This window comes from Haliotis asinina, chromosome 1 (genome assembly GCF_037392515.1).
Source record: "Haliotis asinina isolate JCU_RB_2024 chromosome 1, JCU_Hal_asi_v2, whole genome shotgun sequence".
Lineage (NCBI taxonomy): Eukaryota > Metazoa > Mollusca > Gastropoda > Lepetellida > Haliotidae > Haliotis > Haliotis asinina.
In genome coordinates, this window is record NC_090280.1 from 19,409,553 (window position 1) to 19,470,500 (window position 60,948).

At 42.7% G+C, this 60,948-nt stretch overlaps 4 protein-coding genes across 5 annotated transcripts; 2 read left to right on the forward strand and 2 right to left on the reverse strand.

The window, feature by feature from the left end:
* The first annotated feature begins 5,175 nt into the window (after positions 1-5,175).
* On the forward strand, positions 5,176-29,252 carry LOC137288119 (interferon-inducible GTPase 5-like). Of its 2 annotated transcripts, none has more exons than XM_067820528.1 (3): positions 5,176-5,300; positions 27,071-27,222; positions 27,950-29,252. In XM_067820528.1, exon 3 carries the CDS (start codon positions 27,950-27,952, stop codon positions 29,198-29,200), a length of 1,251 nt encoding a protein of 416 aa, XP_067676629.1. In that variant the 5' UTR covers positions 5,176-5,300; positions 27,071-27,222; the 3' UTR covers positions 29,201-29,252. The 2 variants fall into 2 exon arrangements, with proteins under 2 accessions (XP_067676629.1, XP_067676620.1); XM_067820519.1 differs by lacking the exon at positions 5,176-5,300 and adding an exon at positions 9,168-9,224.
* On the forward strand, positions 8,496-9,188 carry LOC137256130 (interferon-inducible GTPase 1-like). Its single transcript, XM_067793870.1, has one exon. The coding sequence runs from the start codon at positions 8,496-8,498 to the stop codon at positions 9,186-9,188; it is 693 nt and encodes a 230-aa protein (XP_067649971.1).
* Positions 29,253-31,040: 1,788 nt separating the features above from the next.
* LOC137272232 (protein PIF-like) lies at positions 31,041-37,119 on the reverse strand. Its single transcript, XM_067804595.1, has 9 exons — positions 37,051-37,119; positions 35,825-35,929; positions 35,463-35,636; positions 34,777-34,968; positions 33,931-34,086; positions 33,438-33,820; positions 32,576-32,705; positions 32,025-32,116; positions 31,041-31,443 (listed from the first exon to the last, which is right to left on the reverse strand). The coding sequence occupies exons 1-9, from the start codon at positions 37,115-37,117 to the stop codon at positions 31,411-31,413; spliced, it is 1,332 nt and encodes a 443-aa protein (XP_067660696.1). The 5' UTR covers positions 37,118-37,119; the 3' UTR covers positions 31,041-31,410.
* Positions 37,120-42,699: 5,580 nt separating this feature from the next.
* On the reverse strand, positions 42,700-47,122 carry LOC137272254 (protein PIF-like). The gene is made up of 9 exons (XM_067804617.1): positions 47,057-47,122; positions 46,544-46,648; positions 46,051-46,224; positions 45,352-45,543; positions 44,600-44,755; positions 44,114-44,496; positions 43,781-43,910; positions 43,197-43,288; positions 42,700-42,876 (listed from the first exon to the last, which is right to left on the reverse strand). The coding sequence occupies exons 1-9, from the start codon at positions 47,112-47,114 to the stop codon at positions 42,844-42,846; spliced, it is 1,323 nt and encodes a 440-aa protein (XP_067660718.1). The 5' UTR covers positions 47,115-47,122; the 3' UTR covers positions 42,700-42,843.
* Positions 47,123-60,948: the final 13,826 nt, after the last annotated feature.

Below are 60,948 nucleotides of genomic sequence, written 5' to 3' on the forward strand. Positions count from 1 at the left end.
GGTGTAGTGGAAAATTATCGGAACGTATACCTGCAGATATCGAGGATGACAACTATTGGTACGAAGGGCGTCACTGAAAGGATGCCACGTAGACAAACTTGTGTTTATAAACAAGAACTTAACACTCTAAAGCTTAAAGGCGAAACCATTCATGTACCTTTACTGTAGTTTCAAGGATTGAATAATTTTCCCTTTGTGTCAGACACTTTATGTTGCTTCGGACAATAATGGTGTATCGGCTCCCATATATCAGGTTGGCTTGGATGACACGTGTTATCAGACCCCGGTAGTGTAGATCGACGCACGTGCTGTTGATCACTGGATTGTCTAGTCCAGACGAGATAATTTACAGACCGCTACCATTTAGCTGGAATGTAGCTGTGCGCGGCGTTCAACAACAAACAAATGCTAATCCCAGAGAAATGGGTAACATGAGTTACTTCCCTTTGTCTGTGTCGCGTGAACATCGCCAGAACGACACGCTCGTGAGTTGGTTCCCCTCAGTAAGTAACAGGGTTTTAAGCAGACAATCCCGGAATTAACACTGTGAGCTTTGCACTGGGTACGTTTACAACATCACACCAATGTATATGTTTGGATAGCTTGAAAAGCTATCCAAGTTTTCAAACAAATGACGAGAAGGCGCTTGATCGTTAGTAACATAAAAAAGTAAATTATATAATACACCTACTTGTCAATTTCTTCTAGCAAGAATTACCTTAAAACATATCTGTTTCAATATAAGTAAGATGTGTTGCTGTGTGTCACCAAACGCTGAGGGAGAACACATCATGTTCGTGGCTTTTTATACAGGTTTGGAATAAATGCCGATTATTATTGTTATCACGAACCAACCGAGTGAGTCAGTGATTTTAGTTTTACGCCACACTTAGCAATATTCCAGCAACATCACAGCGGTGGACATCAGAAATTGGCTTCACACCTTGTACACATGTGGTGAATTGAACCCGGTCTTCGATGTGACGAGCTAACGCTTAACCCACTAGGCTACCCCACCGTCCCTGAGCAGACTACGCCTGGCCAGTCAAATAACAGTTACCTTGCTACCATATATGGAAACTGCATCGGAGCCGTATTTTGCGTTCGTTCACATCCTTGTTATAATTCTGTTATACTAACGTCCGTTTCTTCCTCACAAAGAGGGGCGGTGGGGTAGCCTAGTGGTTAAAGCGTTCGCTCGTCACGCCGAAGACCCGCGTTCGATTCCCCACTTGGGTACAATGTGTGAAGCCCATTTTCTGGTGTCCCCCGCCAGAAGAGTTCATGCATGTATGTTTTAAGGTCCAGACCTATCAGTTTGTCTGTACGATGTCCCTCAAAGTCTGAGTCGCACTGCGAACAATCCTTCATAGCTGCAACCGCTACCTTTGCTGACTTGGGCAAACTCGGTTGTAACGGAGACTTAGCTGATTGGTCACTGAGGTTTTGCTGATTGGTTACTGAGATTTAGCTGATTGGTTACTGAGATTTAGCTAATTGAGATTTAGCTGATTGGTTACTGAGATTTAGCTGATTGGTTACTAAGAGAATATGGAGCCAGCAAAAGGAGGTTAAAAAAAACATATCGTAGATGCATCAAGGGTGTAGTGGAACATTATCGGAACGTATACCTGCAGATATCGAGGATGACAACTATTGGTACGAAGGGCGTCACTGAAAGGATGCCACGTAGACAAACTTGTGTTTATAAACAAGAACTTAAGACTCTAAAGCTTAAAGGTGAAACCATTCATGTACCTTTACTGTAGTTTCAAGGATTGAATAATTTTCCCTTTGTGTCAGACACTTTATGTTGCTTCGGACAATAATGGTGTATCGGCTCCCATATATCAGGTTGGCTTGGATGACACGTGTTATCAGATCCCGGTAGTGTAGATCGACGCACGTGCTGTTGATCACTGGATTGTCTAGTCCAGACGAGATAATTTACAGACCGCTACCATTTAGCTGGAATGTAGCTGTGCGCGGCGTTCAACAACAAACAAATGCTAATCCCAGAGAAATGGGTAACATGAGTTACTTCCCTTTGTCTGTGTCGCGTGAACATCGCCAGAACGACACGCTCGTGAGTTGGTTCCCCTCAGGAGGTAACAGGGTTTTAAGCAGACAATCCGGGAATTAACACTGTGAGCTTTGCACTGGGTACGTTTACAACATCACACCAATGTATATGTTTGCATAGCTTGAAAAGCTATCCAAGTTTTCAAACAAATGACGAGAAGGCGCTTGATCGTTAGTAACATAAAAAAGTAAATTATATAATACACCTACTTGTCAATTTCTTCTAGCAAGAATTACCTTAAAACATATCTGTTTCAATATAAGTAAGATGTGTTGCTGTGTGTCACCAAACGCTGAGGGAGAACACATCATGTTCGTGGCTTTTTATACAGGTTTGGAATAAATGCCGATTATTATTGTTATCACGAACCAACCGAGTGAGTGAGTCAGTGATTTTAGTTTTACGCCGCACTTAGCAATATTCCAGCAACATCACAGCGGTGGACATCAGAAATTGGCTTCACACCTTGTACACATGTGGTGAATTGAACCCGGTCTTCGATGTGACGAGCTAACGCTTAACCCACTAGGCTACCCCACCGTCCCTGAGCAGACTACGCCTGGCCAGTCAAATAACAGTTACCTTGCTACCATATACCGTATTTTGCGTTCGTTCACATCCTTGTTATAATTCTGTTATACTAACGTCCGTTTCTTCCTCACAAAGAGAGGCGGTGGGTAGACATGTGGTCAAAACGACTAGTTTCTGCCGTGACGCTGCTGGAATGTTGCTAACTACGGTGTGAAATCATGCTTTTTGATAACGCCAGCATATACATAGGGAAACACCTCAGTGGTCTGTGTGTTGTACATCCTGTGCTTCAGAAGTCACATTTCAGCCACAGGGGCGAGGAAAGAGTTTACAATAAAACTTCCTGTGCACATTGAACACAACTCAGCGCAGCAATGACATTTTGAGTGCTACTAATTGTATCGATTTAAAATGAAAGATTCTGCCTATTGTAACTGTGGCAATGCTTGTGAAAATGTTCATCACTTCCTTTTTGGAGTGTACATTGTATAACATTCAAAGAGAGATATTAATGTTAAATCTAAAGTACTGTAAAACAAGATTCTCCAATCACACTGTCATTGATGTGATATGGAAGTCCTGATATGACCACTGAACAGAATGAATACGTTTTTAAATGTGTCAAACCTACATTCAAAAATCAAAAAGTTTTGTGTGATTACATAAATTGCATTCCTTCCTCTCTTTCATTTTCCTGCCTCTTCTCTCTATTCTTTTCTAAGATGTATAAAATTGAAAATATACGTACGTAAATAGCAGGGAGCGGGTATTTTAAGTTGGATAACTTGTCCCCAATCCCGTTCACATTCGTGAATAAAATATGTTTAAACCAACTAATTTAATTTAACAGATCTTTAGTTCAGAATATGCCGACAGATTTCGGAACAGGTCGAGACTTGAGTAATGAAATGAAATGTTCAATCTGTCAAATATCTATCGGCTGGTTGTTGGTAACCCGCACTCAGCATGCAATATTGCAGCTACATGGTGGTGATCTGTAACTAATCGAGTCTGGACCAGACAGTCTAGTGACTGACATCCTTCGCAATCGGGATACGAAGACGTGTCGACCAAGTCAGCGAGCCTGATCCCGATAGTCGACCGTTGCGATTAGTATTCAAGCATGAGTTGCTGAAGAACATTTCTAACTCCGATCTTTACCGGTAAATGTCTATCGGTATCAGGTTTTCTGGTCAGGTTTTACTAAGTCTTGTATGTAAATGTGAGTATGAATCACATGGTTTACTGTCTATTAGTTATCGTTCCACGTTATGAAAGACACACGAATCTGCTGGGTAATACCTGATGTCGTTCATTGTTATTCTCCCAGGTATATGAGTTGCGGTATACATACACTCGGTGATTCATTTCAAATTTACACAGTGATATGTTTCCATCTGGAAACGTTAATAGACTGTGTCAGTCAGGTATGCCAGTAGTCCGGCTCTCTGACTTGACTGACTCGCTTGACTGGTCTCCGGTTGAACCATGTCATCGTAGATCGATGCATATGCTGTTGATCAATGGATTGTCTGGTATAAATTCCAGCCCTATAAGACTGACGCCATATGTCTGGAATAGTGTTTGGCGGGTGTTAAACGGCATACGAATATACATCAGTGATAAGCATTACGTATATAATGCTTTATAACGAACTACAAGGGACCTCTGAAAGTAGTTTGTTATATCCGTAGTTCGCTATTCACGAAAATTCATTGAAAGAACATTAAAACACACTATACAGTACAACACATTCCTACTCAGTTTATTCGTACATTCATTCATGTTACGTTCTTTTCACTACAAAGTCAGTAATCTTACACAAGTCACTCGTCACGACGCACTCGTCATTGAATATATCGATTTTTAAAAGTCTCGCGAGTATCAAAAGCTTCTGTCCACATTTCTGATGTGTAGGGGAGGCATATACACAGGCCTTTTCAAAACAGTTCGCTATAGCCGTCAGTTCGTTATATCCGTGTTCGTTATAAAAGTATTCTACTGTAGCTACATGACTAACGGGATCGGGTTGTCAGTCTCTTTGACTTTTTCCACACGTCACCATACCCCAGTTGCGTACATCGATGCTCGTGCTGTCAATCATTGCATTGTCTGGTCCAGACAGGATCACCTACAGACCGTCGCCATGTAGCTGGAATATTGCTGAGTTAAACAACAATCCAACCAACTCCGCGTTCAATGCTCACAGGAACAGCCCTCAGGTGAGCTGCCCGCTCTATACCTCAACTCCGTGTTCTGTCAGTCAATGTGCTGCTTGCAGATGTCGTTGCATAGACAATCTATCACCCAACGATAAGCTTTCTTTCCATATATGACTCCTAAAACAGGGTTATACAGCTATCCTGAACTCGCCATTATTTGCAAAACATGTCGGTATACCGGTGCAATGCGTGACCTTGTTTGACGACTGGCGAGACAGTGGGGATTTCCCGGTATTACACCCACCGCTACAGCACGCGTTTCTCGTTTTCTCCAGCGCACTGCAGTGACGTCACTTTGCGGCATTTTCCTTAACCAATCAAAACACACGTTTCGTGTCGGGGCCCCCTAGCTCACTGAGCAAAACTCAGATTCGACAATGGACGATTCTGAAATGAGTAAACAGTGATTTATGAAGTTGACATCGTATCTGGGTTCATGGAAGGGGTAGTTTGGAATCAACAAGGTAATGCTTGCTATGACATTTTAACATGTATTGGCCGGTTTCATAAATTATATGAATGGTCGCTGTATGTTACTGACCCAAGCACGAGTCATCGACTGGCACACATAAACAGCGAGTTCATGACCTTTTGTTATCCATTGAGTATACGGGTTAGACACATGTATACAGAATTATTAATCGGTTGTTAGTTGATATATGCCGAATTAATGGTTATCAGTTTCTCTCAGGCCAATGCGCGGCCCACAAGCGCGTAGATTCAACTTAGTTTGCTGAGTGTGCTGCGCTTGCGCATCATGTAATCAGCGTTCGTTACTTGGCGGAATTTTGCTGACAAGAGTTTTGAAATTACCATGGGCCTTTCCTTGATATTTGATACATACATTTACTTGACAGTTTTACATAATGTCATTTTCTCCAGTAAATGTCCATGAAATGTCGACTCAGTAAGCAAACGGTGTCAGGATCAGACCTGATCTGCAGCCAAGGCAGCCGTGGTCATTGAAAGGTCGAGCGTTAGCCTTCTTCATGTATGTCATAATGTTAATAACGGGATTGTCTGGTCTTGACAAGCTGCTGTCATATCGGATGAGCAGGGTAGAGTGTAACATTAAACAAACTATCAACTGAACATCAACTTAAGGTAATTCACAATGGCCACATTAACTTGCTTGGACCGTGTCACAAGCCTTGGTCCCGCTGGGGCTGGGTAACATGTTCCTTGAAGTGTAACGTATTTGAGACTTTGACATTGATTTGGCGTATAGGTCACAGGAACACTAACCTGGAGTTAGTTAAGCGTGTTACCGCATCACGTTATATGTTGTATCGATATCGTGAATACACGAGGATATGCTCTTGTGTACTGCAGTCCTGGCACTGTGTCTAGTACATGCGTTCTTGATACACCAGAAACTGAAACATACACAGTGTATATTTACACAGTAAGTCACAGTCTCCAATATGTTAACCACATTTTATGTAGCTATAGGTCGACTCACGCCTGATACATACTGAGAAGTATCTACTGTAGGTGGCGTAACACTAGCCTTGCATAAGTAATAATTAATATTTTAAGCTTGATACTTCCTGAAGCATATTAGTATAATTACCACATTGTCCCTCCAACAAACTGGGGCTGCTTATCTAGATTTGCATCTTTAAAAGATTGGATTACTACACATCCATGGGTTTAGTATGTAGTACAGACGTGGAGTACATACAACAGGAGCCCCTACGTGACTCAGTTGACTTCCATAGAAGGACCCGAGGGTTCGGCTTGTATGGTAAGACTCCTAAACAAGGCTGACATCGTGTATTCACACTCACACACACACACACACACACACACACACACACACACACACACACACACACACACACACACACACACACACTGATACTGTGTATTATTGAGACTACTATGTGATACTGTGTAATACTGAATCTATTGTCAAGTACCCTTTAGTACTGATGCTATTGTGAGACACTAATACAGATGTTATTGTGTAATACGGAGGCTACTGTGGAGTACTATTTAATATTGAGGTAACTGCTCCATGCCGTGTAATATCAACTGTATTGCACAATACTCAGTAACAGTATATGGTTCTGATAAGAGCAAGCTCAAAATCAAGTTCCAAACTAGTTTTCTAATACTATTTATAGCATTACACCGTGATGTTTTGTCATTGAATAAAGAAGGCAAAACATTGTTGTGAATGAAGGTCTGTGTAGAGTTTAACTTCAACCATGAAGGTCATACTTCATATATGTCCTTTGCCCAATATACCTGTTCTCATAAAATACATGGAGGTTTGTATGGTTTGAAAAGCATATTGCGGTATATCAGTAGACACGTAATACCGTGCAGTCCTGACGTTTTGTTCACGACATGGCTGAAATATTGCCATAGTGACTTTAAATTTTAACTCACTTTCTCACTCACTCAGTCATGTAATATGTAAGGTTGCAAGTAGTATGGTGCAGACATGTTTGCCTGTTCTGAACATGTGAGAATGTGATGTTTCAGTGTTCTGCAAGTGTGACATTGTCATGCAGTGTTCATTTTATGGCCCATTTTTCCTCAGTTATGAGGGCCATTTAGAAAATAGTGTGGATCATGTCAGACTGATGTGACGTGGAGTGACAAGACGTACAGTGCCTAGCAGTTACTAATTTAGATCGCGTACTTTTATTTGACGTCCAGTGCCGGTAACGTCAACAATTTGAACAAGGGAAACGAAAACACCAAGATTTGTTCAACATCTGTTGAACAGTTACGATTACTACAGAGTGAATTTGAAAAAGGGGAAATATGATACTTATTTTGTTACAATCGGGTAATGTCAGTTATTGATTCTCAAAATCAACTTCAAAGTAAAACTGAGTATTTGTTACGTTTAACAGTTGTCTCAACAGTCAGACAAATATGCTGTTTTCAGTCATCCTGGGAGATGTAATAAAACAATACTTCTGAACAGAATCACTATCAGATTCATTTTGTGTGAACAGATACAACCACATGTTTTGAAAAACACATGGATGTGATGCACTGTCCTGGCATTTTTCATCAGATCCACAAGCTGTCCGGGTATCGTTAGTTATATTTAAAAAGCTGCTACATGCAACAGCATTTCAGATTTACGTTCGAGTGCGCCAATAAGGCGCTCCAGTATTTTTTAAGTGTGCATATGAACTTTAAGTGCGCGAATGGCGCAAGGGCGCGGCCTAGAATGAACACTGGTCATGTTTCACTGTTCTGCAAGTGTGGTATTGTGATGTTTAACATTGTGCAAGTCTGACATTGTGTTAACTGTCCCACAAGTGTAACATTGTGTTATTTAAGTTCCCTGCAAGTGTGACTTTGTAATGTTTCATTGTCCTGCAAGTGTGACATTGTGATATTTCAGTGTTCTGCAGGTGTGATATTCTGATGTTTCAGTGTTTTGCATGTATGACACTGTGATGTTTCAGTGTTCAGCAAGTGTGACATTGTGATGTTTGACTGTTCTACAAGTAGGACAGTATAATGTTTCAGTGTTCTGCAGGTGTGACATTGTAGTTTTTCAGTGTTCTGCAGATATGACATTGCGATGTTTCTAAAAATGTGACATTGTGATGTTTCACTGTTCTGCAAGCGTAACATTGTGATGTTTCAGAGTTCTGTACGTGTGACACGGTGATGTTTCAGTGACAATGTCTGCACGAGTCACGGACACAGGGAAGGACAGCAGCAAGATTACCGGTGAAGCTCGTTATAACGTAGGGGTGATCGGAAAGTCAGGCAACGGCAAGTCGACTTTTATCAATGCCTATTTTGGTTTACCGCCCAAGGAAGACTACGCGGCCAAAACTGACGTGGTGGAGTGTACATCTAAGACCCAACCCTATCACCTACCCGGATCCGATGTTGTCTTATGGGATGTACCCGGATATGACACTCAAACGATCCCATTTGGACAGGAATATTTAAAGAAAATTAAATTTGATAGCTATGATTTCTATGTGCATGTATCCTGCACGAAAGTTGAAGACACAGAACTTCGCATTCACAGCGCTATCGCTGAACAAGGAAAATGTTATTTCTACGTGAGAACGAAGCTTGATCGTGAACTTAAAAATCAGAAAAAGGCCCACCCAAGAACATTCGATGCTGACAGTGAAAAAGAGGCCATCCTGAAGAAGATCGAGGGCTATTTCCCTGACGTGCCTGTCTTCTTGGTCAACTGTCGGGACCCTGAGAGCCACGACTTCCCTCTCCTCAGGGGTCTAATGTCAGATGGTGCTTACATGTCCAAGGCGTCTGACCGAGACAAAGTCAGACGGAGGTTGTACACGACTGGTCGAGCAACAAAACCTTTCCTAGAAACGTTCTGTGTGCTGCAGTAGTTGACGTACTTCAGGCTGCCTCCACCTAGATGTATTGTACAGTGTCACATTAAACCATACATCCAGAGTCCCTATCCTCAAAGCATCCGTAACGTTAATACTTCTCGTAACTATGTATTTTATTATAAACACGAAGCCTTTGGGTTTCAGGCCGCTTTTAGCACTATTACCACAATATCACGTGCGAGGACACCAGAAATAGGCTTCATATATTCCCATGTGGGGAATCGAGCCCGGATCTTCGGCCTGTCGAGCGAACGCTTTAACCACAAGGCTACCCCACCGCCCCTTAGTGCTAAGAACGCTTGTGGATGGGGGCCCAGGGAAGAACCTAGGAGTTCAAGGCGGCCTGCTGGCCTGCTTTCAGATCTGTTCTGAATTTGGACATATGCCCTTTTCTGAAAGGCAAAAAGCAAGTCTAGATTTTGATCTAGCTCTAAATCCCCAATCTAACTGAAGATCCTTTTGAGTATCAGCCTGCCATATCTTGAAAGATCCATTGATACCTATAAGAGACAGCTGTTAACAGGACAGTAGGCTATCACCAGAATACGGTAGTATCGCTTTGTGCTTTTCAAACGATATCTATTGCAATATTTATTCTGAGAATCTTTTTAATCGTAGTATTCTTGTTATTTTAATTTTAGATAGCATTTCTTGCACTCGCCAGCGGCTGAAGAGATGGTGTAAATTTAACTGGGGTCCATGCAAGTAGTATGGACCTACCCTCAGTTGTTGACGTTCTATAGCCCGTGTTTTATATTGTATTGTCTTCATTATTTACAATGTTTTAGTTTTTCATACTATTTTTATGTTTATATCTGTGATAATCTAGTATTCGTACTGTCCATCCTCCATAAGGTCTTACAATGTACGTATATTCCATTTCAGTGTTAAATGTTCTTGTCACGATATGGCTGAAATATTGCCGATGTGATGTTAAATATTAACTCACTCACTATTCTGAGAGCCGGTATATTTTGTAAAGACCATACGTGCAGTTTTTGTAACTGTCTTTATGGTTTAAACATCTGAACATATTTCCACTTACAACAGATGTCTTTCGTCGTTATTCAATAACAAAACGGCATGCTGCAATGCTATGTATAGTATAAAAATGGAATCCACGACTATATAACCTAATTTTGATATCGCTGTTATCAGAACCATAACATGTATGTTTAGGGACTGATAATGTAGCAAATGCAATTGACATGCACAATCAGTGCCCCACTATATCCCGTATCGCATTTACAGTTTATATGTGATGCAGTTTATATGCCAATACAAAACCTCTGTGGTTAAAGCGTTCAATCGCCACGCCGAATGTGCATAGCCCATTCTGGTGTCCCTCGCCATGAATTTGCTATTGTTGATCCACAACGACGTATATGGAATGTTGTGTCCCAATACACAAAATGATCGTGGCTCTACGACATTCGCAAGCCTATGATAAACTATAGAGTTACGACAAGTCGTAACCTTTAAAACGCTGTGTGAATCGAAACCATGGGGCCCGTTACACGGACCGATCGCAGTGCTAAGACTCTCGTAAGTCTATGTTAACGTATGGGAGTTACAATCACAGGCCCAACGTCACGACAGTCGTATCTATGGTGACATTAACCTTCATCTGAGTCATCGACTCACAATTAACCTCGTTAAATATTGTGCCACTTCTAGTAACAGTAATACAAAAAGTGGCTTCATTCTCTGTAATACTAAATTTCAGTAATAAATATAAAGTCTACCTTGCATTTCATTGTTATGATTTTCGAATTTCAATATTTTTGGACAGATCTAAGGTACATTTTACCTACGATGGCATCAATTATTAGAATGAAAAATTCAAGATATTTCATACAGACTAGATTGCGGTATCTGTAGTAAATTTGGAAGATGAACATTTACTAGGAATTTTCCTAAATGGACAAACCTAATCAGCCAATGGAATAGTGTATTCAGAATCAGTCAAGACAGAACAAACGTGTAACAGACGACCTGCACAGGTGAACACGACTTTACTCACGTAACATGTATGATCATGCAGATCCGTTTATTTACAGACCGTTGATTTAGCTATACTATTGCTAAGTGCGAGGTAAAACCAATCTCGCGCACCCATGCACAAATGCATGCTGCAACACGCGTACTGTAATGCATGGTACTGCTGAAGCTGGAGCATCATGATCACCATACTGTGTGTGTATTGAACTACTCAACTGCAATGATTATGAAGTTCTGCTTAATCAACACAGGACCCTTGTCATGTACCACACAATCGGCCTTAGTCGGAGAGTAACTGCACAATACTCCTCTTCAGTATGCGCATAAGCGAGTCGCATGAAAGACAGGTCGTCGTAATAGACGGAGATCAGCATTTCGTCCCGCGTATGTTCGATAGGGTTTAGGCCTGGTGGTGATCGGGCTGTCGCCCTTACACACACAAACTCACACACACACACACACACACACACACACACACACACACACACACACACACACACACACACACAAAAAACAAAAAAAACAACAACAAAAAACAACAAAAACAAAAAACAAAAACAAAAAACTGCGGCGTAAAACTAAACTCACCATGCAGACAAGAATCTACTGAGTGTAGATATCGGAGACCCTGGTACGATGAGATTCTACGTTGTCCACGAGGATCACGTCTGGTCAAGCACACGGTCTCACGTACACACATATGAAACATGACACCCTTGAAACTTGCACCTGCCATCGTACACTGCCGTGGTACATGATGTTCGATACTGACCCCACTCTATATCATAATTAAGCGCTTCACGCTGTTAACGTTTAGCTTCGAATTCTGAAAGATATCTACCTACCTATTCAGGCTCGGCGATCTGACAGTATCTGGAATTACCAGTGACATTACTGGCAAGTCTACTGTGACGTCGAGTAGTATAGGGAATGGGGGTTTTAAAACACTTTCACAAAATGTCTCTACAAAGCCTTATTTAGTAAATAAGGCTTTGGTTGGCCCCTTAGCTCTTGCTACTATTACCCCTACTATAAAAAAGTTGGCGGTAATTACTGTGCCTTGGTAGGAGGTAACACTGTGCCGTACGGTATGATCAATAATTCTTCTCTTACAAAACCCCTACCCGGCCTATGTCACGTTTACCTCGATGAAACAGTTTAACGTGAACCGCCTATGATCTCTTTGGTGTTCGTAATAAAGGCTTGTTGGGCTTTTTGTATCCCCTGTTCTATGTACTTTTTTTCTCATCCTCGCTGATAGCAGACTTACGAGACTTGGACCGAATATCTTGTTTCATTCCGTTATATTTTGTGAGTTCAGAGAGGATTGAACGAAACTCCTCTTCTGAGATCTTACTGTCAGAGAGTGCCGTGGAAATACGCTCACTCACTGTGTTGAGCTTTGCTTCGGCCAGAACCCTGATCTCGTCGTGTTTCAATGCCTTACGATGCAGTCTGCGTGATATCAACTTAAGCGCCAATCCTGCCAACCCTGCCACCCCAGCTGTTATTTCAAAACCTAGCACTATAGGTGCAGCCACGATGGTGGTTAACAACCCAACGCCTGCCGCCCCTAGTCCCATGCTGGTTGCCATAAGGGCAGTGTCAGCCCCGTCCACGATATTGAAAGCTCTATTGTACTTTTTACATAATGCTTTTCGCGTGTCACGGTCTTGTTCTAGTTGACGTTTCACATCACATAACTGCCTCAAGCGGAACCCATCTACGGTTTCCAACGTCTTCGCTACTTCCTCTACGACTGGGTACAGACCCATCCTATAATATATATTTTGAAAGATATTTTAATTGGGGTTCAGTTAAAAATCTATCAATGTATTTGAAGTCTACAAGTTCTAGACTTCTACTCAGGGTAATAGGTGAGAGGCTAATAGACTTTCCTGTTGTAATAAAAACCCCACTGAGGCTTATTAAGCGGTTTATAGGACCCGTGGGGGTATCCTGTTGTATAACAATACGACAATATTGGTCTAGGTGTTCGTCAAACCAGTGTATTGACACCCCGGGTAAAAATTGGTGTACTCTTGAGGAGTTTTCCTGGTCAAAATTCGTAAACATGACTTCTATGATGAGTGTGAAAGGGGAGGATATCTCAAGCTGCCTTTCGTGTAAATACATACTGCTAAATGTTAATTTACTTTCTATTCCAGAACCTAATCCAATTTTTCCTTCATAAAAATATACCGTGTCTGTTGCTTCATTCCCCGTAATGAAACCCCCGGGCCAGATACCGTTATTCGTAATCTTAGAGATAAACCTCCACCCCCCTTTTGTTGTGATATAAGGTGAGGTGAATATTAAATTGATCAGCCATTTGGGTTCTTTTAAATCTGATAACGACACCCGTCTGTACACGTTGTCTTTGAAGTGCAGGATGTAAAATTCATCTTCCTCACCAGGCTGATCGAATCCCTCCGTATCTCCCAGGTCGTTAAGCGTAGTGTTGGGATGATGACTGGTCATTATTATACTATTACGATATAATTTCCAACTGGTTTTCTGATAATAATTCAGGGGTTAACTTCATACCCATGAAGTGTATGTTGTCAGGCAGGAAGATATTGATTAGTGATATCTTGTTTTCCACGATCACGTTGACCCCCTGCAGACTGGTGTTGGAGCCGACACCCACCCGCACGTAAACGTTGCAAACTTGATACTGGTGTCGTTTCACCCACCCGAGTTTGATCCCCTTCACGATCTCGACCTCATTCACCGATGGTTCCCCTAGGTAGACTTTGATGATCAGTGTTGAGTTTGCCGGTAGACTCTCTAGTATCTTAACCACGCCTTCGAATTCAGACACCAACTGCAATTTCACGTTTTGTATGGCTGGTTTACTCGATAGCATGTGGGCTGCTATAGTGTTGACTGGGCTGACGACTATACTACGTCTCTGAGTTGGGACGTAAGCCACGAGCAGGGTTCCATTGTTCACGACTTTGTTTAGGTGGTTGTCTTTGTTATCAGTAAACACGTAGGGAGAGACGAGTCTAATATTGATAAACCAGTCGTTCTCGGGTAACAACACCCACTTGTCATCTTCGGTGAAGACGAGCATATATGGTTTGTTTTTGACGACGGTAGTGCTCTCAACATCGTCTAAGTCGAACAGTTTACCTCCGAACGATGGGTATATTACCCAATTATTATCACCGGTGTTGACAAGGGTGTACTTAGTGTTGACTGTTGCTCTTGTGGTATCTACTATATCACTTAGGGTTCCACCGGAGGTGACTTCAACGCGTTTGTAAATGTTGTTTTTTAGTTGCAAGGCGTACGATTTACCATCTACTCCGGGAGCGTCGAAACCGCGCGTGTCTCCGAGGTCGGAGATCCCGATATTGACGCATTTTTTCACTCCGGGCCCTTGTGCGCTGGTCATGTTACGTGAAGCGTTAAGCTGAGGTATCCTATATTTACAGGATTATGATTTATATCTAACACCGATATTGTCAGCTCAGGTATGTTGCCCTGGGTTAATCTCTTATACTGCCGTGGTGAAAACGACTCGGTTCTACCGTCGTTGAATTTCTCAGTTTTCACCGGCACTGCTCTCAGTATAGTGGAAGGGTGACCTCCTTGAATGTTATACGTTGTGCTCACCTGACCGAGATGAATGTACAGCTCTCGGTACGGTACTAGGTCGGGTAACTTCGTGCCTGTGACGGTTGTTGTTGGTTTTATCTCGTCAGGAGACATACCGAGTATCCTCGCTAATGGTCGGCCGAGCCTCAAGGAGGTTCTTCCGTTGTTGATTAACACCACTGTGCCGTTTGAGTCGTTCATCTTGAGTTCTGCTCCCAGGGGTTTGAAGACCTCGTCGTTTAGAGAGCACACGCTGTAGTAACCGTCAGTTATCTGGCTGCGAGCCCCACTGACGAACAGCTTATTGTTGCTGATATTGATGTTAGTCCATTGCGGTAGGTAGGTGATATCGCAGAGTGCGACTTCGAGTTGACCTGACGTGTTATCGATCGCGTGCGTCAGCTGAACGGCCTCACCGCTCGTTATTCCTGGAAGTGTTATGTACATATTATAATATATGAATTATATATTATAATATGGATTTAGCACACTTGAAAATCGTGGTGAATGCAGATGGTACGGGGTTTAAAACAACCTTTATTAATATCTTTGAAAACTATGTCGTGTCCGTTAATAACGCGCAGGCGGTGGTAAACTGGAATCAAAACCCAATGCAGTTTTGGCAGAACCAACTCAACTTTGCTGTGTGGTGTGCGACGACAGGGTCGGGTGTGACACCAGACTACGGTATAGATGAACTGAGTAAGGCGGTTATTTTGTTTCATATTTATTATCAAACGAGACGAATATTGAAGGAAATAAGTGCTCCTCTTCCCCAAGATAAAGCGTGGAGTATGACGAATAACCCCTATGATAGACGCGCTTATGAACGTATTTGTGGGGAGTTTGAGATTCCAACGAATAAAGACTTTCGCCTTCCTGGTGTGAACCATGGTCTCGGTATAGTTCTCGTGTACTTCTACAGGTCCGGAACATATCAGGCCGGTTCTAAAGATGGTTCATACAACCCAAACCGGCATACATTTACAGGCCCCACAACGAATGAAAAGATCCATGTCAGCTGTATAAAGCAAACCAATCCTGATGCAGCCACAGCCTGGACTAAAATGATCTCAAAAACATCGAAAGAATTCACTCGTGCTGGTACAATACGCTTGAACGACTCGATTCGAACGTACGTGTGGGCGCTGTTGGGTGCGCAGTCGCAAACGCGTTCCAACATCATCGGTAAGGGAACTGCTTACGACGCTCAGAAACAGTTCGTTGCCAACGTTGAGGATGCTATTAATTCTCCAGTTGATCTCCCGCGGGCCATCAACCGTTACCAAAAAGCGTTAGAACACGCCAGATCGAAAGTCAACTACGTGTTCGGCGTGGGGCTGTACATGTCTCCGAGTGATATGCAACTGAGAGTAAAAAAAGTGGTGGGTTATAACAACAAAATAGTCATAGCCACGAAGGATCAAAAATTGGGTATCAACCCCGATATTAACACCCCCCCTATCCCACACACCCAACCACGTGAAAAGGGTATAGTGGCGCCACCCCCGGAGCCTAAAGTTCATGTGCCCCCCACACACCCCCATATATATGTGGGGGTACCCTCCTATCAGCAGCATATTGATAATAAAACAGCCCTGGTGGTTGGTGGGGTAACTTTAGGACTTATTTGGTTAAAGATTTCTTAGCCGCTACGTACACCAGACCCGCCACGGCGACGATGGCTGCCCACAGGTTTTGACTGAGCCACATGGCAGTTTTAGACAGAGCGCTCAACAACCACGAGACGATGCTACCCAGTATGCCGGGAAGGGCTTCGGCGGCTTTACCAGCCAGTTTAGCTAGGCCTTCCCCGAGTTTTTTAATCCAGTCTTTAACACCCCCACCACCGCTGGGAGTTCCCCCTCCGCCGGCAGGCCCCACAGGGGTTCCCCCCGTCAGTGACACCACGAGGGTTGATATGATGAAACCCAATGCAGTCAGAATACTGGCGATGGTGATCCCTTGCTCCCGGAATAATATCCGAATCCTGTTGGCTAAAGTTGTATCCTCATTCAGTATTCTATCGATTGTTTCCCGAATGCGACTGATCTGGGATCGAAGCTGTTCACGATTCGAGGAAGCGGCTTCCAATCGTGTACGTCTCTCGTCTTCTAAATCGCGTAGTCGTTCATTGATACGGCGCTTCATATCATCGTTTTCAGTTTCGTTGAGTTTGGTTTTTTCCCTAGCGATGTGCTCGTCGATTTCGTTCAGTTTCCCCATGTTGTTCACGAGTTCTCCACGCACGCGTTTCACGGCTTCGTCTAAGCCGCGCAGTTCCCTTACCGGAAAGTCAAACCCCGGTAACGGTTTGTCCCAGTAGGTGCTCAACAGTTTTTCTATGCTGTCTGAGGCTTCTGTAGCACGCTGTGGTGTCATTTCATCTCTAGTGGTGAGGTGGGATCTGGTAGCTTGCAGATCTTCAACAACGGCCTTAGGTATTGCACCACCGTAATCATTCATGTTTAGATTTTTACGGATAAATTCGACACCATGGCGGCTGGCTAGAGTTGACAAGGCCAGTGGTTTTTTATTGCGCTTGTTAACGAGGTCAACCCCTGGGTCAGACTTAAGGCGTAGAACACCCTTTGTATCAATAAAAAAATTATCAAGGTATCGGCCCTGTGGTTCAACGTAGTTTTTATCTCTTCTTAAACTTTCGTAATAATCATCTACCGTTGTTGCCAAAAGTTCTTGGTTCAATGATGAACTAGTAAATGAGGTCTCCTGCTCATCATCGAATGCCTGGGCACTAGCGCCCGGCATCTCCGTCATATCTATGTCTTCATCCATTAGTATTTAAATATATTTTATTTATATATAACAATGTACGGCAGAAAATTAGATCCTTTCAGAAGATTGAGAGAGCCATTAGGCGCCAGAGCCGTGCGACAGTCGGTGACTATCACCAATAATCCCAGCAAGATAGACCAGAATCAAACTCTGCTGGTTAGATTTCCAAACCTTGGTGAGAATGACCTCATTGTACCAGGCACTGTTCGACTGGCGTTCAATATCACGTTGACCTCCGACAACGACAAACGCGAGCTAGTGCGGAACGTGGGTCGAGCTATCATCAAGAAAACGGCCGTCAAGATCAGCGGTAACGAGGTGCTGAGCATCGACGACAGCGACGTGTTTCACTGCTACAAGGATCTCTGGAAAAGCGAGAGAGAACGAGTCAATGATGTGTACCAGGGCATCAGCAAATCAACCCGGGCGCGCATAGGATACGTCTTCACGACAGACCAGCAAGACAAGCTATCGGACGGTGAAAAGGCCATCGCTCTAGCATACGGGAATCGATTCTGCGTGCCGCTCGACTTCGAGTTGCTCACGGGACACGCGCCGTTTTACCAGGCCGCGCTGGGTGATAGGCTCGAATACGAGCTCACGTTTAACGACTATAGCAAAGTAGTGCGTACGCCGAACGGTGATGAGGCCAGTTATGCCATAGACAACATCTCTCTGGAGTTCGACATGGTCACTAGCCCTGAGCTGGCCAGGCAGGTTCGAAGCCAGTACTCTGGGAAGATGGCTATCCTGTACGATCGCGTACTGAGGCATAGATCAGTCGTGCGAGATAAGAGCGACACTGTGTGGAATATCAACCTGAACGTGCCGGCGCGATCGATGAAAGGTATACTGGTCGTCCCCGTGGAGGATTACGAGCCATTCCGGAGGGACAGCGAGAAGTTTTTCAACCCCGAGATTGAAAAGGTGGAAGTGACCATCGAGGGCGTGCCCAACCAGCTGTTCAGTCATGGTATGAGACCACACCAGCAGTGGGATGAGATAAAAAAGCTACCAGTGGGGGACTACATAACAAAGGACCTGGACCTCGGCTCCGTGCAGATCGGTGAATACCTGACCACCAAGTACGCCCTATGGTTGGACATGCGATCCACGGATGATGATAAACTGCACGGTAGCGGGCGTCGTATAGATAACGGCAGCGAAGGGATAACCATCCAGATTACTAAGAAGGCTCAAACCGCTGGTAAGTTGAAATTATATCTGTACGTTATTATGGACGCGCAACTTAATATAGACAATGGGAGATTCGTGCAAGCCATCTACTAGTGGGGGGTACCCCCACCTCCCCACTGACCCACACTGCGCTATCATATGCGGGCAGACTGGCTGTGGGAAGACCGTTTTCGTGTTGGATATGTTGGAGGGTTACTACAAGGATGTGTTCGATAACATCGTTATCATGTGCCCTACTCTGAGCATGAATAAAACGTACGTGCGACCTTGGGTGATGACGGACCCGGACGTACACAAAATCGACCCTGGAACACGCCTGCAGGACTGGTTGAAAGCTCTTCACGAGAAATTTAAAGGGGAACCGACGCTGTTTATACTGGACGACTGCAGCGCTAATCGCGAGATAACAAAAAAGAGAGACATGCTATCGTACCTGGCCTTCTCCGGCCGGCATGCAAATCACAGCGTCTGGGTGCTAACACAGAAGTTCAATTCGGTGTTGAAAGACCTCAGGGAGCAGACGCGATGGGTGGCCTTATTTCACTGCAAGGACAGGGATTCGTTCGAGGAGTGTTTGAGAGAGAACGATGTGATGAGTAAATTAGAACGGGAACGGGTGAAGAAACAGCTCGCTGAAACTAAACACGCTAAGCTCGTTCTAAAAACCGACCAACCAGTAGCATATATAGTATGCTAAAGCTAAGCAAAGCTAAGCAAAGCTAAGCAAAAGCTAAGCAAAGCTAAGCATAGCTATGATATTTGAAGTATTTGTCGTGTGCAACTTAACCTTCATTTCTCTGTGTTTTGTCTGCATCGGGTATTATATAGTTAAAACTAAATCTTACTTGCTATATTATAAGATGGAGTGTGAGGAATTGCTCGAACAATTGTCGTTGGAGGGTCCGCCCGCAGGCCCCACTGATGACAAGCGAGAGAAACTGGTGGCGTTGGCTGTTGGCGGCAAAGCCAAACATTACTTTGGAGACTACACTCTGGATAAAATTAACAAAATGTCAGCCGAAGAAATCGATAAGCTGTACGCTAGATACGAGTCCCGGCTCGGAGCAGAAATGACAAAAACAATAGGATCGGCTATGACCCAGATATACACCGGTATTGTATCATACTTCTTTCCCATTCCACCAGAGCGCCGACTTTACCTGTGGGAAGACCTCGAGAAAGACCCTTTTATCGAACACGCCGTGAGCTCTATCAGCTGCGGGCTGTACCACAAATATGGTATGTTGTTGGCTCCAGTGACGGCGGCGATTATCACAGCAAAACATTGTCAATTTGAGAGAAAGAATAATAATAATAGTATAGATGGATGCTGCACAGGAACCAGTGGAAACAGTGGAGGAGACCCCTTCACAGGAACCAGTGACACCAGTGGGGGTACCCCCAACAGTAACCAGGCAGAAGAATCCTAAGAGAGTAGCTGCCGGTAAAAAACGGTGGTGTAACCAACATAAAGTGACCAACCCAACCCGACTGTTGTTGGCTGTAGGTGTAACTGCTGCCGTGGTTATAACATGGTTATACGTGGGGGTACCCTCCCACAGTGAGCCCCACAACAGTGAGGTAACCCCTAACAGTGGGGGTGTGGGGGTATCCCCCACTATTGATCCGCATATCATGTTATAATTTTAATATTTTATATCATATACATAATGTCTGAGGGGAAAACGTTCGTCAACGACGCATACCACGCCACAGTGGTCGCCAGTCTAGCCGTAGGGTACGCTCGGTTGACTAAAATGGTGCTTAAACAACCAACTATCAAGCTAGATTTCAACCTGCAGGATATGGGTATGCTCATAATGAACCTTGGTATGGCGATGGCCACAAAAGACATCCTAGTAAAACAAGGAATAATACCTGATAATATAATGAAATAAATATAGGGATGGCCACGATAGCTATGATGGTCGGTGGGGCGTTAGTGAATGCCCTGGCATTTTCCGGGAGTAATTTCCTCTTCTCGAAACTACGAGATGATCACGCGGCTGAAATACAGGAAGAAAGGAAGCGGCACGATCTCGCTACTGAGAAATTACAAAGAGCACAGGCTGAGTACGCTAAAAAACGTCTCCAGAGGATCGATTTTATTAACGAACAACTACAGCGTGAAAACCATGCCGTTCAAACATTCAACGATGTCGATGAAGCAATGAAAGAATACTATCTACTAACTGGTAAACAATTGGAACCGCTCAATAAACCCACACTCGCTCAGTACTACACACCATCCAAGGGACAAATGAATCGTGAACTGGGCTTCATAGTGTTGGGTATAGCAGCTACTGCGTTGGTTGCGAAGCAATTAAACTAAAATACCCATATAAGTAAACATGAGACCCGCTCCATACCGATGCGAATATATACTTATGGGGAAGACTGAGGCCTGTGGTAGGAAATGCAGGAATCAGGGGTTCTGTTGTTTCCATATGGGAAGTCCTAACTACACGTGTTCTGTGTGTGGTATCGGGGTTAAAGGGCACTACTGTCTATGTAAAGCTCACGGAGCGAACGTAGTCAGACATCAACTCATCTACGAGAATAAAAAAGGCTACATAAAAGAACGTAGGCGACTGCTCAAGATAGCCACTTAAGAGTTACCTCCCCTTACTGTGAACCAATTAGACATTAGTTCTCTTAGGTGTAAACACGATGTCTACTGTAAGCGAGCTCAAGCGGGTCGCAAAACAGAGAGGTGTTATCGGGTATTCTAGAATGCGGAAGTCAGCATTGTTGAGATTACTAGGTTTAGAAGCCCCTCCTACGGTAAAACAATTAAAAGCTCAAGCAAAACAGCTTGGATACACGGGTTATTCAAACCTGGGGAGAGCCGGGTTAACCGCATTGTTATCACATGCCCCCGTAGCACGTCCCACTGTAAAACAACTGAAAGCCGAGGCACACGATTTGGGTTTAGGCGGGTATTCCCGTATGAGAAAACCACAGCTTTTAGAATTATTACGACAGAATAGAGCTATTGACCTACAGTTCGTGAGCACTGAGCGCGCTGTAGGCAACTATTTGAGAGGTTGGCGCATGGACGTTGATAGAAATATAGACATTACAGATATCAAGCCTCTGATAGCTGATAAGGTCAACCAGGAACTAAATAATCTAGGAAGTATCAAGTTTCAGATCACAGTGAAAATGTCGCTCGATAAGCAGGTTGGGGGCCCCACAGGGGCCACTGAGTATGTTCAGCCTTACTTCCGAGGCCAACAAGAGGTCGTCACACATGCAGAGACCATTGACGCATCAATCGATACAAGTTTTCAGCAGATACGAGAATACCTAGAACGCTACACACACTTAGGGTCCGGGTGGGCTGTAGATAAAATCGATAATGTCTATCTAGACATAGCTAAATACGTGCCGTTCAGAGGCGGGTCATACCTAGCCTTACCTCCCTACTATAGAAACAAACATGCCATAGTAAACGTTAAGAATAGAGGAAACGATTGCCTGAGGTTAGCTATCAGGTCAGCCTTATTTCCAGCTGACACTAATCCGAACAGGCCTTCTAATTATCCTCAGGATGATGGGCTTAATTGGGATGGTATAGATGAACCAACCCCAATATCCCAGATCACTAAAGTAGAAAAACAGAATAATCTGGCTATAAATGTCTTTGGGCACGAAGGTAACACAACAATAGTACACAGGGTCAGCACGGTGAAGGATTGCCAAATTATCAATATATTCATGATCCAGCGAGGTGACAAGTATCACTACACATGGATAAAACACTTTAGCAGGCTGTTGTATGACCAATCGGCACACAGAGAAAAGACCCACTTCTGTGAACGATGCCTACATGGCTTCAGTCGAGCTGATTTATTAGAATCCCACCGGGATGATTGTCAAGGTGTGGGGCAGACGGCCATACGAGTCGACATGCCTAAGGAAGGTGAAAATATCCTAAAATTCAGTAACCACAAGAACCAAATGTCTGTGCCTTATATCATATACGCCGACTTCGAAGCCTTAGTTGTGGGTGGGGATTCCCCCACACCCCCTAGTGGGGGTAGCTTCACCCACAAGACACAAGAGCATAAAGCCTGTTCGTTTGGATACATTGTCGTCCGTTGTGACGGGGAAACGAAAGCTCCGGTAGTGTATAGGGGCCCTGACGCGGCTGAAAGGTTTCTAAAGTGTTTGCAGGAGGAAGAAAAAATTATTAGAAATGCATTGTATAGAATCGCTCCCATGCGTATGACCCGAGCCGACAGGCTAGCTCACGCTAGTAGCACTAACTGTCACGTGTGCGACTCACCACTTAACGGTGATTCGGTGAGAGATCACTGCCACATAACTGGTAAGTATAGAGGCGCCGCTCACAACGCGTGCAACCTCAAGCTTAAAATCAACCCTAAGACAATAAACATCCCCGTTGTCTTTCACAACTTGAGAGGGTACGACTCACACTTGATCATGCAGGCCATCGCGAAAATCGATGGTAATATAACGTGCATCCCCAACAACATGGAGAGATACATCTCCTTCAGCTTAAACGGACTTAGGTTCATTGACTCGTTTCAGTTCCTCCTGTCGTCACTCGACAGTCTGGTCAAGGCCAACAATACCTTCCCTATCACCGATCGATACACAGACGCCGAGACTAGACCCCTGCTTATGAGGAAGGGTGTGTACCCCTATGAGTACATGGATAGTTGGGCCAAGTTCACCGAGACCAGACTACCCCCTATTGACTGCTTTTATAGCAAGCTGAATGAGGCGTCCGTCTCACGAGATGATTACTCGCACGCGACTAACGTATGGAATAAACTGGGTTGTAAGAACCTGGGTGATTATCACGACCTGTACTTGAGGACAGATGTACTGCTGTTAGCCGACGTGTTTGAAACGTTCAGGCGGACCTGTTTAAAGCAGTATAAACTCGACCCCGCATGGTATTACACCAGCCCAGGTCTGTCGTGGGACGCCTTGCTTAAAAAGACCGGAGTTAATTTGGAATTGCTCACAGATTACGACATGCACCTATTCATTGAGAAAGGCTTGCGAGGTGGGATTTCCATGGCATCCAAACGATACGCTAAAGCAAATAATCAATACGTGAAAGGTTACGATCCTAACAAACCAACCAATCACATTCTCTACCTCGACGCAAACAACCTGTACGGCTGGGCCATGAGTCAGTATCTACCTACAGGGGGATTCGAATGGGTACCCCACGTTGATGTTATGGGGGTTGCACCAGATTCGAACAAAGGTTATATCCTCGAGGTTGACTTAGAGTATCCCAAGGAATTACACACATCGCACAACAGCTACCCCCTGGCCCCCGAACGTATGAGGGTTAACCCAGACTGGATGTCTGAGTACCAACATAACTTGTCAGGTGGGCGTGTGACAGACGTTGAAAAACTCGTGCCTAACTTAATGAATAAGACCAAGTACATCGTTCACTATCGCAACCTACAGCTGTACCTGTCGTTGGGTATGAGGCTGACCAAAATACACAGGGTGCTCATGTTCGACCAGAGTCCATGGATGGAGCCCTACATCAGAATGAACACAGACCTACGAAAAAAAGCCACCAGTGATTTTGAGAAAAATCTCTACAAGCTCATGAACAACTCGGTGTTTGGTAAGACTATGGAGAACCTGAGGAAACGCGTGACCGTGAAGCTGGTTCGGTCGAGTGAGGAAGACCGAGATTGATAGCCAGTCCGGCATTCAACCGTAGTAAGATATTCACAGACAACCTGGTTGCCCTACACATGAAGAAAAGTCACATAAAATTCAACCGGCCTGTTTACGTGGGGATGAGCATCCTCGATTTATCCAAACACCTGATGTACGACTTTTACTACAACGAGCTCAAGAAACAGTACGGCGACAGGTGTGAAGTGCTGTACACTGACACGGATTCCCTGCTGATGGAGATTCGAACCGAGGACGTGTACGAGGACATGAAAAAACACCTCGATTTATACGACACCAGCGACTACCCTAAGACCCATGCCATACACAGTACAGTAAATAAAAAGGTCCAGGTAAGATGAAGGACGAGTGTGCTGGCACACCCATAGCCGAGTACATAGGTTTGAGACCTAAGATGTACTCCATACTGAAAGCCGACAATAGTGAGATCCGGAAGGCTAAGGGGGTTAAGAAGTATGTGGTGAAACAACACATCAAACACGCCAGATTCAAGGAAGCCCTGTTCAAGACCCGTACCTTTAGGCATAAAATGAACACACTTAGAAGTGATTGGCATAAGATATACGGACTGACTATAAACAAGACGTCCCTGTCGCCTATGGACACGAAACGTTGGATAGCTATTGATGGGATAAACACATATGCATATGGACATGAAAAAATTTGAGGCTATTTACTACAGCCCGCGTGGGTACTGGAAAGGAGCTAGCGCAGTAGATAAGCTAGCTAAAATAGCGCGAGTACCCCCGGAGGAAGCCAAAGCGTGGCTTGGAAAACAAGCCCTGTGGCAGATCTATTTGCCTGCACCACGCTACGTGCCTAGAAGGAGGTTCGGTATTAACATACCTAATAGCGTTCACCAGGCAGACCTACTGTTCCTACCCCACGACAAGAGGTACAAGTATGCCTTAACCGTAGTGGACGTAGCCAGTCGTTACAAGGAAGCCGAACCCTTGACCACGAAAGATTCGGCCCAGGTAGCCAGAGGATTCGAACGTATATACAAACGCAGTCCGCTGACGTGGCCAACAGAGCTGCAAGTTGACCCCGGACGGGAGTTCATGGGTGCCGTGTCACAACTGCTAGCCAAACACGATACAAAGGTCAGACGTGGCACGGCCGGAGCCCATCGCAGCCAAGCCATAGTTGAGAGATTTAATAGGACTTTAGCTGAGCGCTTGTTCGGCTATCAGTATGCTAGGGAGATGGCCACCCCTGGAAAACGATCGACTGAATGGGTCACGAGGTTACCCAAGGTGGTGTCGGCAATCAACCATGAAGTCACCCGTCTCACCGGTAAGAAACCGGCAGACGCTATCAAACTAAAATCAATAGTTGCAGAGTCGGCCGCTCCATTGCGTGGGAAGGAGAAACAGATACCAGATAGGGCCCTAGTGAGGTATCTATACCAGCCGGGGGAACACGAGGGCGATAGCCGTAAGCGAGCCACCGATCCTATATGGTCAGTCAAAACTTACAACATAGATAAAGTGGATATGAAAGCCGACGAACCTAACTTGTACTACTTGAGGGATGGGCCGGGTAGGGGTTTTTTGTAAGAGAAGAATTATTGATCGTACCGTACGGCACAGTGTTACCTCCTACCAAGGCACAGTAATTACCGCCAACTTTTTTATAGTAGGGGTAATAGTAGCAAGAGCTAATGGCCCAACCAAAGCCTTATTTAGTAAAATAAGGCTTTGTAGAGACATTTCGTGAAAGTGTTTTAAAACCCCCATTCCCTATACTACTCGTCGAATCAGACTCCCCGCAGCATATTTCATACTGTCTTCTAAGAAAAGTTAACGGCAGACGTTTTGAATCAGTCCCCATTTTTTTTAATCTGAGAGGGCGCCTGGTAGTTAAAACATTTGTTCGTCGATTTTGTGACCCATTTCTTGTGTCCCCCGCCCTGATATTGAAGGAATATTGCTAAAAGTAGCGTAAAACATACTCGAGAATTATCCTGCAGTCAGGCGATACCTACATGTTTTCCTACTGGATGCTGGAACAGTATCGACCACCGGCATGCCACTGAGTAGTTGATCGCAACATTTGTTATCGATTCCATGGCGCCTGCTCCTCACACATAGGCAGCCATAATATTGTGTCAACCATGTATGTTCTCCTGTCTGATTCTTCAGCTATCAACCGATGTCTTGGATGCTGAGGGGACATAAGTTTGTTCAGTTGTTGAAATCCATAGTACCAAATGAGTGAGTTGGGTTTTACGCCGATTTTAACAATATTCCAGCAATATTACTACGGTGGACACCAGACTCTGGCTTCACCCCAAGTATCACATGTTGCCGTCTTCACAGATGTTGATGTAGAACGACTCGGTGACGATACTTCCAAACGATTTGGGGCACATCTTGGACTATATGCCTCAGAGGGCCAGTTAAAATTGTTCAAATCCAAACATTGGTACAATACGTGAAGCCCATTTCAGGTGTCACCCCGCTGGTTGATTTTTTAAACATCAAAACCTAATCCTTTGCAATAGGTTAGAGTAGGTTATATTGTTGGTTGTTTTCTAATATTTGAGGCAGCCATATCGTTATTTCTTTCAGTGAGCAGAACATCACACCTGTAAGAGGATTCCTCCACAACAGTCGCCCACGGTGGAACGGCCAAGGTCAACCTACTGACACGAGTCCAATTTTGTTGGTGCAGCTGGAGACTGCAGGGATCTGGCACTTGGCAGCAGTGAGCCCTTTCGAATGTAAGTTGAGGCTGCTGATCTGCTTTGATGCGGCGATTTCAGCGTTTTTACCGATCTTGGGATCGCAGACAGACAGATTATTTATTATAGTTTGATCTCAAACATACATAAAATAATGGCCTTTGGTTCACATACTGCAAGCGCATGATACTGTCTTGTGAGTGATTGAGTTTGGTTTTACACGGCTTTAAGCAACATCAGGGCGGGGGAACCCAGAAATGGGCTTTACACATTGTACCCAAGTGGAGTATCAAACTGTGATCTTCCACGTGACGAGACAACGCTTTAACCATTCAGCTATGCCACCACCCCTTGCTACCATTATGACGGGTCTCACTGAAGAGATTTTGTTGGGGATTTGTCTTGCGGTTACGGACAAAGCAGTGGTGCATTAAAACTTTATTGTAAATATTAAAGGATCATTGTTATCTGATAACAATAGCATTTGTGAATGAGCAACTGATAACAACTCGTACATGTTGTCTTTGTATGACATATAATGTCTGGATTCACTAGTCTTATGGTAGTGAAAGGGGGGTTGTCTCTCTGACAAAATAACCTTTCAGTTTCATATGAGAGATTATTCAGCTACATAATTATAACTACGATAACTCTTGTGAAGTGGGAGAAAACACTTCATTTGCTTTCATATTGTAATGTATCATACAGTGTAAATATGAAACTCTGTTTCTGTGTTGGTACCAAAGGCAAGATGGCTATTTTACAGATGGATGACAGCTCATTCGAAAACATAACTCAGGATGAGATTGACGAAATCCGCCGCCATGTCGATGAACATGGGTTGAGTGGGTTACCAAGAGTAATCCAAGAAAAGATGACCGAGTGGCAGAATGTTCCATTATCTGTCGCGGTTGTTGGCGAGTCCGGTGTGGGAAAGTCAACCTTCATCAACAGCATCCGTGGTCTGACAGCAGATGATGAAGGAAGTGCGGCTGTTGGGACAGGAGACACGACAAAGGAACCAACTATGTATCGCCATCCCTACAATGAAAAGCTGGTGTTTTGGGATCTACCTGGTGTCGGAACACCTAAGTTTCCCCAAGACAAGTCCTACCTTGGACGGGTTGGATACTCAAAATACGACTTCTTCCTCCTGCTGTCGGATGATAGATTCACATCAAAAGACATCTGGTTAGCATGGGAAATAGAGTCTTTGAAAAAAGATTACTTCTTCGTCAGGACGAAGATTGATGATGCCATGGAGAGTGCTGAGCATAGCGAACACAACTTTTCACAATCTAAGATTCTCGAGCGAATTAAAAAGAATTGCAATGACAATTTTACGGCTGGGCAGCTGAAAAAGAGACCCGTGTACTGCATAGATAGCTATGACAAACATACGTGGGACTACTCAAAGCTAATGGAAGACATCCTAGTTTCCTTACCTGAACAAAAGAGGAATGCACTTGTGCTGTCACTGTCTCCGCTCACAAAAGGAGTCATTAAATCTAAGACTGTGGTTCTAAAGACACGGGCGAAAAAGGTGGCACTGATATCTGGAATCCAGGGAGCAGGTACCTCACTTATTCCAATCCCTCTTCTCGGAGGCGCGATCAGTGTATCGCTAGATATTGCTCTTCTGGCTAACGAGGTGATTTTCTACTTGAAGCAGTATGGACTGGATGATGCGTCATTACGGGAACTTTCTTCCAGGACGAATACACCAGTGGAATACTTCAAAGATGCCCTGAAGGATGGGTCTACCATCATGGCTTCCCGCCAGTCTGTCAAAACATTCTTAACTAACATGGTCAAATCAGAGGCAGCAGAAGAGGCTGTGAAGCGCATTCCCATAGAACTGACCCGTTTTATACCAATTGTGAATGCTCTTGTAGGTGGAATCACCAATCTGGCAACAGCCTACTATATGCTGATTAAGATGATCGATGACTTGGAACAAGATGCCATGAAAGTCACTGATGCATTAATACAGGCCACCAGTTCTTGTGTGGACTAGGTAAATGTGGTTTCTTGTTATACTGAGTGAAAATAAACACATACAGTCATAATACTTGTGTCATTCTTGTCATGCATAATACATAAAATGATGGTCTTCACCCGACTGAAATGCGATCAGCAAGGCCGGCCACCCTCTGTTTCCAGATGTGAGTGAGTGACTATTCTTCCGCCTTTATCAGCAATATCCAGCTATATTGCAGCAGTCTGTAAATAATCGAGTCTTGACCACATCCTCTAATATCTAATTATCAACATCAGGAGCATCCATCTACGCTAATGACATTCAGTGACATGTGTCAGAAAGCCTGTCTACCTGATCCTGTTAGTCACGGCTGGTAACAAGAGAAAAGAGCTCCACGTATTGTACCCATGTGGGGAATCGAACCCGAGTTTTCGACGTGACAAGCCAACACTTTCCCCATTGGACTTTGACTACCTCACCGCCCCGGATAAGCCTGGAAAATAACCATGTGAAAGGTCACCTAGGTAAGTGAATGTAATCAGATGTTTTAGGATTTTACAGAGGATGTCTTTGTTCTTATATCTTGGTGAAGAAAGTGGACAATTTGTTACTACGAGAGAGTCTACAGTATGTCTGCTGATGAAGCCATACAGTAGAATATATCGGCCCAAGTATACGCTAGACTGCTGAGAAACTACAACACGCAGGGTCTCCAGTCAAAATTCTGTAAAGCAATTATTAAATAAGTTTTATAAACTATGTAGGAAAAACATGTAACTAGTCGAAGAAGCGTAAGTCAAATACGTCAACATCTTCATATTGAGGGACACGATGTTTTGGAGCATATACCTAGTCCTTCATCTCAAACCAAAGAAGCTGTCAGCCATCACATTCTTGCCTTTGTGTGTATCATTTCTAAACGCTGCTCAAAGTAGGCCAGAGAACAATATTTATTGACACAGAAGACCGCATCACAGCATTCAGCTGAAAGACATTCCAAGAGGCACCTGTGTAATCTCAGTATTATTGTTTATGCATTCAAACATTTCGCTTCTTCAGTCCCTTTCGGATGAGAGCACGAATCTCTTGAAAGAGTCAGTTAACACCTCACGTTTACGCATTTTACGAATGTACACTTTCATTTGGACGGGATTTGGTGGGGTAGTCGAGTGGTTAAAACGTTTGCTCTTCACTTTCGATTCCACACATGAGTACAATATGTGACTCCTATTTCTGGTGTGGACCACCGTCTGCATCTACGTAAGTACTTATAATTTGGTCTCATTGCACCACCTATTGCAGGTACATAAATATCATATTGACATGGAATTAGCCCCATTTCAGTTTCAATACCTTCAGCCTCCCGATTCACAAAGCATTCGCGACTTCACGACCAGTCGTAACACAATAAGCTTACGAAGGTCGTAGTTCAGCGCATTGTGGATATGAATCCGGCTTTCTTTTGATTATTACGGTATGATTCAAAGATGAATTATGGCTTCAATGGATTTTTTCTTTGGGTTCAAAGATCACACTTAAAAAGCCATAAAGCGGCTTGAGAAGTCATGGTTCTAGGTACATCCACAAATAAGATAGAACAAGTAGTGAATTTATTTTGAATGTTAACGTGCGGTTGTGGGGTGCACGGTGGATCTTATGTAAGTGTTTTCGTTTTATGCCGATTTGAGCAATATTCCAGCAATATCACGGCGGGGGACACTGGAAATGGGCTTCACACATCGTACGCATGTGGAGAATGGGAGACTACCTCACCGCCCCAGTATCTAAGCAGCTTATGTTCCAATTTTATCATTTGTCCACGAGATGTTTCTTGACAGGAGTGTTGAGCTTCATAAAAACGCATGTGTAACGAATGTTTCATGCAGCATAGATTTTATTCAAAACAAATGCAAATAAATACAAATCGAACCATCTTCGAAAGCTATATTACGACACGGAGAAAGTCTGTAACTACATCAGTGATTTATTACATATGGTGATTTATTCATTGATATCATTGATCACCTCCAGAAAAACATGAATGTCCTTTTGTGACAGTTATCTGATTCTTTTGATATTCTCAGTTTTGAAGTTTCATACAATTACATGAGAAATTAGAAACTACAGATTTCATTCGAAACAAGTAAATAATCCAAAATAAAAAAAAGACATCGAATGATGTCATGGAGAATGCAGTTAACAGCAGTTGTAGTCGTCGATTTCTGGATGTCAACACTGCAGCAACTTCAGACGCCCATGCCGCAACTGCGAATACCAGTCTGAAAAAAATCAAGTGTAAACATTCAGCTGTCAGTTCAGGCAGGTAGGGTCTATCAAAATGTTTTTCTCAGGGACGTATCAGGGACGTAGGTATTAGTTCAGTTAGTGAGTGCGTTGTGTTTTACGCCGCTTTTACAATATACCAGCAATATGTAGGTGTCTCAGGTACTAGAAATTACATTCACACATTGTGTCATGCAGGGATTCGAACCCTGACTATTGCAACGAAGGCTTTTGACCCCAAGGCTACCCCGCCTCAATATGGGAACGGGTGATATATTTTCAGGGAATCAGACACGCCACATATACTCAACCCAGAAAAGTTAAGGACACCTCAACATTCAGTACTAAAGTATTATAGGGATAATAACATGAACTATTAAATACATTAATACTGAAAATGGGGGTGGTCCTTGACTGTTTTGTTGAACATGTATAGCAAACTGTTGGTGAAAAGAGGAAAGCAGGTGGAATAACTTTACTTGTTTGGGGAAAAAACATTCCACGAACAGACAGTTATTGAGGAACAAAATCCGGTATTCTAAAGAAACTTTCTATAGCGATCTGTGTCAAAACCTACCCTGTAGATGGACCCAACAAATCCGGAGAATCCTTGACTGGTACAGTCACCACTACCTATCTGTAGAGCGGCGTTCTTCCGGGGGATAGTGGCTGTCAGAGAAAAATATTGTCGGTACCATTAATGTCAACGAAACTATACTTACAACTAGTATGACTGATAATTGCCAGCATATGGAAAAGTACGTAAAAGATTCAAACACCAGTCAATTATCTGTTTTAAACAGACTTTTCACTGCATCGTCAATTTCACCTTCTGAAATGAAGAGACGAACAAAATTCTATCTAACTTAAATGAAACGTTCAATATATTAATTTCACTAATCCATAGTGTCAAATTTCCTTCATGCTCTCTCTAACCGTTATAAATGGACAAACCACACGTGGATTCTCATAATCAAGAGGCAGTCAAGGTCCCGCCACCCGCAGAAAGTTCAATAATCATTTAGTTCGTGTTTTCCCCGCCAAATGATTTCCTTATGTGATTGCTTTTACATATTCAATCGGTGGTATATAACGTAAACGCTAGATTCATATATAAATCATACTCACTTGTGGCCGGCATGACTTCCGTGACGGAGGTGAGAGAAATGTCGGTGTCGTCGTCAAACAGGGTGTAGGAGTAGATGCTGCTGTTGCTGCGAGATGGGTACATGACTTCAACCCTCACCGTTGTGGTTTTCTGTAAATCAAGATAATTTTACATCATCACTTTATGATTCCTGTTAACAAATCTAGTTTTCAACCGTCGCTCCCAAGAAGATGAAGATCCAGATTAGATTTGGGCGTCACCAACTCATGGTAGCCGTTACAGGCGACTAACGGGATCAGGTGGTCAGGCTCGCTGACACGTCATCATATCCCACTGCGTAGATGGATGCTCATGCTTTTGATCACTGGATTGTCTGATCTAAGCTCATTTATTTACAGACTGTCTTCATATAGCTGGAATATCGCAGAGTGAGACGTTAGACAACAAGCATCTGAGGCATCAGTATGGCTGCTAAAATGTTAGATTCTAGAAGGATCGAAGACGTTTCCAAAATTGTCGATTTAGTGATGAGAGATGCATATAGTGAGTGAGTGAGTGAGTTTGGTTTTACGCCGCTTTTAGCAATATTTCAGCGATATCATGGCGGGGGACACCAGAAAAATGGACCTCACACATTGTACCCATGTGGGGACTCGAAACTCGGGTCTTCAGCGTGACGAGCGAACGCTTTAACCACTAGGCTACCAAACCGCCCCGAGAGATGCATTTAGGTTCATATGGTTGTTCAGTTGAAAACTTGACTTGGACTGTCAAGAATAGATGACATAAAAATGGGTTCGGTTTTTGTTTTGTTTTGTTTTTTTTTAATATGATCGTGGACTTCTTTCTACAAATAGTATTTGTGAAAACTGAAATTCTTACATCGACGGTCAAGGTTGAGTTGATCTCGACGACAGAGTTGCCAGTTTGAAGGGTGAAGGTCACGTCCATGTTGGAGGCGTTACCAGGGACGTCGTTGACGTAGAGCATGAAGGAAGGTCCGTTCCCGTCACACTTGCCGTTCTGGAGGACAATCTGGTCGTTGATGGGAGAGGAAGGGTTGACAGAGAAGACGGTGTCGATTTCCAGATTGGAACCATAGGTGACCCCAGCTAAGGCGAAAACCGCCAGACTACTGGAACCGGAAAACACTGGTTGGTTGCCAAGGGCGACATTGTTGACTTGGATCCATGCGTTGTTGGTGGAGTTGTCGATGAATGCGGTGGTGGCGTTGTCGTAGTAGATGTCAGCCTTCATAGGACACACTGGAATGTACAATTACAGATCAGTGAAGGACGTATATTCAAAGAAAACACAGGTCTATTATCGTAAATCGTTTTAGCGGGACAAGAGGAAGATCTAGTTGGATACTAACGTGATGATGGCGGTAGACCAACGACGTCGTGGCAGCCGCAGGTGACGTTATTGAAGTTGGTGCCGAGGGGACAGTCCCTCCTGATGAGACCAAAGCCTGGAACTGTTTCCATGTAGTACTCAGGTCCGTCAGTAGAGGGCGCAAACCCACATGGATCTGTTTGGAAAGGGTGAAAATGAGGTCTTTCATAACTGCTGACGAAAAGTTGGATTGATATGTTCCCTGAACCCTTTTCTTGCTTCCAATTTGTTAAGTTTACGCTGCACTCAACAATATTCCATCTATGTATCCACAGCCTGTAAATATTCCAGTCTAGGCCAGTCATCAACAACACCGATCTACGCAAGTTGGATGCGCTGAAAATGTCTGCCAAGTCAGAAATAAGGCGAGTAGAAGAATACGAAAAGATACAACCTTCAGTGTAATTAGCCTTGGTTGGTGCATACAAATTAAACATTATTGTCTGTGTAATTAGCTATGGCAGGTGTGTGTATTATCTGAACTTACCTGCAAATTAGCCTTGGCGGGTGTATATAAATAACACATTACGTTCTGTGTAATCATCCAACACAGGTGTATATTTATGTAAAGGTGAACTTACAGGTGACCGTACATGTACACTTACCTACAGTTTACCAAGTAAAGACAGGTGAGCATAAATGCGTAACTGAAACGTAATTAGTCAAGACGTGCATATAGATGCAGTGTAATTAGCCAAGACATGTGTATAGAATTGTAAACTTACTTGCGGTGTAGTTAGCCGAGGCAGGAGGACAGGTGTCAGCAAAATGTAAATTTACCTGCAGTTCAATTAACTGAGACAGAGGTTTATAAAAGTAAACTTACCTGCAGTGTAATTAGCCACGGCAGGAGGACAGGTGTCAGCACATGACCCACTGACACATCCCACTCCATCGACGAAGGTGTTGTTGATGGGGCAACACATGGCACGTGGCACCCCACCCTGACACTGCCAGTAGGAGTTGCACAAGAGGGGGTAGGGCAGCTCGGCACCGTTACTAAGTCCACTGCACCTATCTAGGGAAACCCGAATGGAATTTATATTAAGGGAATCATTTCACCCATTTTCGGTGGTTCAAATACCATATATCTTTTTCTCATTTCTCAGTAGTACTCCAGAGCTGACGTACAGGTTTTCATTACAATGATGCTCATCATGTCAGTCACTGGTTTGTATAGTCCAGACATTTAAGTTGGATTTTATTCCATTTCAAATGGCGAGAAAGCCGCTCATATAATTACGATTCTTTCTTTGGTTAAAATACACTCATTTAGAAGCGATGGGCCTTAAAATCGTGAAACTTACGCAAATAACACATGATTAAGAAAAACATGATTAATATATCACCGTTTTTCGTGCATGAGTGTGACGGTTCTTCAACATCGTAATAGTAATGATCCATTTAGTAAAATAAATCTTTGCCTAAATATTATTATAGTACATGTCTCGCTGTTCGTTTATTAAACATGCATGGGTTTCTGTTCTTCAGATGCTGTTCTATCGAACTTACTGCAGTTGCCGTTCGCCGGTCTCACACACGTCTTGACGACGTCATCCCACACGGTTCCGTAGCCACAATACTGCACCTTGGGTACTGTGACGTCACATTGGACAAAGCGACTGCAGTCCCCTGGCAGTGCAAGGAACCGAATCCCGAGAAGGTAGTCCAACATGCTGCATATAGCTGAAGGTCAAGCATGTAAGATATATTGTTATAACTGATGACTATATCAACTTTCAATGTCGTATCTGACAAGATATATTATATGATGTGACATTCTGCACTGACATGTAGTAAGTCATAATTATTTAGAAATACACCTAATATATTGACTGTAGCCAGCAATATACCGGCTCTTTGGCATTACTTACTGGTACAGGTTGTGCCATCTCCCTGATACCCAGGATCACACACACAGGTGGAGTTGGCGCAGTTGGCGTTGACGCCGCAGTCGGTGCTGTTCGTGCAAGATAAAGCTGAAAGGGGAAGACACAAAGTTCTAATCTTCGGTCGATGGTCAGATCTTTCGGACTCTGACAAAATATGTTACCCATCAAAAGTTTAGACTCGCCTAAAGTACCCACTATCTGTTATGTAATATGGTTATATCGTAGATGACATTCTCCACTAACTTGGGAGGAACAGCAGCAAACCCTCTGCAGATGAACTGCACGAGGATCATGCATCAAACTTCTGAAAATCATGTGGAAATACTGTGCATGTTAGCAGTTGTGTTTTAGTGTAAAGCTTTGTTCAAAATTCTCCCCTTGACTCTGGGTTTCATTTTATTCAACCTATGACAATAACATTTTTCAGTATTACGAAATTTGTTTTACAATACAGCAGTTCATGTGCAAACAGTACCTTAAACAGTATGGAAAATCTAGTTTAGAACAATTGACTGAAGTAAGTTACTACATCTACACAAAGGAGTGTAAACATTGGATGGGTAGTATAGTTTACCAGTATGTAGACCTTTGTCACAGATACCAGAATTTTACAATATTATCGATATTACACCATGAACCGTATTTCAGTCTTTGAATATATACACTTACTGGAGACATTTAGATGAATTATTCTGACTTTAGAAATCACACATCTAAAGACAGTTTTTGCAGTGCGTAATAATTTCAGCATTTGAAATGGCGCTGTATGTGTTTGTAACGGATGCTCATGGTACCGTGGTATCGAAACTCTTTGACAGTGATATCGAAACTCTTTGACAGTGATATCGAAACTCTTTGACAGTGGTATCGAAACTCTTTGACAGTGATATCGAAACTCTTTGACAGTGGTATCGAAACTCTTTGACAGTGATATCGAAACTCTTTGACAGTGGTATCGAAGCTCTTTGACAGTGGTATCGAAACTCTTTGACAGTGATATCGAAACTCTTTGACAGTGGTATCGAAACTCTTTGACAGTGATATCGAAACTCTTTGACAGTGATATCGAAACACAAGCAAATGATACATGTGATAAACACGTACTGTTTGTTTTTCCTTCAACAGAGTATTCTTATGGCTGTACAAATGCTAATGTTTTTGGCTATTAAAATATGATTTTTGTCGCTTTCACGTTCCTATATACGTACCCGTTGTCTGCATGACCATGGCACCCAGCATGACTATCGCTACCCCGCAAAACGTAACCAGTGTCATGTTGGTATCTGCATGATAAAAAGAGCACTACATTAATTAGCAACACTAATTACCATTCTGTCTAAGTAACATTGACTGTCACAAAGGTTAAACATGTCAGTGCACATATATGAAAAAAGAATCTTGTGAAAAGCTGAGATGAGAAGAGTTACATACATGTATGTCACTGTTAGTCCTTGGGATAATCCGACTGATGCCTTCTGTTAAAGACGCAACCTACACTCTGTATTTTGTTGCAAAGCAACATGCAAACATGAGTAGGTTGACTATGCTTGGGATTAGTGAAGATCAGGGTTAGACATGAGCTTCAGTAACCCATGCTTGTCATAGAAGGCGAGTAACAGGATCGGGTGGACAGACTCGCTGACTTGGTTGACTCGTGTCAGTTGCGTACATCGAGTTCTTGATGTTGATTACTTGAATTGTTTGGTTCAGATTCGATTATTTACAGATCGATGCCATCTAGCAGGGATACTGCTGAGAGCTGCGTACAACAGCAGATTCACAAAATCCATGATGCATTGCTGAATGACGCGATTATAGGACTCCGATCTCAGTGGGTCGTCCTTTTAAAAAAATCGGTTTTAATAATATAAATGTTTATGTTCCGATTCTAATTATCATAAACGGGAGTTATGTACTCACGGAAACGAATAAGGAAACATCTTAAAGTACAAGTGTCCCTTTGTTCTTTTCCACGTTTCGTCACACGTTTGTATTGCAGTGAGGGTGAAATTCGGTAAAAGAAAAAAAGAACTCTTGTACTTGTGTTCCCTTATTTGTTTCCATGAGTATATTGCCTTTAAGAGTTATTCACCTGTTGCTGATTTGAACATCCAGTTTGTTTGGTGAAAAGTAAACGCGTTATTCAAAATATAACAACGTTTAGAATATCTAAAATAAATGTAGCTTTACTTACAAGTTCGTAGACCCCTTTGCGTAGACAACTGGAACTGACTGTCTAGTACAACAATACGCTCCTTATATATACTATCATCATGTTATCATAATCTGTAACTTTGGCCACAGGGAATCATTCAGAGATGATGGGACCCTGCAGTCACTACGTCGCCGAAAGCTGTCGTCTCCGCTGGTGCCGACGGGGAGATTGATGCTAATCACTTCAGTTATGGGTCAAATTAGCTGGATCGGTTAGCCATTGCTGACCGATGATATCATTTATTTGTGATTAAGATACGTGTTACAGTAGGTCTCATAACATCAAGACATATCACACTGTGAAGATCCCACATATTGCATAGCCCTGTAGAATAAGTACAGTGTCGGAATATCATAATTTTTCACACACTAACATACTGCATTTACAGTATGTGTGAATATCTATAGCAAGCCCCCCACACCCTTACTATTGCATCGCCAAACGTGACACATAGATTGGTGTACTCGTGCCTTTTGATACATTTGGTATTCTGAATATTTTTGGCGTTCCCATCGCAACAAATGTGACTTAGACTGAAATTGGAGGTGATGGGGTGAATATTCATGCCTGTGTCTTCTTGTCCAGTAATTGACTTCCGTTGATAAATGCACAGAGCAAAATACAGGAAGTACCAGATTTCGTTCTTTTGTATTTAGAATGCAGACTTGCGGCTTCATTGAGTTCATGATTACCTATTTACTTGATCTGCGTTTCTTGTCAGTTATTACACGACGCTGGAACTACTTCAACTCATTTTTATTCCAAATAACCTATACATTCATTTTGGAAATGACATCAAATATGAGACAATTCAAGGAGAACACCTGGATTTCAGATTGTGACGTCACCGTTCCGTGGCTTCGTTGTTGATACCACTTTATGTTATTGACACTACTTTATGTTATTGACACTACTTTACGTTATTGACACCACTTTGTGATATTAACATCACTTAATATTATTTGCATCACTTTACATTATACTGTTGAGATCGTAGGGAGGTAACTGCTTGTGAGAAACTGGTAGTGTTTTCATTTTTGAGAAGAACATGATACTCATCCTCGACATAGTCTTCATTACAAAAATGACATAAACTTCTATTTTTATCACGTACAGTTTTCTTTCTAAGATATTTAACATAAAAATTTGTAGTGATATTCGGATTTTACAGAAAGCTCTCCTTAAATTTCTATCCTGTACTTCGGATACATATTTTTCAGGAGCAAGTATTGATTCCATGATTACTCTCGGAGGGTGCGGGATCGAATCCCAAATGGGACGCAACCAAAACAAGTACTAGAATTTGTATTTTACTAAGAAGTGAAATCCCAAATATGACATATGTTGAATGATTTCATATTTGCATAGTGACGCAAAAATCATGAAAGCGATATTTGCCAGAGCCATTTTTATGAAAATATGTCATTTAATCTTTGCGTAAGGGCAAAAATAAATAACTCCGCATTTCCCACATCTTGAGATATCCAAACAAGGGGGAAACCAGCAATAAAAAATATTTCTTATATCAGACACCCAAAAATCTTTCCCATTATAATCCTATCCTTTCAACAAATATAAGTGTGATTTTTGTTGTTGTTGTTGTTGTTGTTTTGTTTTTTTGATAGAATCAACATATTTAACTCCCCATATTTCGGAACCACAGGGAAGATTCGGAACTATGCTTCTGTCAAATATTTTAGAAACACCTGGGAAAGATGTAAACCCTTTGTCTTCAAAGACCTGATGTACGGGATCAAGACTAGGTGCTTGCAGGCTGTTGACCATGACAACCGGGAAGATACAGTCAATCATAAATATTTGTGTAGTGAAACTTACGTTTATTTCCTTATTACACTACGACCATTTCTCAAATGTATTGAGAATACCACCTTTTCTGAAAACAATAACATTATTTCAGGTGTACAACGAGGCCTCATTTCTTGCAACATAACTGAAGAACATTTAACTGTTTCTGGGAGCCACTACCTGGAAATGATAATAAAACAATATCATCTGCAAATACTTACAGAATTATATGACTAATATCTTGTGAAACAAAAACTCAGTAGTCACAACCATTATACATTTCGGTTACAAGTTCATTTATGAAAAATATAAATAAGATTGGACTGAGCACTGAGTCTCAAACCAGAATTCCAAAAACCCTGTTATCAGATTCAATTACACCTCCAACAGATGATGGTTTTAAGACATCCTTGAAATACTGAAACCAATCGGCAGGGGTTATTGCATCCTGTCGTGCATTACTTGTAGATACTTCTTAATAGTCATTCACACATATTTGCAGCTTCGTTTAATGTCTGACTCATATTCGTTTTCTGCAAATTTTATTTAGCTTTACATATCTTTCTAACTTCAGTTTTGCAGATAAATAACCCTTTTAAGTTAGAGTCCCTCATGAAATGCCCTGAACCCATGTAATAGCATATAGACCATATACAAACTGCTCACACCTTTCCCCCACAAAATATCAGTATATCAGCTAATTTCTTAACTACAGCACTTACATCTGGTGTAATGGAACATCGTTCGTGAAGTAGAAACGTGATCGTCAAACATATGAATGCATTCTCTGTTGCTAACATATTCCTGGTATAATGGAACATCAGTTTACATAATTGACATCTGTTTAAGTTATTGACATCACTTTAAGGTGAAAGCACTTTATATTGCCAACACAACTTTACATTATTGACACTGCTTCACATTATTGACACCACTTTACATTACTGAAATTTCTCTACGTTGGCACCTCTTTACGTTATTGACACCACTTTACATTGTCGACATTAGTTTACCTTTTTGACACTGCTTCACATTACTGACACCACTTTACTTTATTACCACCACTTTACGTTGACACCTTTTTACGTTATTGACACCACTTTACATTGACGGCATTACTTTACATCACTGACCTCACTTTACATTGTTGATACCACTTTACGTTCCCGAGTAAGAAGGTACTTGAAAACAAACTACATTACGTCAAAGCTTCACCTTTCTGGGTTTGATTTCATTATGTTGTATCATTTGTATCACGTCAATTCTTCACCTTCCTAGACCGGATGTCATTATGTTCTATGAATTGTTTTCCATATGCACAAAGTAAAATGAATCAGCAATGCCCTACATCTTAACTCGTTAACTTGAATAAAGTTATTAGGAAATCAACATGAGGCCGGGGGTATGGCTAGGGGTACGTCACAATACATTAACTGTCCAGTAGATACGTTAATGTCAGTGGGACATAGCGCATAGCACATCTCTCGTTTATTGACTGCAATGGTCAATTACATGCAGTCAAAATGCATGCACTTATGTTGGCCTAAGATATCTGGTACGTGTACTGCTACTGATACGGTGAATCAGTGCATGCTGCAAGACATGGGACAAAGGCATATTTGCATCCCCGTTGGAATACTCATTCACTGCATGGGTGGTCCTGCAGATCCGTTGGAATATTCCTTCACTGCATGGATGGTCCTGCTGATCCATTGGAATATTCCTTCACTGCATGGGTGGTCCTGCAGATCCGTTGGAATACTCCTTCACTGCATGGATGGTCCTGCTGATCCATTGGAATATTCCTTCACTGCATGGGTGGTCCTGCAGATCTGTTGGAATGATCCTTCACTGCACGGGTGGTCCATGGGTGCTAACCCTGTGAATTATTTTGCAACCTTCGTGTACACAATGGAAATATTGTTGTTTAAATTCAGTTTCTCGTGCTGCGTGAAAGTTCAGTTTCTTGTGGTGCGTGATTGATCCTCGGACGTGACATTCTAAAACGCGCTAAAAACTAGTACTTGTTCAAACCCTGCCTGGCGCCCGGCATTTAGAGGATGAAATAAAAACTGGTTGTGTCAGAGTCAGTAGACTGTACCACAGCAGTGTATACGTGTTAACCTCCAAAACACTCACCCAGTAAGCTGGCACTGTAAAACCGGCACTAGTCCACACTGGTAAGGGTAGACACACTCGTGCGCACATGCTACTAGCGGTAAGTCCCCAAACTTTGAAAGTCGGTTTCAACGTACCACTTTCTAACCTTGGTATTTCTGTTATTTAAGTATGTTTGAATTTTTCTAATGTATTGTCTTCTTCAAATAACAGTTTTGAGCTCTACGTGCTAGCTTTATATTCATGTATGTGACACTCAAGTACTTGCACTGTCCATCTTTGACAGGTTTTGCTAACATACTACCACTGTGCTACAATAATCATGGCGTTCAACCGCTTTCTCGCATACATGAACTGGTAAAGGACTTTATGAAGCCTTGATCACACCTTTCTGTGGCATTTGGCGTCTTTCACAATGTTTATTTGTTTGCTCACAGAATGATAACGCTAAATACCAGTACGCGAGTATTTGCTTGATTAACGGGTACAATGTTTGAAGCCCATTTCTGGTGTTCCCCGCCCTGAAGTTGCTGGAATGTTGCTAAAAGCGGCGTAAAATCATACTCACTGATTGTGGAAATCGTCCCAACAGAATATGGTCGTTAATGAACTGATATCATTTATATATAACCTCCAGAGAAATATGAGAAGGTCTTTGGGCAGTTTTGTGGAGTTTCATTCAACGAGTACATTCATGTGCAACAAACATTTGGTGTTTGGAAAACATATTTTATTCGAAAACAAAAATAATTCACAACAAATGCTAATAAAGACAATCGAATAATCGAGAGTCGATGTGTGTCACGGAGTCAAAGACAATATCAGTATTCGTCTTTGTTCTGATGTCAACACTGTAGCAGCTTTAGACGCCCATGCCGCAGCTACGAATTCCGGTCTGAAAGAGAATGTCGACAATGTGAACATAGTAAAATTTAAGAGATCTGTTTCTAAAATATTAAATCTTGACTTGAAGACTTTCTTTCCTTATAAAGTGAGACAGGCGGTTACTGAAAAACACAAAATGTATTTCAAAGACATTTCCAAGGACCTTTTTGTGTTTATATGAATATATTGCAAGTTAGATAGCGTATTGGGTTTATGTATCTGAGGGTGAATTCAACGAACTAATGCCACTCAAACACAGAGATGTGTTATTGAGGAACAAAATCAGGTATTCTAACGAAAATTTATATTGCGATCTGTGTCAAAACCTACCCTGTAGATGGATCCAACAAATCCGGAGAATCCTTGACTGGTGCAGTCTCCACTCCCTATCTGTAGTGCGGCGTTCTTCCTGGGGATGGTGGCTGAGAGAAAGAAAACAAAAGTATCGTTAATACCAAACGAAAAACAATTCTATTGTGATTCTTTTTCGTCAGCATCAGTAAAGAAGTAACTTATAGCATATAGATATACTCGAAATGTCCTGGTCCACCATCTGCTAGATACCCATGAAGATCTGTCAGGATTGGTTTTCAACAACGCATGCTTGGGTAATAGCGGACTAAATGGATCGGGTGGCCAGGCTCCATTGACTTGACATCGTCTCCAAATTGCGTAGATTGATGCTCATGTTGCTGATCACTGATTGTCTGGTGCAGACTTGATTATTTGCAAACCGCCGCCATATAGCTGGAATATTACTGAATTCGGCATTAAATAGCAAGCAGTTCTACAAAAATGTTCTGCTAGAAACAGACAATGCCCATAGTTGATACCACAACAAATTCAGTCTATATCCACAAATGGACATCTGTTCTGTCCATGTTCTCAAATCCTCCTTCCTTTCCCTTACTCACTTGTGGCAGGCATGACGTCTGTGACAGTGGTGAGGGAAATATCGGTGTCATCGTCGAACACGGTGTAGGAGTAGATGCTGCTGTTGCTGCGAGCTGGGTACATGACTTCAACTCTCACTGTTGTGTTTTTCTGGATATAGAGTTTACACTTGATTTATCATTCGTGATATCACATATATAAAACAATTGCCCTTTCGGATATCGACTGTGTATTAGATACTCCATTCAACACCACACGTGGGCGGAGTTAATTTAAAAATAGTGATGCCCCAGTAAGACTTTTCAAAAATGTCGCTTTTGTATATTGTATTGTTTGGGTAAAGAAAGTCTTACATCCACGGTCAAGGTTGAGTTAATCTCGACGACAGAGTTGCCAGTTTGAAGGGTGAATGTCACGTCCATCATGGAGGCGTTACCAGGGACGTCGTTGACGTAGAGCATGAAGGAGGGTCCGTTCACGTCACACTTGCCGTTCTGCAGGACAATCTGGTCGTTGATGGGGGAGGAAGGGTTGACAGAGAAGACGGTGTCGATTTCCAGATTGGAACCATAGGTGACCCCAGCCAGAGCGAAAACCGCCAGACTACTGGAACCGGAAAACACTGGTTGGTTGCCAAGGGCGACGTTGTTGACTTGGATCCATGCGTTGTTGGTGGAGTTGTCGATGAATGCGGTGGTGGCGTTGTCGTAGTAGATGTCAGCCTTCATGGGACACACTGGAATGTACAATTACAGATCAGTGAAGGACGTATATTCAAAGAAAACACAGGTCTAAATCGTTTTAGGCGGGACAAGAGGAAGATCTAGTTGGATACTAACGTGATGATGGCGGTAGACCAACGACGTCGTGGCAGCCGCAGGTGACGTTATTGAAGTTGGTGCCGAGGGGACAGTCCCTCCTGATGAGACCAAAGCCCGGAACTGTCTCCATGTAGTATTCAGGTCCGTCGTTAGAGGGCGCAAACCCACATGGATCTGTTTGGAAAGGGTGAAAATGAGGTCTCTCATAACTGCTGACGAAAAGTTGGATTGATATGTTCCCTGAACCCTTTTCTTGCTTCCAATTTCTTAAGTTTACACTGCATTCAACAATATTCTATTTATGCATGTAAATATTGCAGTCTAGGCCAGTGATCAACAACACCGATCTACGCAAGTTGGATGCGCTGAAAATGTCTGCCAAGTCAGAAATAAGGCGAGTAGAAGAACACGAAAAGATACAACCTTCAGTGTAATTAGCCTTGGTTGGTGCATACAAATTAAACATTATTGTCTGTGTAATTAGCTGTGGCAGGTGTGTGTATTATCTGAACTTACCTGCAAATTAGCCTTGGCGGGTGTATATAAGTAACACATTACGTTCTGTGTAATCATCCAACACAGGTGTATATTTATGTAAAGGTGAACTTACAGGTGACCGTACATGTACACTTACCTACAGTTTAACAATTAAAGACAGGTGAGCATAAATGTATGCGTAGCTGAAATGTAATTAGTCAAGACGTGCATTTAGATGTCAACTCACCTGCAGTGTAATTAACCAAGACATGGGTATAGAATTGTAAACTTACCTGCAGTGTAATTAGCCACAGCAGGAGGACAGGTGTCAGCACATGACCCACTGACACATCCCACTCCATCGACGAAGGTGTTGTTGACAGGGCAACACATGGCACGTGGCACCCCACCCTGACACTGCCAGTAGGAGTTGCACAAGAGGGGGTAGGGCAGCTCGGCACCGTTACTCAGTCCACTGCACTTATCTGAAACAGATGATGTCATCATGCGGAAGAGGTGGATAACAATACAGGTATCTATTTTATTAAGTCGAAGAAAAATGTAAATGTAACATTTTACATTTAAAATTATTATGGATCCATTTTAAAACATTGTTGTTTTTGGGTGGTGCCATGACGCTTCTACGTTTTACAGGCAGGTACATTTTAAAAGATGTATTTGAGAAAGGATATGTGTGTACCCATTCCTGAAAGCACGTAGCATGATCAAACGATTAAAGAGAGTGAGTCAAAATTGTTTTGAGCCCGTTTTAGCAATATTCCCGAAATATCACCGCGGCGGACACAAAACATTGACACTATCTCAGGAAACGAAGCCGGGTGTTCAGCGTGACAAGTGGACGCTTTGACCATTAGGCCACCCCGTCGTTGTATCACAAGCTCTCCCTTGATTTGAAGCATCTGCCCAGTGTAAGCATTGGTGTGCTCCACTTCACCGATGCAGAGATTTTTGGGTTTCGTAGTTCTACTTACTGCAGTTGCCGTTCGCCGGTCTCACACACGTCTTGACGACGTCATCCCACACTGTACCGTAGCCACAATACTGCACCTTGGGTACTGTGACGTCACACTGGACAAAGCGACTGCAGTCCCCTGGCAATGCCAGGAACCGGATCCCGAGAAGGTAGTCCAGCATACTGCATATAGCTGAAGGTCAAGGACGTCAAAGCTGAGTTAATACGTCATATCTTTTCTATGTTCACTATCATATTTGTCATGGCGTGAGGGACGGTTTCTCTCACTGCCACTGAAATTTATTTATTGTTACTATTATTTATTGTAATTAGATATTATCCTTCATGAGGTAGTTTCGCAAAACACTTTTTCAATTTTGTATTCTTTCGACGTGAAGAAAGGATTGGGTCTTTTTGGAGAAGTATACGAACTGTCACCAATTGTTTGCTTTAACAATTTGACTGTGTTCTGAATTCAACAGTCATTGCAAGGTCTAGTTGGCATTACTTACTGGTACAGGTCGTGCCATCTCCCTGATACCCAGGATCACACACACAGGTGGAGTTGGCGCAGTTGGCGTTGACGCCGCAGTCGGTGCTGTTCATGCAGGATAAAGCTAAAAGGAAATTATCAGTTTCAAACTGAATGATGAAGGTATACTTGACGTTCCTGGCGACTCGTGATATGTGTACAGTTCTAAACACGTCCTTGTAATCTTGAGTGAATGAGTGAGCTGGAATGCAAAGTAATAGAACGGCGGGGGACAACAGAAATGGGCTTCGTACATTGTGTCCATGAGGGGAATCGAACCGGGGATTTAGGTGTGACTAGGCTTCCCTACAACCCGCTGAGACGAGATCAACACGTTTGATACAACGTCTGTTTGAGAACGATTGTAACCTTAAATTTCGGAATTTTGTGGAGAAAATTATATTGTTATAATATGTCTTGGTTGTCTTATGGGGGTAATTTGCTTTACCAGAGTCATCTGTAAAAAGTTGTACCGGGTTATGATCATACTCACCCTCCGTCTGTGTAACCATGACAACGAGCAGGAGTGTAGCGAGTCTATCCAGGGACATTATGAATTCAGTGACTGTAAAGATAAACATTCAGGCATCATCATCATCATCATCATCATCATCATCATCATCATCACCATCATCATCATCATCATCATCACCATCACCATTATCATCATCATCATCATCATCATCATCACCATCATCATCATCATCATCACCATCATCTTCAACATCATTGTCGTCGTCGTTAGATTTAATATTAAACATAGCAAAGAGACAAAGTGAGACACCAATAATTGGATTTACAGGCTGTTACAATACCAATACAGGGAATCGAACCCGTACCTTTCGCATGACACCCTAACGTCTTGTCCATCCACTAACATCATCACTAATATTATATAATAATGAGACAGAATTCCACCCTGAGATGCCACCAATCTCCTCTACAGAGAGAACCCACTGAAGCCGAGTTCACACTGCGCCCATTACCTTACCCAACTATTTTGTCACGTGGAAATGGTGTTACAAATCTACATAGGTCAGTGTCATCCGTGAAGATCCGGGTCAGAATTGTCGGCAACTCATACTTGTCGTACGAGAGGACTGATGGCATCAAGTGGTCAGGCTTACTGACTTTGTTGACTCATCATATCCCAACTATGATGCTCAGGCTGTTAAGCACGGAAGTGTCTGGTCCAGACTCGATTAATTACAGACCGCCGTCGTATAGCTGGAATATTGTTGAGTGCGGCGTATAACTAAACTCACCAACTCACTCCAAAACCCCTCACTCACACACTCACTCACTCAGCAACAAACCAACCACCAAAATGAACGTGGCAAGCACTGGTGGACAAGACTCACCTGTTGAGAGAATGGATGTGTGACGACAGCTTCAGAAGTAGCTTGGAACGACAGAGGAATGTGAATGTCTGGTCCGTGTCCCAGCCCGTATTTATGCAGCGACCAGAGGTCCATGACTGTTATCAGATGAATCGGTTATGTAACCCTGTGCCTGACCATGGGGAGCAAGTAACCGTGGCATCATAACTGCAGCGTTATCTGTCGTGGTCGCCGACGGCTGAACGTGCATTCATTACGTCACGTTGTTGACGATGTCGATACATGATAACATCACATTCATGTACATACCTTTAACGAATGGTTTGGTAGTGGCTAACCGTGCACAGCGAGAGTGAGTTTAGCTTTGCGGGGACACCAGACATGGGATTCACATATCGTACCTATGTGGGGAATCGAACCCCGGGTCTGTTAACAATATTTCAACATTATATTTCATACATGGTTTCAGTGTAGGGAATCAAACACGGGACTTCAACTTCAACCGTTAGGCTACCCCACTATGTGTGGGATGTAAGACTGGACCCTTAATATCACGTTGTACATAATTACATAACTGTACGTAAAGCTTATAAGTGAGTGGGTATTTTTTACCTTACTCTCAGCGTTTTTCCGCAATATGAAGATGGAGGGCGTAAGAAATAGGATTCAACCCACATACCCACGTTCGGAATCAAACGCTTTAACTAAATCCTCTGCAACCCCAACGCCCTCAACAATTATCGGCCTGCTGTTCTTTATGTTTGTTTGTTTGTTTTTAGTATGTTTTTTTTTCTTTTTGTGTGTGTCGGGGTGTGTGTGGGGTGTGTGTGTTTCTTTTTAGCCACATTTGCATGTGATCTGAAATAATTCAGAGCTTAAGCAGGTCATTCAAGGACTGTGTAAGTAGACCAACATAAATTATGACCGAGTATAAACCCTTTATGAATATTTTTCTTCGTGACCCCTCAGTAAACCTGGATCAAGCTAAACATTATTACACGATGGACATAACTTCGGTGTTTTATCTCGTGTGCTAATTTGTGCTGGTGTAAACTTAATGTTGTTCACAATAACCCATTTTCTTTCCATTTCAGATACGCAAATACGCAAGAGAGAACATAACAGATAAGAATAACATTGTTAGCAAGTATTAGCGGTCGTTATATAATTAGAACATACATTTAATCCATATCAGTATGATCGTTTACAACTGAAGCGAGATTGACCTGAAAGCATTTGTTATGTATATTTAGCTTCAGGGTATCCCAAAGCGATGTCACTATCTATCTTCATCTGGACTGATGCCGTGATGGACCGGGTCAAAATTGGTCCTTAGTAACCCATGCTTGCCGTGAGAGGCGACTATGGGGATCGGATGGTCAGGCTCCCTGACTGAGAAACACATGTCATCGTATCCCATTTGCGTAAATCGATGGTCATGCTGTTGATCACTGGGTTGTCTGGTCCAGACTCGATTTTGTACAGACCGCTGCCACATAACTAGAATAGTCCTGAGTGCGGCGCAAAACTAAACTCGGTCACGTACAAACTCACTCATGTGGACATGACCGACGTTTCCACAGCTGATCAGAACCTGAATAGTGTACAGTGTCTATATATACAAACACAACACTAACTGAAACAGTCCTTTTATTTCTCCGACTACACTTACTGCTTGAGGATATATAGTGAATGACTTTTGGAGATAAATCTGGGCGTTCCAAGGATTGAGTAATTCAGTAAGGTTATAGGATGAAACCTTTCCATGTTCCGGGGAAGTGGCAACACTGAAGTCCTATTTTAATTAAGAAAACATGTGATTTGGCATTTTAGTAAAAAATCATGTTCGCTTTCACTGTATACAGATGAACCCCAAAATACTGTTTTTGTTCATTCACTAAACATGTTGATTTCCTCTTTTAATTGGGCTTCGTTTGACCGACACCTTTCTGAAATGTAAAGAATAGTGAAGAGTGACTTCACTGTTCTCAATGGAGCCTGTTAGTCTCACGAGGCACCCTTTTCGGGGGTAAGCAGGTTCCCGCTTCGCGCGCAAACTTGCGATATGCGAGACGGAGCCCAGCTTAACTCTGGTATTAGATTTCCTGTGACACTTGCAACGTGGGCTAGCCAGGCTAGCTATTCTGTTTACGTCCCGAGCCCAAAGAATTCTTATACTACGAACGTTTCGAGAAAAAGGGCCCAGACATGGTTCAAAATTGTGCCACCGCCAAATGTGACTTCACTAGACCGGACCAAGTGTAAAACCATGCGTGGCTGTCACACCTGTCGTAATAAAAAAATTAGTTGGCTAATTTAGGGATAGTCATGTCGGAAATTTGTTATTCATTCAGGGATCATTGGTTCCTTACTGTCAATTGACAACCATGAGACGATTCAAGAAGATATGAAACGTTGTTTGCCACCGGAAGTACAAAGGTCTCACGACTTGCCGTTACTTACTAACGAACCCTGTAACATAACAACTGCTTTTTGCTGTATGGTTGTGAGATGAATTGTCGTTTACACAGACAGAAATTGGAAACATAGAGTCCACAACACTATCATGTAAAGTATTATTGTCTAGAGTGACTACTTGTTTTTGGAGTAGTACTTTTAATAGCACGGGGCAAATCGCAATGTTAAAAGATGTCTGCTTCGTAAAGCACAGACATCAGGATTTTCACGTGCTCGGTGAAGCAACATTTATTGATTACTTTGTTGTATAAGGAGATGCACGGACTTCCGGTGTTGCACGTGTTGATACAGGCACGTTATTTTGTGTCTTGTTTTGTAACATGAGACGTCGACTAGTGAGTTTGCACGTACTACTGTAGAAATCACACAGGTGCGACTTGGAGTCAAACTTGAGCCACGCGGGGCACGCTCTGACATAGTAGATATGTTCAGAGCAGGTGCCGAAGTAGTGGCAGTCGCCGCAGAACTGATAGTCCCCGTTCCCGAGGTCGTTGCAGTCGTCCGGTGATTCAATACAGAATCCTGCTGCAAAACAAAACACGTGACGTCAAAGTATTTATCTGAGTGAGTGAGTTTAATTTTACGCCGCTTTTTGCAGCATTCGAGCAATATCACGGCGGGAGAAAAAAGAAAAGGTATTAACACATTGTACCTATGTACGGAATCGAACCAGGACTTTCGAATTTCGGCGTGAAGAACGAACGTACAAACCACTAGAATCCGCCACTGCTCTATTTATCTGTCTGATACCACTTCATTTATACTGGATTATTAGACTGTGCCGTTAGATGATATCAATGTTTGTGTAGATTCTGTGAACAAGGAAACACGGGGTTGATGACATGAGCACCGCTCACCTTTGGCTGAAATAATCTCGGCTAGTGTTGGAAATGATTTATCCTTTTGTTTCACAAGCAAACACACCAAGTGAAAAATGTATAATGCATTACAATGCGAAACAGACGCACGAAGAGGAAAATGTCTTCGCATAGATTACAGTGGGACTGAACCTGGTTGACGTTGCTCAAAGCGATCTTACCGCTAAAACGACCACAACACCCATATTGTCACGTAGACTTAAGGCAGTCTTAGCGCTAAGGTTGTTTTGTACAACGGCGCCCAAGGCTTTGTTCGTTAACCACCGCCCAATGAATTTTAAAAAAAATGTCCTTAGCAAAACGAAAAGTGCATTATGCATTCAGTCATGTATGTTACTTTCAGCGATGTATTTAGTGATGGAGTCTGTTCGAACTGGAAATGGGAAAATACTTACTAATATTTGCTGTGGAAGAAAACGGTAGACCTCTCTCTGAAATAACACCGTAGTTGAACATAAATATGTGTGTTGGAGATGTGTTAAGGCGCCTCTGTAGGACAACGTTCAATGAGAAGGTTCTCCTGGTTGTCCTATCACCCTCACAGGATAACGATAATTTGTTGTTGTAAGTGCTCAGTTCATAGAAAATAATCAATGAATCATACCTGTGTAATAGACAATAAAATATACATACATTCCACATTAGATGTTTTGTTTCCGTTTGTTTTGCTTTGTTTTGTTTTTTTTTAAATTTTTGTTTTGTTTTGTTTTTGCTTTTTTTGGGGGTGTGTGTGTTTTTGTTTGTATATTTACTTATTTTTTAAAATCATTTTCAGTTTTATGTCCACTTTTCATTATAAATATTTCGTAACTGAAGATTGTAACTATACATGTATACAAATATACCACCACACAACTCACCGACACAGCGGGGTACAGGGCCGGAATCGTACAACCCAACAGTCATATCGCACGTGCGCGTTATGGCAACCGGTTGTTTCAGTTTGTTGGTTTCAAACACAAATCCCTTTTGACAGGTGAAGGTACACACCCTAGAGTTAAATAAACAAGTGTAAACGTCAACCATAAACACGTGTACAGGGCAGCACATTAAAAGTGTTGGACCGAATTCAACCTTCGCTGGGCAATGTTTGTGTCACCTGTCAATGATAACTTGGGTAATTTTGAGCAATATACCTCAATATTCCAACTGTTACGTAAATGGCTAGGTTTTGACGAAATACGCCAGTGGTCGTTAATTAGAGCAATGTTATACAGTCCTTTATGATGGCATGCGATGAAATTAAAGCACAGATGTCACATGATTCAACCGAGTCGCTTCCCAACAAACACTTTTTGAGTCTTTGAATGTCATTTAGAAGTGAAAATACATAAGGATGAAGATTATTATGGATATCAACTTCTTTATGAGAGACCTGATGAAGGAGTAAGCATTAACTCCGAAACGTTGTGTTCTCTCATAAAGAAGTTGATATCCATAATAATCTTCATTCTTAAACACTTTTTGACTTTAATTTGTTGTTTGCAATATGTGGTCTGTAAATAATCGAGACCAGGCAATCCGATGATAAACTTGAAGGGCATCTACCCACTCAATTTGGATACATGTACTATGAAGTCTGTCAATGGAGTCGGCTAGCCTCCGAACCTGACCACCTCCCGATAGTCGGCTCTCAAGCTCGCTGACTTGATGGACACATGCGGTCGTATCCCAGTTGCGTAGATCGATGCTCATGCTGTTGATCACTGGATTGTCTGGTCCAGGCTAGAATATTACCAGACCACCGCCATACTGCTTTAATATTAAACTAAACTCCCGCACTCACTCGCTCACTCGAAACCACAGTCATAGATAACGGGCGTGCCCTGGGGACGGGACCCTGCACAGATAATTGCGACTCCTGAAGGTGAATTGTTATCTAATCACATCTAAGGGTTTGATGATATAAAACCGTGGAAATTATATAAACTCACACAGTCTGGCCTTGTTTTTCACACGACGTCATCCCGTGTGGCGGTGGCAGGAAGGGTTGACACAGCGCACCTGCACATAATTCAGTATGATGAACAAGGGACTGAAAAGTGTTCATCCTCGTAACTGAGAAGTTCAACACTACTGTGTTTTCTTATTTGTAGATAACAGGTACTGTGGTAATCTGTTTACTGAACCGTAAACATTGTTGTTTTAAGGTGTCTGCGAACTGCCTGTCTGCGTAATGACTGGTAGGGAACTTGGTTACAGTGAGAGAAGTCTTTGTGACTTTGTGAACTGCAAGGAGAGGATAAGGTGCAGTAAATGTCCTGCAGACGTCCAAAATCAACTTCGTAAAATACTTAAATTCACGTTTACCTCAGTGAGTAGTTAAATTACTCTGAAGTCCCTTGATGATAAAAAAGTCATAAATTGTTCAGATTTCCATAGTTTTTTTTACATTGAATTGATATATTTAATTACAGCTGATTGAATAAATTATTTCAGCATGCCAGCCAGCCTTCTGACTGAAAGTCTTAGCAGAAAGAAGACACATTAGAGCACTGACTCTCAGGAGTCAAGCTCACCCATCCAAGGACACCGTTGCATAACTTCAACTGATTTATGACCTGTGCACATGACCATGTGCGCACGTTTTATCGCAGGTTATGTGAAAACTAGGAGGAACTGGCATTTTGAGAAAGGAATTGTTCAGCACTTTTTATGACAAATGATACTGACGAATGATAATTCGTGAAATACAAACAGGGAACGAAGGCATCTATTTTAAAAATATTGAAAATCAAAGAGACAGAAAGAGTCAAGTGAGCAATGGTGTGGATTCTATCCTATCCGGGACTCTTGGAGTATTTCTGGTGTTTATCCCACAAACGAGTACTGATATGGTACAAATGAGAGAGAAAGTGATCACTCGTAGTCGGCGGTTCGAACCAACGACATGCAGATCATAGCACATCTAAGGGACGCAACTTTGCATAGGTACATTGTAGTGGAAGTACACAGCCTACCTTTAGTTGGTTTCACTGTTTCTGAAAGATACAACAAGATTTTATTTTTTTAGCAAACTGTGTCACTTATGTTTCGATCGTGGTAAGACATGTTTGACGAATACAATGGTTAACATAACAATATTCAAACTACAGCAAACCCGTGATTATCTTATGACTCGTGGGATAGGGTGATCAGGCTGACATAGTTAATTTCTTTACGTATCGAAACATCGGACCCAGGACGGTTGCGGGGTAGAATAGACAATCCATGCTTGCCGTTAAAAGCGACGATGTTTGTCGTAAGAGGCGACTAACGGGATCGGGTGGTCAGACTCGCTGACTTGGTTGACACATGTCATCGGTTCCCAATTGCGCAGACCGATGCTCATTTTGTTGGTCACTGGGTTGTCTGGTCCAGACTCGACTATTTACAGACCGCCACCAAATAGCTGGAATATTGCTGAGTGCGGTGTAAAATTAAAGTCATTCACTCATCCGAAACAGCGTACATCGATGCTCGTGTTGTCAGTAACTGCACTGACCAACAAAGACTCTATCGTTTACATATAGCTGCAACATGGCGGAATGCTTTTGTCAGTTTTACACAGTATCACATATATTTACATGGGCTCAGACCCGTGAAGATCAGTTACAATTGGTCTTCAGCAATACGTGTTATCGTAGGACCCGACGGATTAGACGATCAGACTCGCTACGTGACTTTGTTCATGCATTTCATAGTATGTCAGATGTGTAAATCTGCGATGATAATGTCAGTCACTGGATTGTCTGGTCTGGAATCGATTATTTACAGGCTACTGTCATATCGGATGAACATTACAGAGTACGTCATTAAGTTTGTATGTCGCATTCAGCAGTATTCCAGCTATATGGTCTGTAAACCGTGTTTAGACCACATACTCCAATGATCAACGGCTTGGCCATCGGCATTGGCAGTTGGAATATGTGATCAACCAAGTCACCGAGCATGACCACCCCTGATGACAAGCGTTGGTTGCTGAAGACCAGTTGTAACCCGGATGTTCACGAGAACGACGAGACGTGAGACCTACGTTTGGAATAAGGGCACCCCAGCAGGTCCAATCGCAATGCGATGTGTTGGCGCCACTTGAGAGGGTTGATCCGGACATACTTGGAAATATGGGGGCATGGGAGCCTCACAGTGTGGTTATGTCTGCTGTCGGAGTTGCCCTGGAAAAACTGAAAAATACCGTTAGTTAGGGAGGTTGGGTCGACAACCCTTTGGACTGCACACGATGGTGTGTAAGTCTGAAAGGTTAAAAAAATGGAAAACAATGCAGATCGGTAAGATGGCTGCAAATGGAGAAAAGAAGGAAGGTCAGATGTTTTGTGGGTTTTTTTTAGCGAGTGAATTTAGTTTTGCGCCGCAGTTAGCAATGTTCCAGCTCTGGGCCAGGCAAATCTGGGCCAGGCAATCCAGTGATCAACAGCATGAGGATCGATCTGCACAAATGTGAACCGCTGACACGTGTCAACCAAATCTGTGAGCCTGACCACCCGATCCCGTTAGTCGCCACTTACCAGAAGCAATCAAATTCAATTCTAGCCCAGACTTTCACGGGTCGTTTTCATTAAGATGCAGCAAACATTATTAGAGTACTAAAGCATGTAGTATATGTTTACATATTGATTCATATTTTCTTAAACATTGAGTTACCTGGGTTGGTATCTAAAGTATTGAAAGTTTTATTTACGTGCACCATTTCAGTGTATGAAACTCCCACAAGAAACCCAGGAAGCTCACAAGGTTGATAAGTGAAAAATGTCGATGGCCCTGCTAACATGTAACCAGCCGTGTATTAAAATAGGGTCTGATTTGTGGAAGTTATGTTTTGTTTGATCATGAACTATATAGACCTCGTCTAGGTACCTCAGTTTGTAAATTATTTTCGAAATATTTCTCGTAATCAATGACATTCTCAAATATATACCCTTGGACATTGTATTGGCCCAAACGGATGGCTATAAAATAAGGTTCTAGACCCGCCATGTAATTAGGTTCTAGGCTCTCCATTTGTTTACCTTGTCTGTCACATGGGTATCCCTGTAAGGGAACCACGTGACTCCATCCATGCTGAACAACATCCGATAGAGACTGACGAAGGTATCAATACCGTCTCCCCTGGTTACCACACCGGTGATCTTGTGCAGGGATTTGAAATTAACCTGAAATTTTGTCAACATATAAATCCTTGAGGAAAACGCAAAGGACGAGATAGGACAACGGACTTCCCATTGCAACTGTGAAAATGTAATAACTGATTTCTTGTTATGATCAAAAAAGCTGACCACGAGCCAATTTCCACTCTGCACTCCACATACCAGACTTCAGGCACGATCGAGAACATAAGCGAGTGAGTGATTGAGGGTTTACTCCGGCTTTAGCGCTATTCCAGAAATATCACGGCGGTGGACACCGGAAATGGGCTTCACACATTGTACCATTGTTGGGAATCGAACCCGGTTCTTCGGCGTGACATGCGAGGAGAACGTAAGTACATCTTTCCAAATTCAAGAGTCAGTGCATCTGTCAGTTGTGTACGGCGGATTGTCGTAAATGTAACATGTACCTGAACAAACTGTGCGACATCTTCTTTGTCTGGCCGCCAGATTCCTCGTGTCTCCGGAAGACGAGCTAATTCTGGTCCGAACAAGTCTGATCTGTTGAGGTACACCGTCGACGCTGTCATCGTGATGTCGGGGGCGGAGTTGGCGAGGAGTGAGCACGTGCATGACTCTGCAACATACATGATAGCTTTACCGAACTCGTATGTGGGGTAACTAGTCACGTTCCGAAATGAATACAACAGAATACACGTTAGTCAAAGTTTCCATAAAGGATCCGTTATGGGTCATAACCTAGTTTGTCGTTTCTTAAATCATTATTTGGAATCCTTTCCAGCCATGCTCAGTTTGAGGTTCCCGGGTCAAAGTTGGTCCCTGTTAACCTGGGCTGTAGAGGGACATTCGATAATGAATTACAAGACAATATTATGCTGTTTTGTCTAGGGTTTGGGCAGTAGCGTGAGGTTACGAGATTGAATCTTAAGAACAGGCGTTTATCCAGATGTTATTCAAGGCAACGGGTCATGGCAGATGTCCGTTTATTCAAATGAGACGGTACTTCAAGGCAGGTGATGGGGACGTTAACTCAAGGAAAGCATTTTTTCGAGGATTCAAGGGCAATCAAGCAAATTATGAAGCTATCAAAACCTGGAATTGCTTTCTACCGGCATTGCAATTTTTGTAAAAGAATAATACGGCTGTAACTCTGGGATCCTAGTATTTCGCCTGGGGATTGGTATTCTTACCGATAGCACAGTCTTCAAATTTGTCGGCACCCTCCCACCGACCAGTATTGACGTCACACTTTGACGTCATTACCCTTTCCTTATTAGGGAATGTGTAACAGTAGTTACACGTAGCATAGCACACTCTGAAACACAGAGACACAAAATATGGCGACAAGAAAGGTAGTCTTGGGCGAGATCAGCGTCAGAGATATACATGACACAAAATTTACACTTGACCGTGCTTTTACGATGATTATTACATTTCTTACATATAACGATAACGGTCACTAGAAAAATGACACATATCACACTTTTATAACATGACTGTGACAATAACGAAAACATGACAGGCGAAAATCTGAAATATTGTGATGAACTACGTAGCTCCCTAATATTAAAATGTCACCTTTCAAGCGCACAAACCACTATATTACATACGAGGGAAAACATATGAGGGTTCATATTTTTATAGATGCCCTAGAGCAAAATATCACTGTCATGGCGTCGTGAACAATGCCATGACGTCACGGTTCTCCTGTGACGTTGCGTTCTACAAGCGGTGACGGTGGGGAGTCAGCCCATATTTGAAAGCAGATTTGGGTTTATTCTCCTCAATTTAACGACTTCGGTAATAAACAGAATAATATATTCGTGCCCATATCATGCTATGTTTACGACATATCGCCTTGCTCTCGCTCGGGAAATACCAACATTTAGGCACTTGTGTCGTAAACATAATAAGACATGGGCACTCATATAATATCCTCTATATTTGGCACATTCGCACATGCAGTCACGCACACACTTCGACTCACGACATACAGAGTTGATCCGTCTTGTTGACAGCTGAGGAGTCCATTCCGTGGGGGTGGGCCAGGCTGACAATAGACTGCTTCTGCAATCTCCACACAGACACCTTTAAACAGACCCCTCAATGTAGCAGCTACACATATAATCTTTGGTATGTGTGTGAAATGTTAGTGAAGGGTGCGATACCGATTTATGAAGTATAGATGGGTACACAAAATACGAGATCTAGGTCACCAGTTGTCCGGCTTCCTTTTCCGTGGGAGCTGAGTGGTCTTGATCGTTGGTTTTGTGTGCTGGTGGTTTTGTACCTGACTTTGAGAGAATGGAATTCGATCCCCTAGAAGTACTGGAGTCTGTATTTCACAGAGTAAATGTACTTCCAATAAAACACTTGTTAAACTCCAAATCAAATACGGTTACTTTATTGTCAGCACCTAGTACAACAAGAACAATAGTTTGACTTTTCCATGAAAGGGAAACATTTTTATTTCCCAAGCAGCGCTTACAATCTCGTTTACTCAATTACGATATGAAAAAAAAACGGTTGGCCTTTCGTTAAATACCCAACAATATTCTCACAGTGTAACGCTGATCTGTGAATGATCGCGCCTGCACCATTCAATCAAGTGACTGACATCATAAGCATGGCTTGTCTTGGCGATACTGATCGATGACATTGTATTGACCAAGTCAGAGTGTGTGACCACCTATTGCCTTTTGTCGCCTTTTATGAGATACATTGGTCGCTGATGACCATTTTCAACTCCGATCTTCACGGGTGTTATACCACCTTCTTGCAGTAACGTAACTATCATTAAACACTAGTGTCTAGATAATATCATATAACAAACCCCATAAATGGGTCTTCTTGCAGCTATTTTCTAAATCAATAACGTTTTGAATACAACCTTTTGCAAATTGGTCTCACTGTTTTAAGTTCTCTTTCACACAAAAGAGTGAAGGATCACAGCACATTGATGAATAACATGGGATGTATACTACTGTGAGAATTATCAACACGCAATGATGAAACGGCGCAACACAAACGTCACATCAACAGTTCATCACAACAAAACAATTACCCGGTGAGACTAACGATGATGGAGGACTCAAAACATCACTAATTAAAGCAAAGTTTACGTTTAAACAGACCTACCTAAAATCAACACGGTCAGAATCGCCGCCATATTGCTTTTCAATGTCTCACCAGCCATTGGCTGTCTGCGTCGCTAGGCAGCTTAAAAATGGCGACCGACTGTCATTTTGGAATTTCGGAAATGTTTACATTTGAACGTGATTAGTACTAGTTATCTACTGTGCCGTGAGACGATCTGATGTACAAACACAGCACTGATAGGTTCTACCTCAACATTCTACGTTGATGGTACGAGTACGGCATACACTTTGTGGTCTAGTCGAATTCCGACGTGCAGAGTTGTTTCCCTTGAGTACGAGCGTCTAGGCGTGGTGAACCCGACTGACCTCTGACGTCAGAAACTCTAAACCTTAAAAAGTTATACACAAATTGGTACAAATATACAAACAAAATTAGTCGACTTGCAACCTCGTGCTCTTGAATGAAGAGCATGGAAATTCGAAGCCAACGCGTGCAATTTGACCTTATGACTTTCGGGAGGCCCAGTTGTCTAATCTAAGGCGCTGTAATTGGCTGATCAGAGTTGCACCCCTTGAGTGCCCCATTAACGTGTGTTCAAAACCCTGCTCGCCATGACTTTGTCTCTGAACTTGTCAATTTAACTAAGGAGGTGAAACTTTGGAGTCCTTCATTACTTCGAGATTTCATTCTACATGAAGCAGATCACTGAGTTACTGTTGACAGTAATGAATGAAGGTAGTTTTGTGCTTCAGTCAACAATATTACAGCTATATGGTGGCGGTGTGTAGATTATCAAGTCAGGACCATACAATTCAGGGATCATCGATCTGTGCAACTGGGATACGATCACGTGGCAACGAAATCAGAGAGACTGACCAGACGATCCCGTCAGTATGGGTTACTGAAGATCAATTCTAGCCCGGTTATTCACGGGTATGTTGACAGCGGTAAGAGTGAGCGTGAGTGATTTTAGGTTTACGCGGCATTAACCAATATTCCAGCAATATCACGGCGGGTGACACCAGCAATAGACTACACATATTGTACCCATGCGGTTAATGAAAACCAGGTTTCCCGTATGACGAGTGAACGCTGAAAATACCCAACAGGTTCACTCGGTCGTGTCTCCCGAGAATCCAATAGCCTCTTAAACTTCAAGAGATTCGGAAGAGAGGGGAACAAGACAAATGGTTGGTTGGGTGCGTGCATGGAACTACGTCGCAGGAAAGTTGCGGGTCAGAAAACTCGTGACTGTTTGGGATCACATGTCAAAACATTCACGATACACGCGAGAATTAGCGATAAAGCTGACTGCTTCTGGGGTCACATACGGTTGGATAGCCTTGTGGCTGATGTGTTCGCTCATTACGCCGAAGACTCGGGTTCGATTCCCCACCTGGGTACCATGTGTGAAGCCTATTTCTGGTATCCCTCGCCATGATATTGCTGGAATATTACTAAAAGTGGTATATACCTAAAGTACTC

Bases quoted from the DNA above. Each gene is read 5' to 3' on its own strand.
- LOC137288119 (XM_067820528.1), top strand. From the start codon at position 27,950: ATGGATGACAGCTCATTCGAAAACATAACTCAGGATGAGATTGACGAA.
- LOC137272232 (XM_067804595.1), bottom strand. From the start codon at position 37,117: ATGACACTGGTTACGTTTTGCGGGGTAGCGATAGTCATGCTGGGTGCC. The intron at 34,969-35,462 runs GTAAGTTCGATA...GGGTTTCCCTAG, and splicing joins ACCGGCGAACGGCAACTGCA to ATAGGTGCAGTGGACTTAGT. The intron at 32,117-32,575 runs GTGAGTATGATT...TTTCTCTGACAG, and splicing joins GGAAGTCATGCCGGCCACAA to CCACTATCCCCCGGAAGAAC.
- LOC137272254 (XM_067804617.1), bottom strand. From the start codon at position 47,114: ATGTCCCTGGATAGACTCGCTACACTCCTGCTCGTTGTCATGGTTACA. The intron at 46,225-46,543 runs GTAAGTAATGCC...CTTGACCTTCAG, and splicing joins AGATGGCACGACCTGTACCA to CTATATGCAGTATGCTGGAC. The intron at 43,911-44,113 runs GTAAGACTTTCT...CTCTATATCCAG, and splicing joins ACTCAACCTTGACCGTGGAT to AAAAACACAACAGTGAGAGT.
- LOC137256130 (XM_067793870.1), top strand. From the start codon at position 8,496: ATGTCTGCACGAGTCACGGACACAGGGAAGGACAGCAGCAAGATTACC.